The 72,089-nt window shown below is 37.9% G+C and overlaps 4 protein-coding genes across 4 annotated transcripts; 3 read left to right on the top strand and 1 right to left on the bottom strand.

The window, feature by feature from the left end:
• Nucleotides 1-37,362: 37,362 nt before the first annotated feature.
• On the bottom strand, nt 37,363-44,829 carry leprotl1 (leptin receptor overlapping transcript like 1). Its single transcript, XM_059346599.1, has 4 exons — nt 44,750-44,829; nt 44,021-44,096; nt 41,888-42,074; nt 37,363-40,314 (listed from the first exon to the last, which is right to left on the bottom strand). The coding sequence occupies exons 1-4, from the start codon at nt 44,763-44,765 to the stop codon at nt 40,198-40,200; spliced, it is 396 nt and encodes a 131-aa protein (XP_059202582.1). The 5' UTR covers nt 44,766-44,829; the 3' UTR covers nt 37,363-40,197.
• Nucleotides 44,830-47,260: 2,431 nt separating this feature from the next.
• Nucleotides 47,261-56,747, top strand: srp72 (signal recognition particle 72). Its single transcript, XM_059346765.1, has 19 exons — nt 47,261-47,497; nt 48,651-48,771; nt 49,705-49,825; nt 50,057-50,200; nt 50,479-50,590; nt 50,680-50,711; nt 51,249-51,373; nt 51,493-51,550; nt 51,653-51,784; nt 51,875-52,003; nt 52,383-52,455; nt 52,857-52,921; nt 53,004-53,099; nt 53,405-53,508; nt 53,905-53,982; nt 54,402-54,539; nt 54,714-54,751; nt 54,999-55,158; nt 56,063-56,747. The coding sequence occupies exons 1-19, from the start codon at nt 47,398-47,400 to the stop codon at nt 56,241-56,243; spliced, it is 2,007 nt and encodes a 668-aa protein (XP_059202748.1). The 5' UTR covers nt 47,261-47,397; the 3' UTR covers nt 56,244-56,747.
• Nucleotides 56,748-59,407: 2,660 nt separating this feature from the next.
• On the top strand, nt 59,408-60,905 carry LOC131982016 (snRNA-activating protein complex subunit 1-like). The gene has a single exon (XM_059346570.1). It carries the CDS (start codon nt 59,465-59,467, stop codon nt 60,545-60,547), a length of 1,083 nt encoding a protein of 360 aa, XP_059202553.1. The 5' UTR covers nt 59,408-59,464; the 3' UTR covers nt 60,548-60,905.
• A 1,214-nt stretch (nt 60,906-62,119) lies between these two features.
• On the top strand, nt 62,120-68,984 carry arl9 (ADP-ribosylation factor-like 9). The gene is made up of 4 exons (XM_059346961.1): nt 62,120-62,526; nt 64,436-64,613; nt 65,061-65,236; nt 66,658-68,984. Exons 1-4 carry the CDS (start codon nt 62,269-62,271, stop codon nt 66,832-66,834), a joined length of 789 nt encoding a protein of 262 aa, XP_059202944.1. The 5' UTR covers nt 62,120-62,268; the 3' UTR covers nt 66,835-68,984.
• The last annotated feature ends 3,105 nt before the right edge of the window (nt 68,985-72,089 follow it).

Raw genomic sequence — 72,089 nt, 5'->3', positions numbered from 1 at the left:
GTCTGTGTGAGGATCTTCAGCTCATCAGACCGCACTAGCGCCAGTTTCTTTATTGTTATTCTATTCTAAGCTCTGCATTGCATCAGTTTGTTTGTAGGCTCCAAATAACTAAAGTACACTTGGCATGTTCACATCTGCCTAATAAGTCTGTGATGGTTCATACAAAACTCAAGATTGTCACTTAAAGGGACTCTGTGGAGGGTTTTTATAGACAACCGATTTTTTTTTTATACATGCAGTGTTTCTCACCAAAACATGTCATCCTCAATTTCACCACACCACTGACTGTTTCGTGTTTAGCTGCAGCAGTATTGGGCCAATCACATGTTGCGTTAAATAAAATAATGCTTGCTGTGATTTGCTGTGAGAAAAACCATAATAATACATTTTTATTGTTTTATATTTTGATTTGAGGTGCAAAAAATGACCAAATGCAGGTATCATTTGCCCAAAGAAGTTTATTATAGTCATTTTGGTTAGTACCTTTTTAGGATTGATACGCAGTCCTGCTCATGTGCATGCATGGCTACAAGAAAATTGTGCAATTTATCATAAAAAGATTTAATTTAGAAAGAAGAATATGCTAAGTGATCAGACTGAACTGAAATGTCAGGAAAAATGCATTCAAAATGTATGGTGACCTTGTTTGCAAGACAGTTCAACACCAATATTCTTCCTTAATTTCCAACATTTCCCTTGTAGATTAAAAAGTAGCCATACCATGTGCCAAAATGTCGTCTGTATAAGTCAGTCAGAGTGATAAAATTTGATTTTCAAAATATTTTTTTCCAGCACAAAGCTCCAAAGCCAGGCCTGTGAGTGGTCTGAAGTACAGCTGCTGTGATAGTGACACATGTATCTTGAATTTTACAGCCTTTAGCTCGTCTCACTCTTAATGTTTCGCAGCTATCATGAGCCTGCTGTGTCTCTGACAGTCCTGACAGGGAGGCATCAGAGGAACACGGGTTAAACCTGCTGTCCTGTCTTGTCTGTGTTTGGAAGAGGCCTCTGGAGGTTTTTCTTTGGTCGGCACCATCACTGAAAAGAAGTTAAGACGGGTAGCTTAAAGAAAGTACCATCTTACATCTGCTTTGTCTCATGTCGCTCTCGTCTTTTCTTCCATCCTTCATTCTTTTGTACTGGGTTGCCATTGGTTTGGAACGTCCCGGGATCGTCTTTTCCATTCCCGGACAGCTGGAGCCAGTTACTGGCTGTTTGGCGATCGGACCAGTGGGGGAGACGCAGATGGTTCAATTCTCATGTCACCCTGTCTGCTTGGCAGAGACGTCAGGGAGCAAGTGGAGACTGAACATATATATATATATATATATACATACACATACAGATGCACACACATAGGATCCAGTGCAAACACAGTCACGCATGTGTGTGTTTGGAGCTTTCACACACATTTTTCTCATTTACATTGAAATCATTTACTCAACACTCTCATCCAGAGACACAAATACAGAGTACAGCAATGGATCAAGCTTCAGTTAAACCCACTAAAATGCAACAACATATACGTGCATAGGAATATTTTTGTTGCCACCAAATACTAAAGTATAAATGCAAACATTCTACAGTGTTTCCACACACAAATATATTCTTGTTAGTACGCTCTGTAAGTGGAAAAGCCACATAAACAAAATTTAGACCATTCAGTGATACTGAAACCCTCTATGGAAAGTAAACAAGGGGAAAAATAATATTGTGATATTCTTATAGTGATTTAAATTGTGCTGTTTAATTAGATTTAAAAAATTTAGCGGTGGACCACATTTACAATGTACAGTTCCATCCCATCAGTTACTTCAGTTTGTAAGTAATTTGTGCAGTTATGTTGCCCACTTCGTTCCCCTCCTCCTTTTCTCTTGTTTGGGTCTTCTGCTCTGTCAGATCAGCACACAGAAAAGGAAACACTGGTCCTCCAGGATCCAGCCAAGCCTCAGTGTAACAGAAGACACAACAGTTACTGACATCCTGTTGGAAATTGGAAAGGATCTCCAGCTTAGCATGTGTAGCAAGATGCCCAGGAAGAAGATCCATGCAGCCATTGTTTAACTCCTCCATCTATCTTCCATATAGAGATGAAGAGTTGCAGCGATGGTCTTGTTTAACCATGTGATCAGGATTGTAGCTGGTGCTAACATTTGTTAAAAACATCGTCCAGCCAGATACCGTAAGCATAGTCGCAGGAATGGTGATTTGACAATTTTATCGTGATTGGTATGAGGACATGTTGAACCGGTAGGGCGCCATGGAGGAAGGTCTGGCTGCATCCATTATTATTAAGGGAAAACGTTTAACAACTGTCTTGGGCGGTGCTAAGGCCAAGATGCATGACAGCGCAACTGTAAAATAGATAGATGAGATAGCAGGGAAGAAGTCAGTCAACTTATACCAACAATTTACATCCAGTGAGTCAGACTAACATGAAGGGAATCTGATGAAATGATGATATTCTTGTTTAACTCCTTTTAAGGGTCAATCTGAGTTTATTCTCGGTAGAAAGTAATCAATTTGGCTCATATTAAGTAGCACTACATGAGTGATGTTAAAAAGTGTGTGTGTGTGTGTGTGTGTGTGTCAGCCATAATTGAAAGCCAGCATAACACAATCATTTTAAAAGGGTTCACAGTAGGACTGCAACTATTGTTTTTGTTCATTATCTATCAATCGTTGGACTATTTTTTGATAATGTCATCATTAAATCAAAAACAGTTATACTGATCACATTTGTCAAATTTACATCTTCATATGAGATGTTTTGTCCAAGATTTCAAAGCCAACATTTTTCAGTTTCGGATTATTTAAGACAGCTTTTCCACAAACAGCTAATCCAATTAACTTTCTGTCAATCAACTGTCTGATGTTGAAATATTCTTATCACTCTTCCAAAGCTCCTTCCTACACAACTCCACAGCGGCTCTACACAGTGTTTGTGGAAAAAGCACACAAAAACATGCAGACTTCATACAACCCTGAACATATTATTATTTACCTAATTACAAACACATTTTCCTCATTACATCAACAGTGACCGAGCCTCGCACCACATTTGCACTTTATTCAAAACATATTTTTGGAAGTGATGTGACGGCATGGGAGGAAGAATTTGGAAAAACCCTGAAATCACTTGGAGAGTAAAAGCGTTTTGGATCTTCCAGTGGGTTTTTTTTTTTTCACAATATGGCCAATGTTACAATTTGAGTGTTGCTCAGCTTCAATAATTGTTTGTTGGATGTTTTAAGGTTTGGTGTCATACCCAATTTTGGCAGAAGAGCAGACTGCATTCCTGTGGTGGACGGCTCGGTCATCGGGCTCATCCAGGGAGGAGACTACTGTGTGTGTGTGTGTGTGTGTGTGTGTGTGTGTGTGTGTGTGTGTGTGTGTGTGTGTGTGTTGCAGACACAGTAGGTGGGAGGCATCCACAGTAAGAAGACCCTGCTGACAGCTGCAGACAGGTGGGAAACCTTACAATAATATTACACAGGAGTTAAAGGGAGGGTGTGTGTGTGTGTGTGTGTGTGTGTGTGTGTGTACACATGCTCTATAAGCATGTACATTTGTGTCGGACTGAATGCATGTTTTCATGTCAGTTAAATATGACACATACAAACTTACATACAAACTTTTTTTAGCATGTTTTGAGTCGTGTACTTTATTTTTTTTGTACATTTGTAATAACATGTTTTTTTACAGATAGTGTTTCTACAGTCACACACATTGTTAGTACAACTGACAATTTTAATACAGTTCAACTGATTTGGACAATATTTATGTGAGCAGACAATAAATATACAAACATTTTTAATCATCCACACAGGCTGTGAAAGACAAACTGAATTTAAAAACACATCCAAGACCTATCAATCATTCAAGATCATTGAAGATCTAATCTGAACACATCTGAGTTCTAATCCTCTTACTGTAAAACTAATTATTTCTGATGACTCATCTTGAACTGAGGGGGCAGATACAGAAATGCGTCCAGTCAGATGGGATTTGGGGTGATTAGCTAACCCGACCTGTCATATAAAACCACAACGATTAGCTAGTGATGTTATTTGCTTTCAATATGTCACATTACAGAAGCTAAAGATGCTTTAACTGCCATTTCACTGTGACTCTAAGCAGCTTGGACGCCAACGTTGGTGTATTCACGCAAGAACAGAAAAACCTCCCGTTATTCCACAATTTCAGAGATGGTTATAATGCACACTGAGAGTCTTGTAGTCACACCAGAGAATTATCCAAAATTATTACTAATTATTATTTATTTTGTTTCATTTGAAAATTGAAGCAGTTTGTTCATATTAGATTAAACCTGATACAAACAAATGTGTATAGCCCCTTTTAAATTATTTTTGATAAAGCTTTTCGTTATTTTATGAAGCTTTTTGTTTTATTTTTTAACTGATGTTTCGGTTATGTTTTAGCCACATGCTAAAACAAGCACAACTGCAGAAACTAGAAGATGTTACCTTTCTAATGAAGCCTAATACATGCATTTTTGCACTTCCTCCTTTGCTCCCATCATAATAACCACGGCCACTAGAGGTCGCCATCACAATAAGTGTAAAAGTGGGTCATAATAAGCCGCTTGTACAAACAGTCTATGGGGTCTGTTTTTTGAGAAAGGACAGTCTCATTTTTTCACAAGTGGGAGCTTTACCTGGAAGATTGTTAGTTCAAGGCTTATTCACCCCTTAACTCATGTGACTGGACATGGTAAAAAACTGCAAATGACAGGCACTTTTCTGCTCTGAGTTGAAGTTTTGTCTACTCAATGCATTCAGGTTGCTTCACTTAAGCTGCTAAAATGCACACTGTGTGATCAGGTTCTCAGTCCCAATGCATTTTAAAGTTTTGACATCACGGCAAGTAAAACCTGTTAACTTTGTTGTTACCTCTCTGAATTATCCTTCTACTGCGACCACATAAGGATTAACTCCTGCTTCCTGAACTAGATAAAAACAACAAACATTACGCTAACTCTGCTAAATTGATTCATAGAAAAGTGATGCATCTCAGTTCTTCTACCATATGAATGGATAGTAGTGGTGGGTTCTCTTGCTGTAGAAGGAGCAGAAGTGTTGTGTCCCATGATGGTCTTAAAAGACTTTCCCACACTGATGTGAATAAAATTCCAGTGGAAACACTGAATTCTTGTCATTTTTGTGCACTAAATTTGTCAAAATTTATGGATATTGAATATCAGGACATTATATCCGGAACAACTTTCAAAGCGGCTGCTGGGCGAACCGTAACGCATGCATGTGTTTCATCCATGCACCCTGCTGCTGAAGAATCTTCACCTGTGCACTGAGCGAGTTCATCTGCTCATGTTACCCATTTCATTACCAGGGTGCCCGCCTGGTACTCACTGAGAAGAAAACGTAACATGCAGGAGCAGCTCATAACTCCCATCATGCCAACATTAGTCACATCAAAACTAAAGTGAAAACTATCCCTCAGAAGTGCCTTTTTTTCTTCTTTTTTTGTTACGTGCAACTCTGAATCTGCTTTACAAATGTGTGCAGGACATCCATTTCAAAGCTGTCCCTCGCTGGGGTTTTTATGGTGAGATAAAAGAAAAACCAAGAAGGTTATCTCCAGCTCAGCTGACATTCCAACTCACAGGATGGTGTTGACTGCAGCTCGCTAATTGAAGACACATTTGAGAGATGTCTCGCTCTGTGTCAAATGGGCTTTCACTGATTTGGCAATCCTGGTGCAAGAGGGACCTCCAGTGGCCGAGAAAGTCATGAAGAATCACACTGCTGGCTGAAATATACACATCAGATGATGTAGAGCACACACTTCTGACTGAGTGGAGTTCTCCACAAGTCAAACACAGACTTATACCAGCTCATCTGTGTTGACTTTTATTGTGATAGTGTAAATTTTAGCGTATGTCAGGATGGTTTCATTCATTGACAGTTTATGAGAGTTTAACATCTGGACTTTGAAGTGCAGTATGCGTGACTTCTAGTAGTCTTTTAATAGCAGCATTGCATTCATACTGTTTCTGACAAACTCAATTTACTGAAAGGGGCTTAGTATAAAGGCATCAGATAAGATGAGATTTGACTCTTTTGTATTTGCACATATGTACGACAGCATAAGAGCAGATAGCAGGGGATAAAAGGTGACAGGAGAGGTCAAGAAGTTACAAGCTTATACAACAGACCAGGTATACTGATTCTCATGTTGTTAGGAGATTGAGTATCCAATGACTTGATTCCATATTGAGTAATGGAGAAGAAACCTATTATACTGACTTAAATATTAGACGACCCTCATTGCTAGACACAAAAGTAAAACATGAAAATGCCTACTACCAATAAAGCAGAACATTAGCAACAATAAGGCTTCAAACAACCCATAGGGTAACATTATGCAAGTGAAGTGCAGAATGCGACAATTCTTTGACTGGCCACTAGGGGCTGGCTCCAAAAAATGAGTCAGTCCTCATTCACCCACATGTTATAATGTTTAACTTTACAGCAGAAATAGACAACCTGGTACGAAAAACGGTTTTGGTCTCTACAGTTAATTTCCCCATTCATGAGAACCGTGAGGAGATGAATTTTTATAAAACTCACCCGTTTAATTGAAAGTAAGGCTTATGCATAATTAAGGTTATGGCTGCTTTGAGTGAAAGGTGGCTGCACTTACAGGAGGCTTGACACTGCGTTAAGCCCACCTAAACTAACCCTCACCCTCACGCACTTTGACAATATATTAAAAATACTTTTTTTTTGGATTAGCCAAGACAGCAACAGCTTTAGCCACGCAATTTCAGCTTTATTTCGGCTCTTTGGAGACCTATGGTATATGTTACTACTTCACTACATCCATATTGTTGTACCAACAATGAACTCTAAACTAAAAATATAAACTAATATATGATCAACAGTTAGTTGTCTAGTCCTCTAATACAATATGACCCTCACTTTTTTCAAATATAATTTCCAGAAAATGATAAGGTGCATTCCAATATCCATATTACTATTAAGTATGCCAGAAAAAGAATTTAGCATGTCCCAATACATAGTATATCAGATGCATAATGGCAAAAAGTACATGTCACATTTTGTAGTATGCTAGCCAGCATGCTGAACTGACTATTCTGACCTGCTATCCTCTGTGGAGTGGAATATACGTCACATAGACAAAGCCACCAAGAGAGCACGGACAGACGACAACCTGATGACAGAAACTGCAAAGGATATATGAGCAAGAGGGTCAAAGTTCAAGGTGCAATGCTTAGACGAAGTAGCATGTCCCAATTGTATGCATACTGCATGCAAGAGCACATTCTTTGTAAGGGCAGCTGCTGTATGTATGAAAAGTGAAAAGAAAAAAAATCCTGTGATTTGGATAGCAGAATTTGTTTTATATTCGGGCCAATATGGCCACCCCCTGCATGGTGCCAAGTTTTTTCTGTGGATGCTCACAATCATCTCTTACTATTCAGATTCTTTCCTCTGGTTCATGGCATGTTTAGAAATGTGAGGGTGATCTAACTGAGCCTTTTAATGCCTGGCTGAAGCAGAGCTTTCATCGTGGCTTCACATGCTGAGGAAGAGCGTCCTGATTTAAAGAGAGTTGACAATATTTCTTCATCTACACACAACCTGATATAAGCCCACCAGGAGCCAGCGGGCCGTAACTCAACTGGTGTTTTAATGGCCAAAAAGAGAAAAGGCAAAGAAAGACATCCCTCCTTAGCTACTGATATCTGACAAAAACCTCTGACATTCTTCCCAGGATCTTTCACAGGCCTCTTTCTTCCTGAGGTGCCAAAAGAATAGCTGGATGTCTGAAAAAGGAACGAAAAAAGAAAAGAAACAAAGATGGAGCAAAGAAATAAAAAACTCCAAAACAATCCTGCTCTGGCACACAAAAGGCATTTCAGGTCTGAGAGAAAATAGATTGCAGATGTTTCAGCCAGAACCTGAGGAGGAAATGTTTACAACCTGTACACCAAATTGGTGCCAGCAGCACGGCCTGATGGCTTTCTGGTGCAACATTGAAGGAGAAAGTCAACAGTGGAAAAGTGTCATTAGTTGACAAGGTGTTAAAAAATAGGCATTGAGCTGTCAGCCTGTCAAAAACAAAGTCTGCAGGCAAAGGCATCAACATGTTGGTTATTCTTAAAGGAAAAGTTTGACATTTTGCTTATTCACATCCCTCCCAAGTGAAGAAGATCAGTATGAAGCTAAAGCCAGCTGCTAGTTAGCATAGCTTAGCATAAAGACTGGAAACAGGGGGAAACAGCTAGCCTGGCTCTGTCTAAATGTAACAAAATCCATCTACCAGCACCTCTAAAGCTAATAACTAACACATTATTTTGTTTGTTTAATCTATACAAAAACACAAATTGAAAAAGAACATGTTGTGGTTTTATGGTGGAGTTTAAACATGTTAATTATTGAACTTTAGAGGAGCTAGTTTTTAATTTTGGACAGAGCCAGACTCATTCTACCTGTTTCCACTTTTCATGCTTTTCATATTTATTGTATAAACAGTCAAAGTGAAACCAGAGAATGCAGGCTCTGTTCCAATATTAAAATACCTTGTTAAAAATCAAGTTAGTAACTACGCTAATAACTAAAAATACAGCCAGATACTTTTATAACAGTTTGTCACATGGCTCACTTTGTTTGGATTAAGGACTGAAGTATTTTAAGAGGCAATCAAAGATAGTTTTTATGTAATATTTGTGTTCCTAATGAACACTATTTCCCAAGTCCTAGACCTTTATAGGCTGGACATCACAGCTGCAGAAACAGCAGAACAGAGAGGAGTGAACACTTTAAAGGCTCTTAGTCAGCAGATTATTATGAGTGTCCCAACTATTTTACAATGACAGTAGCTAGCAATACCTCCAAAAGTTGTTAAAAGTCACCAGATGATGTCATACACTCATTTGCATATTGGTAGCGTCATGGCAAATCATTTGCACAACACTTAGTGGTTGGCTGACCGTCTGCTTGTGCACGGTGCAAGAGGAGACTCTGAGCAGCATGCATGAGAATAAACTACAGTATAATAGCCTACATTTTTGCTTTATTTAATTCTCTAAATAAGACAAACAATTTATTGCAAGTAAAAAGAATAGAGATAAAGATATAAATCACAAAAGGGCATATAATAACAAACACACAACAAAACACAGAAAAACAATCTATGCATCCTGACAATCACAATCACGACATACATCAGCAGGCCCAACAACCAAAATAAATAGCAAAAATTGAGTCACTTTTTAGAGTAAAGTCTCCAAGAAGTTGGTGAATTTGATGGGTATTGATGTGACCAAGTTACAATGACGTTGCTGCATGGAATCTGTATGGGTTTTTTCTGTGCTCATAATGTAATCTTATAGAATATGAACTATTAACCCCAGAAGCATTTAATTGTTTAGAAAGACTGACAAAAGAAATGACAGCAGTTGAACAGAGGTTTCCTCCAACACGATGTCAGGACTTTGGCCGTCTATAGAAACAAGTCTGGGTAATCTTCTCATCTAACTCTTGGCAGAAAGCAAATAAGTGTATTTCCTTAAATGTCAAAGTATTTATTTTAAAAGTATTATAATTTGTCCGTATTTGTACTGTCAGTGAGCACAAAATGTTTACATAACGAGAGTCATCCAGTTCATGAGGTGTTCTGAATCATTGAACTTTCACCCTTGTTTTTGGAATCCATATGACTCTGAGTTGAAGGGGGAAACTTTGTCTCTGTGCCTTCATCTACATCACGACTTCATGAATGAGATCATAAAAAAGTCCATTTAATGGCTTAAAATCAAATTAAGATTACAGCCTTCACCTCCATCCATCTGGACCGCGGGTCATCCTGGGAATCTCCTCCAGAGCAATTAATCAAAATTTAGCAGAGAACACTGGCAATATTGACAATGTAATAACAATGAGAAACGGCCACCATAATATCAGTCAAAACGGCGTGCCAGTGTAAACACTCCATAGAGTGGAAAGTGTATTTCTCAACATTAAACACATCTGTCTTCCAGACCATTGATATTAGCTTCGTACGACAGTAAAGGGAGGCTTTTCCTCCCAGATGGCCGACGCTGGAACGACCTTGTCGCTTTGCTTCACCTGTGCACTTGATGGTCCGAGCGGCTGAGGCTGCCGTCTGGGGCTCATCGCTGCCGCCACACACACGCAGTTACCCTTCACTCACCCCACGGGCTGTAAAATAAGCTGCAGCCACATGCCAACCAGGGGTCAACGGTGTGTCAACATCTTGCCACTGTCAAGCAAGAAAAACACACGTGCACGGACGTACACATTCACACGTTTGCATTGCTACAGTTGGGAGCGCCTTTATTGTTCCACTTTTCCTTCCAGCTCTGTATGCTTAACCACAACTTTTACCTTAAACTAAACCCACGTCCAAACCCATAAACGCTCCTTAAAGAAGTGAAGAGCAGCCAAATCGACCTCACACTGGCTCTCGTTTAGATAGCAAAACAAGGACACACCGACACACGTGGTGTTACAACTTCCATCAATCATCCTGTGTCTGCAGAGAACATATTGAATCTATACAACAGGAAGGCTAAGAGCCAGGAGGCAGGGGATTTTTTTTCCATATTTATAGTGACACATTGAGCTTATCCTGGTGGAAGAGAGCATAAAGAAGCACAAGGAGGTCGAAAAATTTTACACTCCAAAAAAACGTATCACACATATAGTGTCTTTCTTCTACCAACAAATCTCACATTAAACAGCAGACACCGTCATGTTTCTCTGTGCCATGTTCCAACAGAGTTCCAACAATTATTCTGGAACCACAATAGTCTAAAAAGTATCCCACTGGTGTGTGTCAATAAAGGAGGCAGAATAGGAAGTGGGGGGCAATGGGGCAATCATCAACAAGGAGCTGGGTGCAGACAACATATTTTAGAGGCACACTGCGAATGTTCAAGGATTTTGAAGACATTAAAGAGTGGCATGAAAAAACAGGGGACTGCGGTCATTCCTATGCAGTCTATTCTGATGCCATATTATTCTTAAACCCCAATAGTTCAAAAATGTCCCATTTGATCCAAATCCAATGTGCCTGACAGCCAAAAAATACACAGAATAGCCTCCTATAACAGACATAATCACGTGGCTAATTATTATGCAGAATGATGACATCTGACCTTGATGGTGAAATTGTGAAACATTAGGAGGCATCAAGGACTGTTTGCAGGCCATGAATCTTTCTAACTGCAGAGAGACTTTGTATTTGGGCATATTTTGAAGGGGATAACAGGCTGTCGAACACGTCCAATGGAACACTTTTCAGACTATTGGGATTTTGGGCTGATAGGCTATCAGAACAACGGGTAGTCACCTGTTTCTCATGCCACGCTTCATGGTCTTAAGAACCTTAAAAACCTCACAGACCAGCAGTTTGCCTCCTCAAATTTGCCATTTGCACGCAGCTCCTTGTTAACGATTTCCCTGTTGGTCTGTGGTTCGCCCGCGCCAATCACTTCCTCTTCTGCCTCATTAATAAAAACACTAACAATCAGCTCGCCAACCAGAGGAGGGTGAAAGTAGAAGAAAATGACTGCAACATGCAGACATTGTGAACAGTTTAACGGAGCCATTGTGTGCATTTTTCCCTTCTTTCTTGTCATCTTTTAAAGAGATCTACCACGAAAACAACAAACATGGTGACAGTAAATAACTTGTCAAAAGTCTTTATTCGTAATCCAAAAAACACTGCAGAAAAACAAAGAACAAAAATTCCTCTGCCTTTGCTACAAGTTGTGCAGCAAACATTAGCTGAATGAATGAATGAATGCATTATTTTATTTTCTGTTTGGCTTTTTGCATTTTTTACTTGATATATTAAACTTTAAGATATCTCTGTTCATTTGGGACTACTTGTAATCTCAATATTTGGTGTGTGGAGCTTTAACTATGTCTCCTGCAAATTCCCACCTTCAAGAAGAAGTTAATAAAGGTCACAAATGCTTAACATTTGCTCTGTTTGCTTTACTGTTTAAGAACTTCAACTCAATCTTGAGCACATTTTCAAGTTTGCATCGACTTAGCTATTCATTTTGTTTATTGGGAGGATTCCTCTACATGTGATGTTTTCTTTAGTGTAATTATAGCTTCATGTTTACGTGCAGCAGTATGTAGCGAGCAGCGAGCAGCATGGGCGTTAACAGCTAAAGATCCTCTGCCGCCAAACAAGACCCTCTCAAAACCCTGACACCTAACCCTTGTGTGTGTTTACTCACGCCACTGTTAAACATTTACATACTCATCCAAACAGTGTCAGGGGGAAAACCGCATCATCCCGCTCTGCTTTACATTAGCATGCGGCCGAGCAGTTTGCCTCTTCCTCAGTGAGGGAGAAACAGTCCCGAAACATCCATAGTAATCAATCTGATGAAACCAAACAGCAGTATACACAGAGGACACGGCAGTAAACAACTTTTAACTCAGTTGGATTGAAGTCTCATCTCCACAAGGAGCGAATAAGACGTGACTCCATGTTTCACTAACATTTTGTCTTTCAGTTTAAGCTCCGAACCGCAAACAGTCATGTATGAACATCCCAGACATTGTTCTGTGAGCAGAGACAGACGAATATTTCTCCAAATGTGACTCCAGCGCTCATAAATGTTTAATGAACGCTTTCTATTCACAATAACTGAACCTTTTCCAAACCCATGTGGTGTTATTTATAATGCATAGAAGCTACACACAGTACATACTTGTACAACATAATCTGTGTTTGCACAAGCAAGTGCACAGACAAAAGTCACACGTGGAAATACAAGTCTCCTGGTCTCCATTTTAACAAGTCTCACTTTTTAATGGGTATATCCTGGTGTTAAATATCTGTAATGTGTTTTGTCTGGCTGTGACGAGGCTTGGACATAAACATACTATTCTTGCCGTAGCTATAATTGTTCTATTAATAACGCCTATAATGTCTGAGTCTCGTTCTGCATGGAAGGGTGCAACAGTATTTATTGTGTGCAAACGCGACCTGTTTCCAGCTGCCACACGTTGTTAATCTCGGGCTACACCTCTGCCACTCTCAGCCCATTCAGGTCAGACTCTTTTAGCGCTTGGCAGTCAAGAGGGCAGGCTGCCGCCGCTGCCACTGGTGTCCCTCGTGGTCGGGGGCGCCGCCGCAAGTCTGGGGCCACACCTTTTTTGACAAAACGCAACGCCAGGTCCTGCAGCCCGACACGCCTAATTGAAAGCAGTGTCACCTCACTGTTGCTCCCTCAACCTCAATGCCAGACATGAAAGTATTACACAAACCTCAAATACATACATGCATTCCTTCTTGTGGTGTACGGGCTTTTTCAGGGGTGAGTGCACGTGGACCACCTAGACTGGATCTCTAGACCTAAACCCGGCCTGGACCTGCTGAGCCTGTCTCACAGCCAGCTCAAAGATCAGTTCACACGCATTGAAATGAATGCGAATGTTCATATTTTTAGAAGCAAACTTAAGACTTATCTTTTTAAATTGACTTTTACTTGAACCATTTTAAAATATTTTTCTGTTCATGCATCGTAGTGTTCCAATATCTTCTCTTTTATTTATTTATTTATTTTCTATTATTTATTAGTCTATTTCTATATATATATATTATCATGCTTTACTTTTTAATTATTTATTATTATAATTTTTTTCATTTTGTATCTAGCTTTATTACTTTTTATTGTTGTTGTTATTATTTGTATTATTATTATTATTTTCCTTTCCTTTTTGTGAAGCACTTTGTGTTACATTTCTTTAGTATAAAAAGTGCTATACAAATACAAAATCAATTGATTGATTGATAGATTGATTGATTGATTGATTGATTGGTTGGTTGGTTGGTTGGTTGGTTGGTTGGTTGGTTGATTGATTGATTGATGAACTTGTCCACATTCCCTTTTTACAATCAGTCATAGTACGTACCTGGATATGTTCATCAGCAACATTTTAAAGTAGTTGTGATGTAGCAATATGATGATTATATCAGCATGTGTGCACTGTTGGGCAGGTGGATGGGACCTACAAACCCAGGACTATGAAGCAGGAGATGGATGTTTACTTCCCGTAGTGGTTTTGTGTTCCTTTTTTGGAAGTAATGTTTGGAATAAATGTTTTTTTAAGCCTAACCCTGTTGTTGTTGTTTTTTTTACCTAACCTTAACCTAGTGGCTTTGGTGCCTAACCTTAACCAAAGTGTTTTAGCATTTTCAGTGTTTAAAACATCTGTTGTTGCATGTTAACATGTTGCAGTCGTCACATTTTTAAAGCATGGATTGATCGGCGGTCGTCACGTGTCGCAATGAGAACCTTTTGCAGTTATTCAAGCATTCATAGCTAACATATATTTGCAGATGTAGATGTTTAACATATCCACATCTGTGGTTGTCAGAAACGTACAATGCCATCATTTATTCTGGAAGCTGAGTTGCGTTTCAGACCTAGAAGTTGCTGCTTGGTTAAGTTTGGATAGAAATCTAACAATACATCCACTTTTTGAGTTTGCAAATTGCATGCATGTCAACTTTTTACATCTTGCTCTTGGTGTGTTGTGTTCAATGCAACAGAAGTTATTTGTCTTAATCTGTCCACTAAACCCTCCAAAAATCTGTGAAAAACTGTGACGTATTGTGGGACACTTAACCCCTGATCTATGTGAGAATATCATGTTCATGTTCAGTGTTTTGGTCTGCTGCACGCTAAGCCACAAATTGTAAAACACTATTGACTGACTGAAACGATCACTCGACACCAAATAAAACTTTTAAACTAATTGAAAATTCCTCACCACAGCCTGTCCAGTATTTACCCGATGATGAGTGAGTAAGTGTTACTTCAAATCTGGCCTTAAATCTCAGTGGATTGGATCTCCTCCTTCATTGTTTATGTTAATATCTTTTGTTGAACACTGAGTTTGTATTGTTGAGCTTATTGGAAGATATTTGCACCTTCATGACCCATCATCAATTTCTAAACCCTCGTATTCCCCCGCAGCTTTTTGTTTAATAGGTTGTGTGACCCAACTGGCATTGAGTGTGAATGAACAAACAAAGGCTGTGTTTCTATTTCATGCAAAGTCAGCTTTATTCTCAGTACGCTCCAAGCTTAATATGTAGGATTAATTTAGGTGTTCACCCTAATTATCACAGAGGGAGCGGTAATGAAATTCCGTGTTTTGGTAGATGACTAAGATGCTTGAACTAAACCCCAGGCTGAAAGCTGTTTACAAGGCTGAGTGGAAACTATTTGCCTTTAAAGCAACTTTTTTTTTTTTAAAGTATGTGATTTTACCAAGACTCTTTCATGTTTCTCATTGTCCCTTTAACATTGTGTTGAATCCAACGCCTGTACCTGTTAAGATAACTAAAAGACACCTGAGACCAGAACTTGCATCCTGTGTTGCGTGGGCTCTTGGGTTTAGACGATTAAAACTTTTAATTGAGGTTAGGAAAAAGGTTGTGGTTTTGTTAAATATTTTAAAAGTAAATCCCCCCGTTTGGTGCCTCAAGACTGTGATGAAGTTTTTTAGTTTAGTTAATGAGAATCTTTTCCTGACTTTAACTCAGTAAAATGCCTAAGGTGACCATAAAGATAATAGTCATGGTTAGTTATTAGGAGTTGACACCAGAAGTGCTGGGAATCAAGTCGACAGCTCTAGTTAAAACTGTAGGAATTAAATTTGTTGACGGTAAATGTTTTTCCCACTTTTAGTGTAAAAGTCAAATTGTTTTGTTTAAGATGCTTGTACCTACTGTGACAATAGGAAGTGATCAACAGTGTGCAGGATTTATTTGTTTTTGGAGTAATTGTTACTATCCTCAGTGGCGGTTCTAGACCAGTTCTACTGAGGGGGCCAAGCAGGAGCCAGTGTTTAATCAGAGGGGCACATTAAAAAACGGCAGAGATGATATTTAGGCATTCAAAACCTATATTTTAGCTCATTTAAGTATATTTGGAAGATACAAATACACTGATTGAAACAATGAGACTTACCAATAATTATTATTTTTGTACGACAATGACATTTCTCATTTTTGTGCACAATTACTTTATTTTTATTTTGAAAGTGCAGTCCAGTGAGAATGATCTTCTTTTATATACACAAGCTTTTATTGCACAATTAAACTATTATACAATGGACACATTCTGGGTTCCTTTTGTGCACAATGAGATATTGTTTGAACAAAAAATAGCTAAGAATTGTTCCGTTGTTCATCGTTATAAATTGATCATTTAAATATTAATTTGACACAGGGGCCACAGCAGGGGCCAAGGGCTTCTTCACAGGGGCAGTGGCCCCTGTAGGCCCCTGTGTAGAACCGCCACTGACTATCCTGGCAACATTATAATCAAATCGGCAGCTGTGTGAATGAAAATGACCTTAATATGAACTAGGAAGGCCATAGATGGAGAGAGAAGCATGTTTGTGAGCTTGCAAGGAACCGGCAGAAAAAATCTGGGTGGGCAAAGTGAATGAGCAGCGCGTTCTGCTCCCTTATTACCTCCAGTGAGGGGCCCTTGAGCAAGGCCCCTAACCCTCTCGCTCTAGTGGAGCTGCTCAGTGGCCAGCAGAGGAACCTGCAGCTGGATAAGGTTGCTTCCAGGTGTGAATGCAAAAAGAGAGGGGAACCTTCCCTGAATAAATAAAGGTTTGGAAAAATGGATCAAGAGACAATAAGCCCCTGAAGGCACACACATTGAAATATTATGTATAGCAGGAAGACCTCCAGATTTAAATAAGTCATCCGTCTGTGTCTCTTTGTAGAATTTTTTGTGCTTCTTTGGCCTCTCTTCGTCCTTTACTTTTGTTTTTTGGTACATATTTTGTGTTTCTTTATAATCGTTCCATGTTTCGTTGGTGTCTATTTGCTTTTTGGTTGTCTTGTGACTACTTTTAGTCATTTTAAGTCTCTTTTAGTTATTTTGTGTCCTTTGTTGTCTTTGTTTAGTGTCTCCTTGTAGTTGCTTTGTGTCTCTTTGTAGTTGTTCTGTTTCTTTAGTCTTTTGGTGTTTCTTTATGGTTGTTTACTTCTTTGTGTACTTGTTTTGTGCCTTTTCAATATTTTCTGTTCTTTGTAATCATTCTGTCTCTTTTTGATTGTGTTGTTTGGGTTTGTTATTTGTAATCTCTGTCTCTTGTGTCTCTTTGTGGTTATTTGCATCTGTTTTTGGTTGTCTTGTGTCTCCTTTTAGTCATTTTCAGTCTCTTTGAGTTATTTTGTGTCCTCTGTAGTAATGTTGCATCTGTTTGGAGGCATTTTGTGTCTTTGTAGTCATTTAGAATAGATTTACTTTCCGACAAGAAATGCTAACACTCACTTCAAAGATCTGTGCCCAGTAGGCCCGCGAGTAATCCATCCATGTGGAAGGCACAGATGAGCTTCCTTGATTGTTTGTTTGATACCTAGTCAAGGTCTATGGCTGTGCTGACAGAGTCTGGCACTTTATTGTCTCTTCCTCAAGGCCCACTGCACCAACACACAGCTGGATGCAGTAAATAATATGTATTTAATATATAATGTGACATAATTTATGCTTCAGCTGTCTTCATCTAAAACATTTGCTTTGTCTGTAAATTGTTTGGACCATGTGTGCATCATATGGTTCACATGTGATGAAGCCTGAGCCAATATCACCTCACATACGTTTTAGATTGCTGCTGACAAGTGATAAGTGAAGAGATCTGATCATCAGAGTGGAGATGTACCAGGTCCTCGGTGGGGGAACAATCAGTAGAGCTTCATTTTGTTCTAAACAACACGTTTGTTGTTTCCTCTGCGCACCAGCTGCAGCTTCCCCTGTGAGGATTCATTGGCAGAACAACAAAAGAGAACATTCTCAGGTGCTTTTTGCTCTTGTTAGCCGTGTTGATTACAAGGTCTGGATAATGGACAATTACGAGAAAATGTGACTTCAGGAACGCTGGCCACATGTGATGTGCATGTGTCACAGCAAAAAGAAGGACAGGAGCTCACTGTGCAAGGCTTTAATTCAGTCATATATCATGAAACAGATTCTTTTTAAGACAGGTGAACAATAGTGGAAGAAAAACAGCGAATGTATGGTTTCACAGGTTTGTTTCTCCAAGGTTTGTTGGTTTTTATGACAATGACTGGGAATAGTTCCACGAAGCTGACCACACACACAAACATCTAGTGGTTATCTTCTGGTCTGCAGAAGGTGGGAAGAGAAAAGTAGACGAGTCCAGGCTCCAGGCTTCTGTCCTCAAGGAGGTTTTTGGTATCCGTTGATAGGGCTCCCTGCCTGAGGACAGAAAAATAAACTGTAAGTGAAGATGACAAAAGATAATAAACTTTAAGGATGTGCAAGAGGGGAAATCAGAGAGAGAAATGCCCGAAGGAGAAATGTTCCAGTAAGTAATGACAGGTCGAAAGATAGATGTCAAAGTTAGAATTGGGCTTAATTTGCCAAAAGAAAAGTGGATTTTTTTTATTTCTAGATTGCATGTGTGTAGATAGAAAGTAAGTTCATTGCTGAAAAAGCACATGTCGACTGTCCTTTGAAGCTCAGGTTGTTCTGGACAAAACTTGTGTGTGTGTCTTTGCTCAAGATTTTGTAGTAGAAGTAGAAGGTAGTAAAATAATGCTTTAACTTTTCTCCTAAGATTTGTGTCTGGAATGTTCTGTGACCAAATCACAAAGGAGCATACAGAGTGCTTTGCTTTTGCCTTACATCTGCTTTCTTTTAACAGCCAGCAGGGGGCGACTCCATTGGTTTCAAAAATAAGTCTGATTGTATGAAAGTCAATAGAAAAACGACCCTATTTCTCACTTGATTTATTACCCCATTCAACATTCTTATAATGAGTTTGTGGTCTAAATTACTAGTTTCAAGTCTTCTTCAATACAGCATGATGTTGATTTGGTTGATTATGGTCCCATTTAGAGGGCATGCTTTCTTACAGTTTTGACCTTTTCACAGTGTGTGTTCATCAACCTTTACTGCAACATTTTTGTCGCTTAAAAATATCCAATTCAGTGTTTGGTTGCACTAAAACACACTCTTAAGGGTCAATTGTCTATTTTGAATAACGACTTTACATTTTTACTTATGCATAGCCTTATTCCAGCTCACAATCCATTCTGTGCATGCATTGGTTGCCAAAACCAACATAGGGACAGCCAAAAATGTAACAAAGCTACTTGGTAAGGTTTAGGAAATTAAATGATTTTGGTTTATTGATTTTTTATTTTTTGGGATACAGCAGTCTCCTGGGTAAAAGTCCTGTGTTTGTTGGACCCATCCATCCACCCTTCCTACGAGGTTTTTGTCGCTCTTTATACTGTCTCACCTGACTTCCTTCTTGAGTCTCATCATAATTACTACGGCCTCTAATAGTCAACGTTGACTTATCTATGTTATGTTACTGAACTTATGTAAAAACTGTACTTATTTCAAGCCAAACCATGATCTTTTCCTAAACTTGACCATGTAACCAACCATTTTAAACCTTTAAATAGTCAATTTTGGAGTCACTGGCACACAACCATAGTGTCCTGTAGGTATGAGGACGTGTTGAGTGACTGAAACCACAGCACCCTAACGATGCTCATGTCTACAGATTGTGAATCTACAGTTTATATAAATCATGTCAGAGCTGGTAATGTGTTTTATCATGGTTGTTTCCTCTATGTCTCCGGCGGTCCCTGCTCCTCCAGCTACATTTCCTCCCTCTCTCCCAGCTCTGCACAGCACAGAAAAAGCACTCTGCATCATCTGCACTCAATCAGAATAATTATCCCAAGAAATGCAGCACAGAGCCTGTGAGAGGTGAGGGGAATGAAGCACAGAGGCTATTGGCAATCACCTCCCTCCAGTCGTTATTAGTCATCGCTCTGCTGCTTTGGAAGAGGACCCGGACAGCTTGGGAGGAAGCCATGTGCAGCCAACAGACAGACAGACAGACAGAGAAAAGGCCTGATGTGACTCCGGTGCCCAGAAAGTATCAGCGATCTCTCAAGACTTTGGCAGCGCAGCAGCTTCTCTGAGGACTGGCACACGAGAATCAGCCTCATGTTCTGTCTGTCTGTCAGGCTTCCTCTTATCCGCAGATTTTAAAAAACACTGAGCTTGTCACTGGAGATATAGGGGCTTTTTAAAAAATCCCGAAAGCAGACAGCAAACACCTTTTGGGTTCTTCACTCCAAAAATCCTCCAGGAGGACGAAGCGTTTGAGGTCCTGTCAGGATTTGTGAACACTTCCTGGAGGAGCTCTTTGTGGGACGTTGTGGGGTTCCTGTTTGATTGCAAAATAGCTCTGCAATCAAAAGTTCCTCAAAGCCCTCAAACTCTTTTAAAACAGTCAGACAGAAAAAATAAAACACTGATTAGGCTCTGGTGCCCATGAAGTATCGGTTCTATGAATGTTCTGGCAGCTCTACAAGTCCACAGGGGACTGGCAGCCGTCCTCAGATGAATATCTGTGTTTTGAATTTCTAATTTCACCCCTGAGATTTTCACTTGTATCTGATCCAGAATATTTAACTGGTCACTGTAAAGGTAAAAAAGGATCTTTTCTAAAAAAAATACAAAGGCAGCTTCAGTACTAATGCCCCTCAGCCCTAAAGATTGATTAATAAACCCTTGTATCAGAGGTGCTTTTGTCATATAAAGACCTCAAATACCCATCAAAGACTGTTTACATTTTAACTTAGAAGAACGGCATAAATTCAGATGATAATTCTTTGGCATATTCATTTATCCACCTTCTCAACTTGGATCTTATTTTTGTAGTTTTGGCCATAACTTCACTTACAATAACTTTTTATTCACAAAAGTAAAAGCTGAGATCTGGGAACATGGTGACATCACAACAATAAAGTGCAATGAGGCAAAATATACATCAAAGTCAATTATTAATAACAATAAATGATTCTTCATTGCACAGAAAATCTGGTCTGAATGTTTGTTTTCTTGTTTCTTGTGCAGATATTGCGGCATCCTTGATCCTTGCAATAAACCTGGTGAGTACAATATTATTATATTGGATGGAGAGAGTTGCCAAAAACTAGAAATAATACGGCCGAAGTTGTAATATACTGGTATTATATGTAAGGCTCATCTTTTTTATTGAAAAAAAAATTGCGGGACAGACCATTTCAAACAGTCTTTTGTCGTTTTAACAAACAAATGTACCTAAAAATTGGTGTGTTTCCATCTGAAAAATACACCCAGACATCCCAGTTCAAAGTGAAATATGTAAACACCTACTGCAGCAGGACACTGACACCAAATATTTCCGTTATGCAAATAAAAGACAAAAATGGGATGAAATGTAAACTAGCTGCTGATTATGCACCCGCCCAACAAATAAGTAAAAGCAATAAATAGTTACACTGCCGAGGTGTAAGAATTTTGCTCTAAAATCAAATTAAAACCCAGAATTTGTAGCTTTTTTTATTACATTATCACTCATTATCACGCTGACGACTGAAATAAGTCTCCACGTTTGTGATGAGACCTATTCATAGTTGGCTTGTGTGCCCCCTAGTGGCTGTGAGGTGAAAGGACAGTGTCTTCCTCCCTCCTCTTCTCTTCAGTGCTGCAGAACACTGTATGGAGTCATGTGTCTTTTTTTAAATAGCAGACAGACAAAATAAAAGCTCTGATGAGCCGTCAGTGCCCATGAGGTTTTGGAAGGGAGTTTTTTATAAAATTCTGGCACCACAACAAACCCACTGCGGACTGGCAGCTGTGCCCAGATGAATGTGTTTTTTGGATTTTTTAACATTTCACCCTCAAGATCTGAACTCCTCTCCGATCCAGAAATTTTAAAACACCAAACTGATTATTCTGACAAGCAAGCCCTGAGAGAAAAGGGAGAGAAAAGTTCTGATGATCCATTTTCTCAGTCGAATCTTTATCGTTTTCCCTGTTTATGACTTAAGAACAGGTGGTAAAATGTAAGTTATTTAAGTTACTTGGAAAATTTGGCAGTGAAAAAAGTTTTTTGTTAAACACAGCCAACATTTACTTTAATTCATGATGGATTTACTCTGTTTTCAGATTCCTCATTCACCATGGAGAAAAACAAAGTTATCTTCAGGGTTTCAAGGTTACATGGGGTGAGTAATACACAAAAGGTTATTTTAAGGGTTTTAGGGCTGTGAACCTAGGCTTTTTTTCCTAAGATTGGATTTGATTATGATTCAGAGGGATTGATGCCATTATAAAATTATTATTAATGCCTCTTGATGCATCAAATGTTGTGATTTCAATACATGATCTGGGTTTAAAACAAAGCCTGCTACAGATGAAGTTAGAGTGGTTGATTATTGACTTTTCTGCATTGATGCATAACCCTTAAGAGAGAGAATGCGTCTTTTAGAATGAGAATGCGAATTTTAACTCTAAAAAAGTTTCTGTTTGTTGGTGTAATATTCACTTAGGCCACAAGAGACTGAAGTGCACCACTTTCTTGTGTTCTTAATAGGACTAAATGCATTCCTGTTTTCTTCCAGGTGCATTTGAATCCCTCCATGCACTCTTAAGTAGAAATGTGACGTTTATATACCTCCGGAAAAAAATTTGGGGATAGATGGATGGATGAGAGAAGAAAACATACGACTGACTGCAAGATACTCTCAGTGTTCCTATATTAGGCTTTTCTATAAGGAGCATTCTGTGGTAACCCAATGATTGCATAAAGGCTTTCGAGCTACATTTAAAATACAAAAACAATGATGAGACTCCAGTACCCATGAAGTTTTAGAGATCTGGCTGCATGACAACCCCTGCAGGGACTGGCAGTCACATCCAGATGAATATTAGCCCTGTTTTTCTGTCTTTTTCATTCTTTTTTTATTGTCTTCAATTTCAGCCTTCAAGATCAGTTCTTGTCATTGATCCAGAATATTTTTAAAGGCCCTCTTAAAAAAAGGTTTAACTGACGGTTCTTTTAAAATACAAAGAGAGCCAACAAGCCACTGGATTTTCTTGTTAGAATTACGATTATTTTGATTAGTTGATCGAAAGAAAATCCATCTATTTGATAATTGATCAATACCTTTGGTACTAACTTCTTGAATGTGAGGATTTTCTCTCATGCATGATAGGAAACTGAATATCTTTGGGTTTTGGAGTGAAATAACATCCTCTCAGTTTGTGGAAAACAAGCATGTCATTTCTGACATTGTATATACAAAACAATGAATCAAATCATTGAGAAAATAACAGGCACATTATTCCGTCATGAAAATAATCATTAGTTGCAGCCCTACTTCACATTTGAACCATTATGTCTCCATGTTTGGTTGCCAAAGAGCTTTCAGTAACCCCTACAGGTACCTCATGGCTCCTTTACTTTAAACAGTGTACAGAAGACAGGAAAAACACACATAACCACCACTGTTCAAGATGTAATTTTGCTTTGTGGAAAAACTGACAGCACAGCAACTCCTCTGGGAATTGGCAACCAGTCTCAGATGAATATTAGCCCTCCCTAATAAATCTCTAATATTTACACCCCTGAGGTTTCGCCCGTGTCTCCCACACAAAGTTCCTAAACCCTGAACCTATGCACTCTGGCACGCAGAAGGACTAAGCAGAACATTTCTTGAAAACAGTGCAGAGTGAACAAGCTTGTTGAGCCGTACAGCATATGACACATAAGAAGTAGAAAAATGAATCTGGTACCTGGTTGAAGAGCTCTGCATACAGCCTGTTTGACTTCTCCATCTGAGATTCTAGGTCAGCCACTGCATCTTCATCCCATGATGTTATACTGCTTTAAAAGAAAGACATGTTGTAAATACTGTCTTGTACTGGAAGCATGTAGGAGTGGGACACAGTGGAAAATGTATAAAAATGATGGGAGATGAAGAGGAATTTTGTTTTCTTTATTTAATGCCAGTGGGAGTGTTTTTTAAAACACTCAAGAGCTGATTTTTCTGGCACAACATGTGCAGTTTCATCACAGTGATAAGTTTACTGTACATCCTCACCCGTCACAGCATTTAGAGTCCTGCAGGGGACAGAGGACGCTCTGTGTCGAACTGTCATCACGTAGTCTCTTTTTTAGTTTCTCAGCCTTCTTATTCAACGTGATGACCTGCTGCAGCAGAGTGTCTCTCTCCTCCATTAGACAGTCTTTGAATCTGTAGAAAGAGATTTGTTCATGCACAGAAACCAGTCGTTCCTCTTCTTATTCAAGCACACTCAGCTGTTCTTTATATACAATGGAGAAAATACAGTCAATTAACTAAAATTTAAAAAATGCTGCAGCAGCCAATGCAGACTTGTTTTAAACCTGCATTCTTTCTTATGGCCAGCCGTGGGCGACTCCACTGGTTACAATAAGAAGTCAGATTGCATAGATTCTCAATTACATGTAATCTTACATATACCATGATGTTCTTTTTGATTGGGCCAATCCCACATTACATTAAATTGAAGAATGCTTGCAGAAATTAGCTGCAGAACCATTTAAATTGTCTGCTTTTCTAGATCTGTTTACAGAAAGCACACAATGCTGGCATCATTGTACTGAAGAAGTATCTATTGTTAGCCTCATAGCATAATTGCCTAAATTTGGCAAAGTTGATATATCTGCCTAGCTCTACTCTCCTAACACTGCTTATTCACTATGCTTTACTAACTATGTCATCAGCCTAAATATGACTTGGGCAATTCTGCTATGAGGATAATAGTCAGTAAAGTATAATGAATCAGCAGTGTTAGGAGAGTAGAGCGAGGCAGATATCTCCACTTGGCCAAATTATGACTTATGAGGCAATTGTGCTACTAGGCTAACGCTATACTACCAGGTTCTAGGTTATTTTGATCAATACCTTAGAGCAGAGGTTCTCAATCTTTTTTTTTTTAGCCAAAGACCCCTGATAAGATAGAAAATATCCTGGGAACCCAGATGAAGAGAAATGTATTGGAAAGATGTTAGTACAGCTGCCCTCAACTCAAGAAATTCTGTAGACTGACCAACTAATCTGTAAAACTGAGTTTCTCTACAAAGAATCATGCAACAACACAATTTTAAATCTTGTCTTTGCCAGAGATGTGCTCATTGGTTTCTTGGAGAAAAGTAAATTTGCATGAGAAAAGCATGAAAAAATGACCGATTGACTGAATAAATCTGAGTAGATTAAGACTAAAACAACTAAATAATGCTGAATTCTGGTTCAGCCAGTTGGCATAAAACCAAAACGGTTTAAGTTTGTACACAGAACCAGACCAGCAAAATCAGAAATGGACCCAAGTTGACCCTCAGGTAGTGAGCACTGATAGTCAGCCTTATATAAAACTGGGTAAATGAGACTTTGATGATACTGCATGAGATGTGTGAGAGTTTGCAAACCGATGTGTTGATATATTTGTTAAACACAGCCAGCATTTACTTTAATTCATGATAGATTTACTCGGTTTTCAGATTCCTCATTCACCATGGAGAAAAACAAAGTTATCTTCAGGGTTACATGGGGTGAGTAATATACAAATGGTTATTTTAAGGGTTTTAGGGCTGTGAACCTCTGCTTTGGTCCTAAGATTGGATTTGTTTATGATTCAGAGGGATTGATGCCATTATAAAATGATTATTAATGCCTCTTGATGCATCAAATGTTGTGATTTCAATACACGATCTAGGTTTAAAACAGAGCCTGCTACAGATAAAGTTAGAGTGGTTGATTATTAACTTTTCTGCATCGATGCGTAACCCTTAAGAGAGAGAATGCATCTAATAATGGAGAATATTAACTCTAGTTTAAGTAGTTCTTTATCGTCCTTTGAACGCAAGAATTGAAGTTATTGACATCAGATGCTGTGTGTGATTGTAAAAGCAGAAAATATTCACCTCTTAATGCATCGCATCCAGTAGCGCTGCTGCTGACAGAGCCACTCAAACTGCTCAGCTGTCTCCTGCAGCTTCCTCAGGCTCCTCTCATTCTCCTGCTGCAGCTCCCTCACCTCAAAGACAAGACAGCATCACTTTATATTTCTCTTTTCACCAAGATGTGATTATGACAACGAGAAAGCAGTAAATAATGATTGTGGTGTGTTGTAGGCTTAAGACAAAAACACCCAGTGGCGTCATGTGGAAAGATGAGCGAATGCAACAGGCTCAAATTTAATCTCTGACTCCCAGGACTTGAAGAATATTTCACTGACTTTATCCACCGCAAATAAATGTTCTCATTAAGTTTTTCTCTGACAGGGCGGTCTGTTGTTCTGCAGCGTTGGACGTGTGCAGCTGTCTCGTGTAGGAGAGATAATTGTCGAGCCGGATTGTTTGCTGTATGATGGACTGGTTGAAACAGAGGCCAGGAGGTAGTGAGTCTTTGAAGCCAAGTGTAAATTTAAAAAATCCTGACAGTGTGTAGGAATGTTTCACTAATGCCCAGAATCAACACATTCATATAAACCATAACGCCAGATATAGAAAAAAAAATCTGAAGTAGTCTGTTCTCTGGGGTGGTTTTAGTTGTAGCGCATAAATTTGAACCTTGAGGTTTTATGTTTCATGAAATTAATTATTAAAAATCCAACTTGTTATTCTCTGTTTTTATCTGGCCTGAGAACAGTGTTAATCCATTACTTCTGATTCAGGCGGGCTGGCAGCGGGACGATGTTGTGCTGCATTATTTCTGCAGGAGTTGGCTGCAAGCTTGACAAAGAGAGAAACTCCACATTCATAATAAAACCATTAAAAGTCCATTACTTATCTATTTATGCTCGAGTAGAAAACACCAAGCAGGGTTGAACAAAGTGTCCAATCCTGACATCTGCTGGACAAAAGTCACATTACAACCACTGATTGGTAGATTGAGCTGTTAGATACTGTGGGGGGTTTAAATGATTGGTTTGCTGCTAATTAATGTGAATAATCTCATTAGGGATTGGTTGTGTAGATAAAACTATTCATTAGTCACACCTTGTATATAGTCACACAAACTCAGCCTACAATGTCCAAGCAGTCATTTCAGATTATCATATTTACATTTCACATCATAACTTTGAAATACTTGTTTCCTTATTTATTTCAATTTTCAGGTCATTTGAAGTTACAAGTGATATCATAAAGATTTCATAGAGTTTTTGTAATTTTGTGATGCACAATAACCTAATCAAGCAGTTTATACCTTCAAATAATGTCCTCATGTCACTGAAAAAAGGATATAATTATTGTTTTCTCTGTATCAACATTTTTAGTCAATAATTAGTCTAATTTTTTTACATTTCAAACAAATTGCAAAGTCCAGGAAGCTGTTGCCCATCATTGCATATTAAAAGACTTTATTAATTTATCATTAATTTATGTATTACGTAGTTCACCCAAAATCTTGAATAGAAGTGAAACAACAAGTCAATGACACAAAAAGTGGGCAAACATTTTTTGCAAGAAAATGCAAAAAGAGGTTCATATTTGCTTGGTTTTCTCTGTCTGATTGTAAAAATAACTAATGAAATAACAAACTTTCTTTTTTTTCTTTTACTGTTAAACAAAAGAAGCCTTTTGACTGCGTCTATTTGGGCTTTGGGAACTTGTGACAGACATTTTTTTCACTATGGTAAGACATTTTATTGACCAAACAATCAGTTAAACAGCAGATTAATTGTTAATAAAAGTGATAGCTGCTCTGAAGAAAGAACTTACAGAGAAAAGAAAAGTTTATTAAATTATTTTATGATTATCTTTTTATTTTTGTGACTCCCACACACCCACAACGTGACCACGCTGCGTTTTATTTCTGTATATTTCTTTTCTCTTACCTCATTCTGATGAGCGGAGTGTAAATCCTTCAGCTTCACTCTTAAAGTTTGGTTAGCATCTTGTAGCTCCTCCAGCTCTTCTGTCTTACTGTTTGAGATGAATACAAAAAGATTAGATCTTATCTGTGTATACTATTAACACCTAATTTGTAGGGGGGTTTAATTGGTTAGGTACAATAATGAACGTTTGCTTCCTGTGACACAGTATAACTTAGTTATTTCACCCATGGAGATGATAAGAAACTGATGTAAAGAATATTTGGTAAAAAAAGAAAGACTTTTTGTTTAATTATTGTTCCTTATTTAGTGTTTTTCCAGGTGTTTCATCTTTCTGTTCTTCAATATGTCTCTCCTCCATGCTGTCCTCTGTCACACACTCCATGGATTTACCGCTAGAGTCAATAAGAATTTTAAAGGCAAATGTAAAAAAAGAAAATGTAAATATTAACCTCTCTGCCTATGTTAAGATTTCTTTCATCTTCTGAAATGTGTGCTGGAATCATAATGTGATAAAGTATTCTGACACTAAGCCAACTCTCCACGGGGATTTACAGTCAGCAGATTGAGGCGCGGCGCTGCATTTCTGCTGACTTAAAATCGCAGGTTTGAACTCGATGTTTTCATTCAGTCTTGAGACGACAGTTTGAGATGAAGTTTTCCTCTGTGGGTTTGCAGAGCGGCTGGTGACAGCCTCACTTGGCTGCCGTTTGCTGGAGATGGTAATCAAATGTTAGCGGTTTTTTTTCATTAATTTGAATGTTTCTTTTCTCAGTCTGCGGCCTTATCTGAATTAATGTTTGTTTTTATATTTGGTTCAGTTTTAACAGCTGGGTGGAACATGGAGGAATGTGTATAAATCAAACCATCAACAATTCAACATGGTGAAGGAAAACACAAAGGTTACCACAAGCATTTTTTCAGGTATTTCCTCCAGAACTCAGAGCTGTGACAGGTTCTCGTCTGGAGCACAATAAAGGTTTGTGCTGAACTTTTAACTTTAAATGTATGCACCAATATTATAGTATAATCACCAGTGATACACACTGATAAGTGGATGTAGAGCAAAATGAAATAAGACGAACCACTCAAAGTGTTTGCCACAAATATTTATGAAAATATTGTTTAAAAACAAATAATGTAATGCCATTTTATTGCACAAAAGATCTTATTTGCTTCTGTCTTGTGTAGATTTTTTTCTTGTGTGTGTTTGCTTTTGTAACACTGATGGTAGCTGATAAATTGTTATTATACTTACTATTAACTTTATTCCTTTATTGTATTGATACTTAAATTTTGAATGTTCTTTCTCACTGTAAAAAAATAGCTTTAAGCAATAAATTGATTTGTTGTTTTTTCAGTTAAAGGTACAATATGCCACTAATGCGCCTAATTTGCCACATCTAGAATAAAACTAGACCCATTTTATATATTTAATATAGAGGTGTGTACTTAACTCCCCAGCCCAGATGTTTCCAACAATTTTCAAACCCACAGACTCTAGGTCTGTTTTATTTGGTCTATTGTCAATGATGTTTGTATCCTTATTTCACATGTGTTATCAGCCAGAAGCTGTCATAAATTGACTTTTTATCCAGTTTAAAGCCACATTTTACAATAAACGTTTTAGATCTTATTGTTTTTAACTATATACTTTAACCAATTGAAGGACTTCAGGCATCGGACGTCAGATTTTAAGTTTTCAGAGAAACAAAGCCTTAGCCCCTCTAGGATGCCCCGGGTGCACCAAATACTGCCAGAGAAAACGCCATTTTTAACTGCTTTTTTCTGTCTTTAAACCATTTTTAGTCACCATTTGTTTTGAGAGGAAAAGATCTATGTAGAGAAAATTCGGCCCCAGGTAAAAACCTCCTGAAGGATGAACACTGAAGGACCCCAGCCAGAAGAATCTGACTTTAGGTGCTACAAGCTGCATCTGAACCATATTAAAACTCTGTCTTCTCTAAATGTTTTTATGAAGAGAGCCTTGGTGGCAGAAAAGGACACATTCTGCATTTCATTTTTACTCTATTATGTAAGAAAATGTTAAAAGTGGCTTGCCTGCGCAGCTCTCCCAGCAGGCTCTCTGTCAGCGTAGCTCTGCGCTGGGCTTCACTTTGCAGCTCCGTCTGGAGGCTCTCTGTCACCACAGCTCTGTGCTGGGCCTCAGCGTGCAGCTCCTCCACCAGGCCCTCCAGCTTCACCTCGGAGCTCTGCAGACACAGCAGCTCTGTGCCGACCTGCTGCAGCAGCTCCCCGTCCCGTGCGCTCGCCTCCACCAGAAGGACCACCCGCTGCTGCAGCAAGTCCACCAGGTCCTGTAGGGGACATTCACACACAGGTACATACATGTAAGTCAACCATACTAACTCACATACCTTATGCAACATAGTTTGACACAACTAAACTCTGTTTTATAGTTTTTATTGTTCTTTTCTCACTATTTTGTCAACTATTTTATAGAATTCATTCTATTTTTTGTGCAAAATATACAGAAATGGCACATAATAACCATGCACATTAATCTCATGTAATCTCATGTCACTCAGTTATTCCTGACCTTTTAAGATCTCCCTGGAGACATCCTGATTAGTATTATTATCTTGTACAGACTGCACAAATGATATCAAACACACCTATAGGTCAAAGAGTTTGTGACAAGCCCAAACTCGACAAATATATGTGGGGAAAGTGAATGACTCAGACTCTCCAGATCTCTAAACAAATAGCATCGAGGATTCAAGAGAAGCTGCTAATCAGAACTGTGAAGCAGGGATACAACTGAGACATGAAAGAAGAAGAGGAGGAAAACTATTTCTCCCACACAAAATGTGTTAATTTCTTCTGAGTTTTATCTGGTCTTTAAAAGTATTGAAATAAAACAGAATAAAAATCTGCCTTTAGTCAAAGATAATAGCTATGCAACCTGTCGAGGAGCCAAAAACCCAGAAATGTTGGTAACCAGTGCCAAAGCCTCTGTATTTACAGTATGTTAACACTGGCACTTACTGGAAGCCTAATTCCAGTGTAATTGCAGTAATTGTAGCATAGGTGGCCGGCTGGCATGGTCACGGCTTTGTGCATTTAAATTATGGGATTGTAATGAGGTTAAACACTACAAGTTTAAATTACACAAATTTAAAAGAAATCACTCTGAATTGGACAGAAATTGGCCTTCAGGTAAGTGTTTCCTAACAGGACTCTAATTGCCACACCAACGTTTGAGGTTAAAATTGAGCTGAATGTTTTGGGAATCATGTTTTGGTGAATAGGTCGCTTATAGTGCCAAACTAACTAACTCTGCAGCCTTTTAGCCTTTTTGAACTCATAGTTTTACAGCACATTTACCGTCTGGTTCATTCCTGCAGAAGCATGCAGCTTTTTCAGTGAACAAAGATCTGATAAATCCACTGTGCACGACTTTTCCAGTACCAACCAGTGACAACATCAGAGCCAATCTGGTGAAAAATTGGAATAATAGCAGCTAAAGAGCCAGATGTTTCTCTAAGGAGTTGGTGGAGACCAATACAGACCAAAAAGGGAGAATGAAAATTTGACTTAAATACATCAAGTGGAAAGAAAAAGACTTTAAATGAATGCTCATGTTGCTCTGTTTCTGCAGAAAAAAAAAATAAATCTCTTAATGCAGCACAAAGTCAAGAAAAATGTGTGCCATTTGGTTAATAGCTATAACATTTATAGCTTATAGCCTAATTTATTTATATTTTCACTTATTTTCAATTCCTGCTTTGCCATACATGATTGGCAGTAATTTAAACATGAATTAACTGATATATTATTACTTTTCAAGTAAAAAACGTGTTACTACTACTACAAACTACTTACAACCTCAGCAGATATGGAGTAAAATTATCATTCATTCAAAGTGGGTTTCTTTTTAAAATATATTTTTCGTGTCACCTTTATTTGACAGAGGAATGTGTAGAAATGGGGGAAAGAGAGAGAGGGAGAGAGAGAGAGAAAGAGAGAGAGAGAGAGAGAGAGAGAGAGAGAGAGAGAGACACAGAGAGAGAGAGAGGTATGACATGCAACAAAGGCCAGAATCGAACCGAACCCTGATGAATATCGGTTCAATATTCAGTCTCATATTAGTTTTGTTTACTCCTGAAGGAAATATTTGACTTTTAAACTCCTTAATGCTCCACTACGTTCACCAGTCTTTCATGCTGTTTGGTGGTAAGCAGGCAGTGTTTTTAGAGCTTTTTTTTTTTTTTTACTGAAACAGCTTCCTGTTGAACCTGAAAACATTACTGATGAGAAGTGAGTGAACCAAAACAGTGAAGTTGCTGTAAAACCAAAACAATGAGCTGAAAGAGATTAGAATGCAGGAGGAACTGCAGAGTGAAGTGATAATTATTTTACACACATAGTCATTTTATCCATAGTTGATATAAATATTTTCTATAGCAGCTTTAAGATGGCGTCTGCAGATAAATGACCCCCACCCAAACAATGAGATTCTTTATTTCCATTCCTTATCTCACCTGCTGCTGGTGGATCCTGCTGATGAGCTGGTCCTGTCTCATCCTGAGCTCCATGTTCAGCTGCTCCTGGTGGAAGAGTCGAGTGGTCGCAGCTTCCAGATCATTCTGCAGCTTCTGCTCCCGCTCTCTGGACACCAGAAACTCCCTGTCGAGCGCTACTGCAGCCACAAACAACAGACCTGAGTCAGGTTTGTACCATAAAAAAGCCCAATGCTGTAGATGATTTTCATTAAAACAGAAGATGTGTTGAATGAGTGCCACCTGGAACATGTTTTAATGTAAGGTAATGAAAAAGTATGTTTTTTACAGCCAAAAGCATAAAATAACCATAATGCTTTAAACCATAACACTTTAAATGTAGAGTTGTATGTCAGCTGCTGACACCTCTGGCATTGAAACACTTTCCTCCCCGCTCCCTTCACCTCAACAGTGCATGTGTGGGTCTCTAATACTTTTCACACACATTTCTCTTGGATCTCCGCTCTATGTCCTCAAATCTCACTTTATTGTTCAAGCCATTGTTGTTGTAACTCCTGCTGGTCATCAGCAAAGGTTGAGAAAGGTCAGATTTGGGTTGCAAAGAGTTGGAAAATGTTTAAATACATTTCCAAGGGAAGTTAAACTTGAGAATTTAGAAATGTCCTGCACAATTTAAATTTATAAATGATATATTTTATGCTTTGGGTAAAAGTACGGCCATTTAATTGAATTGTAAACATGCACTGCATTTAACAACACACTTTTCCATCATGTTCACTGATAATTTTCCAGCATCCCTTTAAATATATATTCAGTAAAATGACCACCGAGCCAAAAGTTTGCATGATTTCATATACATTTTGATGAGTCTGTATTACTGTAGTGACCATATTTTTCATAATTTTTGGGATATTTCAATTAAAGATTTAATTCCTCAGAGGGAGTCACATAACCATGTGAATTTGGTAGCTTTCATGTGTAATAATCAATGTTTAATTTGTAAATCAGGAGTATTTCTGTCAGTATTCTGATCTTTATACATGTATTTTTATGACAAACAAGGGTGAGTGTAATAAGAAGGTGGGTAGCACATTTGACACTTCATTTTAATGTATTTTTTTTAAATTGCAGGGGTAGTGTATTTCAATAGACCAGCAGAAAATACTTTTTAATAAAAAAACACATATCTCGTATGTGACATGTGTGCAAGACTTTGATGGTTTTAATAGCACAGTTGGAATAAAAGTGTGGTGTTGCATGTTGTAGTATGTTCCATCACAAAGCTGGGGGAAAAATAATTCAGCTGCAGCTCAAACTTACTTTTCAGTAACGTATATCATTAACTTATTTTAATGTACTAGCATGCTTCCTTTATACATCATAACTAACAGATTACTAACAGAAAAATAAGACAAAACTAATTTCTGCTGCATGATTTTGTGTTTATTTTTCTGAATGTTTTTGTCATCAATGTAAACACTACACTAGTCTAATCTCGAGTCACACTTTTACAGGCAAAGAGGCAGTTTTATTTTAACAGAGTTCGTACACCTTTTGAAAGGTCAAATTCAAGCGCTTTTCAAGCACTTTCGAGGTCCATTTTCAAGCTTTTCCAGCATCTTACAGCTGTGGTAAATTACATATTTCTTTGAATACATACATACTGAAAATTATTATTTTACATTTTCATTTCAGGTTCTCCAACTAATTATATTTCTATTCTATATGATTTTGTTGTTAAAGAAATGCAGATACACTTTTAAGCACTTTATCCAAAATTCAAGCATTTTCAAAGGTTTCAAACCACCTGTACGAACCCTGTTTTAAAGTCTTGACCTTTGAAGCAAGTTAAGTATCTACTAGCCGTGGACAATGTGCAGAGGAAGTTTACAGGTTAATCTCAGGACTTCAGTATGTGGCATGAATCATTGTTTGTCAGTTATGGTGTTTTCAGTTTGTGTTTTTTATGGCATAAAACCAGATTTAACCATCAACCTAATATATAAAAAAGTCCTGTAAATAGGAGCAAGTATCTTTTAGATAGTTATTGGTACCTTAAGTGCATTTAATAAAGTAATAATTGAGGGAAACATGAATAACAAAGCAGACACAAAAAGTAATGTTTAACACTCTACTGTAATGGCTCTATAATGTAAATGTGTAACTCTACTGTCAGAGGTCAGATGACTTACCTTTATCATGAGCCAGACGGTTGCACTTGGCGGTCAGATACTGGATCTGACTGTAGTCCTCGTCCCTGTGTGCTCGGAAGAACCTCCTCATGCTCATCCGTGTTTGAAATGCCGTCCTGATCTAAAGCTTCTTCCACCTTATCATGATCCTCAGGGCACGGCAGGTGTGTCACACATGGGCAGAGGACACTATGTGCACATTTCCTGCAATATTTCACTCCCCCTGTGCACCAAGTGTCTCTTAAAGGGGACTTGTACCTGGAGCACACCTACACAGGGCAAGTTTAAGCATTAATCTAAACTGCTGTGCGTGTGTGTGTGTGTGTGTGTGTGTGTGTGTGTGTGTGTGTGTCTGCTCAGACCTGTTGTGATGCCATCTGGCTCTCTGACTGAATAAATAGTATGACTGGGACTTATTTAGTGCACAAATTAGAGGTTGGATCAGATCTTAAAAGCTAATTTTGCTTTAAAATTCTCCCCCAAGGCAACGAGTGCTGCAGGAGAGCTGAAGCAATTCGGACAAGTCGCGTCTAGCAGGCAGGCATCTTTATGGCTGCAGCCTCAGGTGAGTTCTTTTATAATACAGGATTGCGTAATTGGTTTTATAGAGAAAAATACCGTTGGCATTCAATAACATCTTGTATTGTATGCATCAGATCTGTATGTGCTGTCTGTGAGAAGTTTGTATGTGGAATATAGTTTAAAATACTTTAATTTCTGCTAATTTCTCATGAGATCCTGCATATAATTACCTTAAATAAGTCTGATAGATGTGACTTTGTGTCACCAGTTATACATTTGTAAATTTACTCAAGAACTGTTAAGTACAAATTTGAGGCGCTGATACTTGAGCGTCTTCTTTTATGCCACTTTCTACTTCTACTAAACTACATTTTGGAGAGAAATACTGTACTTTTTTACTTCACTACAATGACCTGGCCTTTAATTTATATTATGAAGCTGTAGCTTTGACTCTGAAAACTTGTGACTGGCATTTCTCACTCATTTCAGAATCTTTACAAAAAAAAACGAGGCCATGCCCGAACACCCAATGTAAATTAAAAAAGGAAATAATTTGTGTATCTGCCTTATGATTCAGATCCTCTCCAAAGTTTAATGGGTTCTTTCTTGGCTCATGTTTCATTCTTCCAACAAGTTTCATAAAAATTAAACTTGTTGGAAGAAGCTTCCAGCAGCTTGTCTGTAATCCTGCTGACAAACAGACAAACAAACCGAACTGAAACCAACCTTCTTAATGGAGGTAATAATTATTAGTCTCAGCTTTATATGAAATACTTAAAAAGTAAACTATCACTACAACAATGGAATACTGCTTTTACATTATTCCATGAGTAATAATACTTTACAGTAAACAGTCACAAGAGATTCCTTTCAGATAAATGTTCCTGCATTGATTATACATACTTTTACACAAGTCACAATTTAAATATAGGAATTTTACTTTAACAGAGTATTTTTACAGTGTGATGTTAGAACTTTTTCTTAAGTAAAGGATCCGAATACTTCCTCACCGTTTACCTTCACTAAGTGTGTTGTAATGCAGATCCAGATCTAAATACAGACTGAACATAATTTGTAGGACTATGCAGATTATTTTACAGTCTTTGCAATCGTTTTTTTTATTAAATATCTGAATATTGATTTTGTAAATGAATTATTTATTTCAGGATAGATTAAGGAGTTTTCTTATGACCATTTAATCGGTGTGATCAGTCAGCCAGAATTAAATAGTTCCAAAAATAATTAAAGAGTTTTTTAGGGACCTTTTGTTTGTTTTTTGCTCAATAAAATAAGGATAAAAAATAAATTATAAATAAAAATTGCACAGAATGTTGTGTAGTTGTCTTATTAAGCCTGTAAAGATAATATTAAGTGTTAATAAATACCAAAGGAAAACTAAAGGTTTTGGTGAGAAAAAGAAGAGGCCATGCAGAGGATAGAAGTAGTTACTTATAAAATACTCACTTTGAAGTGTGAAGTTTTGTCTCCTTGGTGTCAAATAAGTCTATAAAAGAGAACCTGTGATCTCACTTTGCTGCTTTTCTTTCCTCCTCTCAAAAAGGTGTCGACATCGTTTGGTTGCATATGTTGCTGCTGATGCATTTTCTATCATGTGATACCAACAGAGGGAGACAAAGCATAGCTGCTCCTCTTTATTAATGTACCTATTCTCTGATTGAGGGCTGCTCACTGACAGGACAAACTAACTAGGCCATGTAGATGATATCAGTTAGGCTCATTTCCTGTAAAATGAGAGAGTCTAGTCCCCTGTCTATGAGAGCTTATTTTTGCAGAGGTTATGAAGAAAAAAAGACCCTGCAAGTCATAACGATAAACTTTTTGAAAACAATGGCTAAGTATCTTAAAATGATGGCAAACCTTACAGAAATGAGTTGGAATACCAATATAATCATACACTTTCTTAAAGTTATGACTTAGTTATCTAGAAATAATGACTATTAGTCACTATTAGTATCAAAAACAACAATGGGATAGTATTTCTTTTCTCGTGATTTTAAGATACTAAATCATTATTTTCTGAAAATGTCATATTATTTTCAGATATTTACTAATTTAGAGAATGTTTCTCTTTATAATGATTTACAGGATCTGTTTTTCTTTTCAACACAAGGCTATTTTTTCTCTTTTTGACAGTACACTTTAAGTTCTGCTAATTTCTCATGAGATCCTGCATATAATTACCTTAAATAAGTCTGATACATGTGACTTTGTGTCACCAGTTATACATTTGTAAATTTTTGATAGTAAAAGTCACAGAGAGGGGAAGAGATGCGGCAAATGAACCTGGGTCTCTACCGTAAGGACTCAGCCTTAGTGGGACGCACCCTGCAGATGCATTTGTAGTCATTCAAAGGAGAGGATGTTCAAAAATGGCGTTTATTAAAAAAAAGAAAACCACCATGCTGACTTCTGCCTCTTTAACAGAACAAGTTGTAGACAGAAAATGGCTGGACATTGACACGAAGCATCCGATAAAATAAATAAATACAACATCCTCCCAAAATCTGTGAGAAACAAAGTGTAACATTTCTCTTAAAACAGGAAACACAAGGAAACCCATCCCACCGCTACACACCAGATTCTGTCAAATTGGGGAGTTTTAACATCAGACTACAAAACGGAGAGTCAGAGAACTTTTTCACAAATTGAGCTTAAAATTCATAGTGTCGTACAGACGTTCGTGGAGTTACCCTGCTTGTCCAACCAGAGAGTAAATCTACTGTTCAGAGTAGTTCATTTAGATTCAAAGTGGTGTTACATAACAATATGCACAAATCACGTCAGTAGTTTTCAATAGTCAGTAACTTAACTCAATACATTTTCACCTGGAACTAAAAAGCTGCCATCATTATGGTGCTTTTAATACAATCAGTGCCTTCACTGAGGTTATTGTGATCTCTGGAAGAGTCACGTAACAGACAAGAAAGTTAAAAAAAAAAATACATATTACAGCTGTATGTGAAGGGTCGAGGCCAATTTTTAAGTACTAAATCCCAGGTGTCAGTAAGCAGCTTTAGCTGTGGGTTCTCTTAGCTGATTTCCAATACATTTCTCTTCTCATAGTGTTTTTAGTTTACGTAGGAAACAGTGTGGAGTTTTACTTTTTGTTTTTACTTTCTTTGTAAATTTTAGCTCTAATGTGATTTTAGATGAGAAGGCAGATAATCTCATGTCTGTGCTTCGAGTAGCTTGATCTTAATGATCTCATTTTACTCTTAAAAGAAAAGCCAATTTCCCCAGGACATCCCCTTTAATGTGTTTTATTAACTGTATGTGTGGTTAACATGACATTCTGAAAGTGAAAGTTATACTGTGGGACAAGTAATGTGGCTTTTATGTACTCACAAGCTTCTCTGATAGTATTATTGGAAATCTGCTATGTATAGAAACCCACGGTAAAGTACAGCTCCTAATTAAGAAAAATTACAAAATATTGGGACAAAATTTAAACGAATTATAGTACGTCAACATTAGTCCTTATTTAAAATGTTTTTTTCCTCTTCTTCCAGAGAACACATCTTCAAGACAAAGCCCCCCAAAAGAATGACTATCTAAAGGAAATGTGTCAACACAGCAGTGCTTCAACGAGGCAGCAGATGCTAAATTCCTTGTTTAGCTACCACTAATGCAGTTAAACAGCAAACGAGAGAGCTGCACCTGACTGACTGCAGGCTGTAAGCTGCTGACAGATTACACAACCCAATGTACAAATTTCCTTCACACAGACCGGAGAGCGTAGAAACACTTCAAAAAGAAAGATCGTAAAACATAACTGTGTTTTTATCGTGAAAATGCTGGTGTGAGGAAATGTTTCGGCGTGTGCGCCAAATCTGGACCTAATGTGCTTCTAGAGAGAGAAATACAACACGGTTCTTTTACTTTGAAGGAGTCACATTGAAAAGCTTAAGGGCTGTTAGTGACTGACCAGGCCTCGGTTATAAGTCGCCCGGTTCTTAGCTTGGCTCAGTTTCCAACAAGGCTGCTGTCCTCGGGCTAATCCTATGCTAGCTGGCGGCTACTAAAAGGCTTTTCATGCTTTCTTTGACCTGACACGGCGACGCTTACCCAATATACGGAGTGAGGTAACAGCTATCATATGCAAAAATAACATGGTGAATAAGCAGCCTGCATCCAGCTGGGAACCTGGGAAATCACCAGGTCGGTATAATTTGATCTCTGCAGCAACGGTGAGGGTGTTTGAATGAATCCTCTCGTCTAAGATCAGACAGAAAATCTACGCTCTGCTGCCCCTGAACACCGTCTCCTCATTTTGTGTGATAAAATATGAGGTTTATGGATTGCAGACATTAAAGAAACATACTTATAGTCCCACACAGATACATACTGCTGGGAAGACAACTTACATTTACTCACATAACAGGGTTTGAAAGATGAAGAGTTAGTGGCAGTAACAGCCCAGTTCTTTCACAAAAAAACAACCTGACCTTCCAGACTTTCACAGCTTAGCAATTGTAACATTACTTCAGCAGAAAGCTTATTGAAAATCTGCTTGCCATCAGCTGAATTTCCCCCTTTTTTTACTTTGAGAAAAAATTTACACAGTTTCAATCTAATAATGATCATGCCAAATGGAAATAGAGCTGTTCCTCATCGTAATTGGTGAAATCTGAGCTTGATTTGTGCAGATTTTTTATCAGTTTTCCGCTCAACTCAGCATATTTCTGGAAATGCACAGAAGTGTACAGAAAGCAGAAACGCTTCTACTAAATTGAGAAAGGAGCCCAGGCAGGTGTGACCCTGTCCTTTTTGGTCAGATTAGGTCTTTACTCGACATTCGCTTGGATACTTTTTTTAAACATGTTTTTTCACAGATAAAACCAGCAGTTGTTCACCCGCGTTCATCAGCTTATGAGGCTCAAAATGAAACACACAAATGGAGAAAAATTCAAAAACACAGAAGTCAAAAGAGGAGAACTAAAAATGAGTAAAAATCCAACTGAAAGTCAGCATTTTTCCATCCCACTTGTGGTGTCAGTTCAATATGATGCAGGCGGTAAAAAAAAACAAAAAAAAAAAAACATAAGAATAAAGAAAGTATTGCACTGGTTTGGTGTGAGTCTATGGATGGGCGGTCATCATATAAATAACAACAACAAGAACCAAACAGTAATACCATAATAATAATTGTAACGCTAATAAAAACAGTTCAGACTAAGGTCCCCCTCCCTCTGCTGTTTTACCACTGCTGCCAACTAAAGTCGTCGTTGGATCCAAAGACCATGAAGAAGCCCAGGATGGTTCCGAAGATGACTACGTTACCCGTTAGCACGAGCGCACACGCCCCCCAGGCAATCTGTGGACCAAAGCGTGAATAATTCAGGTTAACAAATGCTGCCACACATGCTTGCCAGGCTGCAGTGCATATTTAGGCCAAAATCTAGTGGGTGTCAAACAAGCAACAGTTTTCAGAATCACTTTCACACGCTGCTCTACAGTTGTACATTCAGGACACACAGCAGGACGGGGCATTAATAAGCAGCCGGCAGCTACATGCTAATCATGTCCTCCTGCAGCTGGTGCATCTGTCTGCTCTGTCGGCTGCTCTGCTATGTGGCCAGACATACTTCAAGGAATACCTCATTACTAACTGCCAATCTGATTTTGTTTTAATTTTTTTCTCTTTGTGTTTTTGCTTGTCAGACAAGCAAATTTCTTTGGTTTGTATGAATCAGACTGTCTGCCGCTGGAGCCAAATTTACTTTTTTTACTTGGAAAACCCCAAAAGATAAGTCGCAAATTAATTAATTTTTTTTTTGTCTGGAAACAGGTTGCGTGTCCCATTTTAATGAAGGAAAAGGATTGTGGAAGCTGATCTTTGTTTGTGTGTTGGATTAGTACGAAGTTATGTATAGACATGCTTCTATCTCTAATCAAGATACTGTCAATCATTCAGATCTTAGATTTATTACTGATGGCATTCATCTTGAATCATTCACAGATTAGAAATATAGAAACTTGACAAACTGACATTGATGGTTCAGATAAACGTTCTATTGATATCCGGTGCGACTGTTTTACATAATATGCTTACATTACATAATTTTTTTTCTCTTTACTTAGGTCTTACTTTTAAATTACATCACAATCCTACTGAATAAATAAAGTACAAAAGGAAAAGAAAAGCCTATTGGGGAGGCAGCGATAATCCTTTTTGTTACTGTATTAGAGTAAAAGATAATTCAGTAATGTTCAAAATGTATGTGACTGTCATCATATCCCATGAAAAGAACCTCTCTATGGTTTAAAAATGCCAATGTTACCCAATCAGGAGGAAACTATTTCCTTCCTGCAGCAGATTAATACTCATTTGGTGCTCTAGAGAGTATTTCTGGCAGCAGTATGAGGTATGTGGGATTGAGTTACAGTTAATACTTGTTATTAGGTTCAATAAATTATCAGTTTTCATCTTTTTATGGGATTTGTGGACACCAACAATACTAAATATGCTTTATATGTTCACTTTCTATCCTTTTAAACTTTGCACACACCAGATGCTGTCCTGGTGTAATTAAATGAAGCTTTTGTAAAAACAGGATGTTTGTGTGACAGAGAAAATGAGGAGAGACAGGAAGTGACAGGAAATGTGTTTTTTGTTCAGAGTTTATGGTTGTATTGATGCCAAATTGTACTCTATGAATGCTTCCTGTGGTCAATTTTTCCAGGAAGTGAAAGTAGCGTGGACATTATGCATTTCTTGGACCTTCTTATATGTAGGACAAAGCTTTTAAATAATTTGTTTGATTGATTGATGCTTTTTTCCTTTAAGTGTCCTGCTTTGGTAAAATAATCTTACTGCTGTGTGCACACACTGGAGGCGTCCTTCCTGACGTTACGGTATAATGGACTAAGAAGCATCCGTAACTTACTACTTCAGCTCTTGCGAAGACGATGGGCAGGCCGAAGGCTGAGATGACGATGCCCGTCGTGAGGAAGATGGCCAGCTCTTTGCAGGCGTTACTGGCCGAGTCTGTGTCGTCGACCACCCTCCGAGAGATGCAGTAAGGGATGGGGGAGAGGATGTAAAAGAAGAGGAGGAACAAAGGCCAGTATTTGCTGCAGAGAGAGAGAGAGAGAGAGAGAAGGAAAGCAGTAAATACCCACATGCTGTGATAATAATGGGTCCAGTCAAGTGAATTGAAGGATAAAGAGCAAAACACAGCACAGCACTCTGCACACTATCTGACTTCACAGGTGTATTTTATCAGGAGGTGCATTTTTACAACCACATAACTGTCCAATAACTAGTTTGTATGTAACAATAAGATAATGTTCTCCCTTTCATTTCCTTATTGGTTAGACAATTAACATGTAAGCAATGACACATGTACACCAATATGTAAGTGTTTACATTAATATATATTTATTTACATTTTATATGCATTTGTACTATAAAATTAAGTAACGCCCAAATTTGTTTGGTTTGTATAAATCATTCTGCTGCTGGAGACAAATTTACTTAATTTACTTTGAAAACCCCAAAAGATATGTCTCAAATAAAGGTTGCAGCTTGTTTGTTTTTTTCTGGGACAGGTTGTGTCTTCTATTTTAATATAGGAAAAGGATTGTGGAAACAAATCTTTGTTTGTGTGTTGGATTCTATCTCTCTATCAAGATGCTGTCCATCACTCAGCTCTTAGATTTATTACTGATGGCATTTGTCTGGAATAAGTCACGAAGTAGAAAAAATGCTTTTTTTAAATTATTATTATTATTAAACTAAGCAGTACTACCTATAATAAGCAATGCAATAAATAATCTAGTGTTTGAAGTGGACAAGCCTGCATTAAGAACATTAAATTAATGTCTTTATAAACATATCTTCTGTATTTATGAACTGCAATTTCCTGATATTCAATGGCTCACAATTCCACAGATACCGACACATCTGTGATGATGTGAACGATGATGATGATGATGATAAGCTAAAATTGGCTGATAATATCAGTCAGACTGCACTGATGAATATCACAAATTGATTTTCTAACAGCCTTCTTCCCCTACATTCTGCTGCACTGAGGCTGTTATTTAGTATAATAATAATGGTTGAAATGGAAATGAGACGAGATTAGGAGCTAGAGCTGCAGCTTGAGGTATTACATGTAGGACCTAAAAAACCTGGAGCTGTTTTGATAGTCAAATTAACTGTACCCAGCAACATCGGAGAGGCGTGCTGTGCTAAATATATACTGCAAAGTTACCAGGCTCTTTTCTGACACAGAAATGCATTCTGTGAATTAATTTTAAAAACTGTTACTTTGTTTGTGAAAATGCACCACTCAAGTACAGTATCCACTGACATGGAAAGTGACTTTAGGGTGCTTTAAATTATATCATGTAAGGGTGTCAAAATGTAGTTTTAAGACCTTTATTATTTCAGATGATATTGTGCTTCCATGGTTGCCTTATTTCTGCAATTTTAAATGAAATAAGTCTGGTTTATGCGCACTGGGGGGGCTGTTTCAGCCAGTTTGAGAAAACAGTCAATCGATCAATCAAAACTTTGTTTTGCACAATTGAGAATGTCGACGCCTTCTTCTTCCACGGAATTAGGAAACATTGAGAAAGTGTGGATAAGGTTGCACAGATTGTTTAAATCAGACTACAGAAATAACAAGCATAGTATATATGCAGTGTTTTTATATTACTATAGCACATTGTCCTGTAACGTTCCATCATAAAATATGAAACAAAAGTCACAGAAACAGGGAAGAATGAGGTGTCAGAAGAGAACACATCTTAACTTTAATGTTCACAAAGGTGGAAAATTGTTGAGAATTGTCTCATGTGGCAGGGAGCCCCCAGGGCAGGTTAATCTGGTCCTGCATTCACACCTGTATCTCTAAAGCTGTAAACCTATGATGGGATCACTCAAGGGTGCATCTGAGTGCCAACAATGTCCCTCATTCTCTCTCTCTCTCACACACACACACACACACACACACACACACACACACACACACACTAGCAGGCTCACATGGTGCGATGGTGGTGGTACTTACTCGTACACAGGGAGGGCACATCCTAGCATGAGGAACATGAGGCCAATGGCCCCTCCAAAGGACAGGCTGATGAGAGCTACAAGAGAGGCAGAGGGGAGGATATCAAAATGGGCAATACAGCTTCTGTGTGTGTGTGTGTGTGTGTGTGTGTGTGTGTGTGTGTGTGTGTGTGAGTGTGTATCCGGAGACCCTCAACAATCGTAGCATGCAGGGCCCCCTGGCTGCTGAAGCTATCATGTGATGAATCAGCTGATTTCACGTGTAAAAGCTACATTTGCAATCCAAGCCATGTTATTAGGGGCTCGTGTTAAACTCTGAAAGCTGCACAGCCAGTGTTGCTGCGTGTTAATTAATCCATGCAGCTCACTTGCAAAAAGCACAGCATCTCAATCAGCGACTGTGTATTACTGAAGTTAAGGTGCAGCTAGCAGTAGCACTATATGGGTTACTACTACGTTGTTACAGTAGTAAATGGCAATGACATTGAACACGGTTTTATAACGTATTAACTGGTGTTAATATTCATGTAATTGTGTTGACCAAGTAGCGGCTAAAGGAAGAGAGGCTATTCAGCTAATGCTAACGAGTGTTGGCCCTGCGGCTAGCTACTTCTTCACGTTACCATTAGCGAGCGCATCCATCTGTCGTTGGGATGATTTGACACAGTTACATACATTGAGCCGGAATTTAGAGGCTTTCTGGAAGGAATGAAAAATGAGAATGTCTTACCTTTAATCCCAGCCATTTCTCCTGGACAAAAGCTCGACACACAGCCGTCTGACGGATGACAACAGTGCCCCCTCCTCGGCTCCAACACTGCCTCGTCGCGCTGCCTTCCTGGGCGGCCAGAAATATCGGAATTATGAACTCGTCCCTCAGAAACAACCTAATAACAACTGTAAAGATTAATTATTTAATGATATGTTTAGAAAAATGCAAATGCGTTTCTGATTACTTTTCATTCAACACGACATAAAAATCAAAATTATTTATATAATTCTGGTAAAGTAAAAGGCAAAAGGGAATCTGATCTGGGTACAGTAGAGTCTGGGGACTGGGACGCTCTGTGCAGACAGCCCTCCAGGGGTTGTATAGACTTTTTATCACTCCTGTAGACAGACACAGATTTAATCCTAACCAGTCAGAGCTCTGTAACAAATGTCAATCTGATGTTGGTGCATTTGTTCATTGTTTATGGAGCTGTTCTCATATCCAACAGTTTTGGAGTATAATTGTTCAACAGTTAAATCTGATATTCAAGCGCCATCTACATCTGAGTGCAAGGACTTGCCTGTTAGGACTAGAGGATGAACTGCCTGTTGATTTTCACCACAGAGACCTTTTACACATTCAAAAACCCCACTCTCAATCAGTGGAAACAAACTGTGGTTTCTTGACTACCTAAGTGCCACCACATCTCGTAGGATGAGGTCAGGACTTGTGGACCTGGGAAAAAGATGCAGAGTTATAGAGTGATAAGCTATCAAACTTGAGTATGCATTATATTGTCTTCTTTGGTCTCCCTGATTACCCCCATTTTATTTATTTATTTATTTATTATTTCATTATTTTATTATTTTCTTTTTTCCTTTTACTATGCTAGGCCTAAATGTCTGTATTTTGTGCACTATTATTAGTGATATGTTTTCTGTTGTCTCTGTCGCTTCTGCTTTGCAAGAAAAAGTTTAATAAAAACATGTTTGAAAAAAAATATTTATTTACTTCTTTCCTTCCTTCCTTACATACAAGAAGGCCTGCAGTCTGAAGTTACGTGTATATATGTCATTATATACCGTTTATTATTACACATGCATAAACATGGAAACTTGGGTTTTTTTATGAGTCATCAAGGTTTAGCAAATTGTTACTACTTTACATACTGGCTGCTAGTTTAAAACCATAGTTAAACATACAGATGTGTTGTATGTAAAATCTTAACTGGCAAAATGCACTGGATAAAAAGGACAACATTTACCTCTAAAATAAAGATAGACATAAAGAAGTACAGTATATTACATCATGTTAAATAATGACAAAAAATATTCAGAAAATAATCTAAAGGCCTAAATCTTTTTTTCACTGCCGGAGAAGTACACAGAACTTTTGCTTAATTAAAAGTCAAAAATAAATATATATTTAAAAAATAACTGCATTCACACTTAAATTAAAACAAAAAACATAAAGAGATGCAAAAGATTTACAAAAAGACACAAAATTACTTCAAAGAAAAGACTCAAAGCAATTGTAAGGAGTCTCAAAATGACTACACAAGAAGTGTCTTGCTCCTATGTTGGAATCAAATCAAAATTACTTTATTTTTCCCCATGGGGAAATTCAGTTAGTCTGCTAGCTCTCTTAGAATGAGACAGCCTGATGGTTGTAAGAGCGAAGGATCTTTTGAATCTCTCCGTCCTGCAACAGAGAGAGAGGAGCCGTCCACTGCTGGGTTTTTTTGGTCCATAAAGGTTTTTAGTAGCGGATGATCCTGGTATTTCAGGATGGCCTCGAACATCTTGACAGGTCATCTCTCCACCACCTCCTCCAGTGTGCCCAACCTGGCTCCAACCACAGAGCCAGCTCTTTTGACCAGTCTGTGGGTTGAACTCTCCAGAAGGACCGTTGATTCGTCAGTTTGAAAAAATATTGTGGACACGTCATGTCACAAAGCAGAGAAGACAGTTATCTTTCTGCTTCAGCACACCCAGTCCGTGACATGACCTGGAACAACTTTTGAGACACACCCTCCTGCCTTGTTATGACTTGCAGAGATGATAGTGGGGACACAGATTTTGCAATGTTCACATAAGATATAAAATGTAAAATATATTTTTGTGATTATAGAATCTTACTCTAAATAGGACACAGAAAGTTTAGGCAGATAAAATAAATGTATCTAGAGTAATCATAGTTTTAAAACAATATAGTACACGATCATTGTATCAAAAGCCTCACATGATTAATCTATAAATGCATAGAGAGATGGCCCACGCACAGTTAGTGAATTACGCAGGCACGGACCTAGTCAATTAGATACTGACCCCCATGCACAGAGACAGAATAACAGATTATTTCTAACGGTCTTCAGTGTCACTAACTGCTGCAGCACCTGATGCGGATCTTTACAGGGAGGCTGTGAAGGCATCACTTGCCTGCGTCACTGCTTAGTGAGAAATATAGAGAAACCATACAGCTAGCGTTTATCTCCAAAAAAATCGACTTTTCATAAACAGTTTGAAAAACACGGTGCTTTATCACACATCTTTAGTTTATATATTTTTGTATCATATTATATTTTCTAAATGAATAAATACAGTTCTTGTTAACCCGGATGTGTAAACTTTCTACTTCCGCCGACTTGGTGAGCCCATTCAGCGAAGATGGCGAGCGGAGGGGTCTCGGTGGCTTCGCTATGGACCGAAGTAAACCGCTGCGGGCAGAATGGAGACTTTACAAGAGCCCTGAAAGCTCTGACTAAAAGTAGGTGTTCACGTCTGTGATTATTACTCTTAAACGGCACCGGAGCTGCCGTTAGACTGTAAACAAACAGCCCATTGCTAAGCTATCGACAGCTGCATGACCAGCTGTTAGCATGTGGCTAAGCTAACGGCAGCTGGGCTGCTACATGATAGTACTCTAAAACACTACGTTAGCTTTGTGTACAAACCATTTATTCATAGCTGTATTCTTAAGTGTCGTAGCTACAGAGCCAGTGTGTTTATATACGTTTTATGTAAAGTATTAAAATAATATTTTGCTCCTGAAGTGCACCGTCCTCTCCTGATTAGTGACGTGTCCCTAGCCTTAAAGCTAACTTATGGTCGGAAGCTAACCAGCTTCCAGTCAGCTGTCTCCAACCCGTTAGAGACGTTCAGTGACTATTTATTCCTCTTTCAATAGTCCTGTTTTCAGTAAGTAGTATATTATCGTCACCCTGTTAAAATAATCGCCTAACTCTTTTTTCAAGTTTTGCAGGAAACACTAAAAACTTCACCAAAAGAGTAACATATTACATTTATTGATCATTTCACTCAAAAAGTATGTAACAAAGGATGGCTATTGGCATAGTAATAAGACTGTGTGTTAATTATGTAACTTAGGCTTAGGCAATATTTTGAACATGCTTTTGTGACTTAAGCAAGATGTAGAAACACTTTATTTTGAAGGTGTCTACATAAGTCACACAAGCCTGTCAGAAACATGACATGAACAGTATCATGAGCATTAATGTTACGTCAGTGTCATTTATCTTCATGACACATCCCATGTCATGTTTTTGACATGCTCATGTCAATCTTATGTAGACACCTTAGAGTAAAGTGTTACCAATATTAGTGTCAACGATAACTAAACAATCTCCCTATAACTCTTCTTTGCTGGGTTCTTATCTGATCCCCATGAACGTGGCAAATTGTCAGAAGAAGTGATGATCTTAAAGGGGTAAAATCTCATCATCTGATCAACTGTGGATGTAGGCGATTTTACCATAGGTGGCCGAGGTCATGAGGAGATGATTTAGGCAAAAAGAGAAAAAAAAAGTGACTTAGGCGATTATTTTAACAGTGTGACGATATGTGAGTGAAGTTGTGCCCTGTTTCTTAAATGTGTCGTGTTTGTGTCCTCTCCTGTCCAGTTCTGCATGAAAACAGGGACGATGTGACGGCCCTCCACTGTAAAATAGTTTGCCTTGTTCAGAATGGCAGCTTCAAAGAGGCGTTGAATGTCATGAACACCCACTCAAAGTTGCTCGGCAGGTAAACAAATGACTTACTGTGTGATTTATTCCTTTGTGTATAACTCTTGCATATTCTTCCTGATCAACCCGAACAAAAAATTAATGTTTTTTTAATTAAATATTAATCGTTTTTATCAAGCAAAAAAATGCTAAAGTGCTTTGCCATTTAAATGTCTGAGTTTTTGGACTGGTGGACAGCCAAATAACAAAGACATTTGACATTTACACCCCCATAGATGGTATTTATAATAGTCGTTTAATGTACTTTTCAATTTTCTCAATATTAAAATAAGGGTTGACTTGGTGACAGGAAGATAGCATCCATACACACATTTAAACAATCAAACAAAAATGCCATTAAAACAACATGATGTATTTGCAAACCCCAAGATTATTCCATACTTGAGGAGCAAAAGTACTGCAAGTTATTCTAGTCAAAAAAGGACATTTTAAAGGTATACTATGCAGATTTTTTCATCCCTGTCACTCATCACTAGGACCCTGTTCCAATTTTGCAGTAACATCTAGACCACAGTGATTCAAACACAAGTGGACAGCTCCAAATACAGGTGAAAACACTGTCAGACCTTGTCTGTATCTGCAGAGTCCCTGCCCTCTGACAGTATTTTCATTTTGCTGTTTGGACATTTCTGGTCCTCTCCCTTTGGGCATGAAGCTACAAAAATAGCAGAGTAATTGCAGAAAAATAATAAATATAGTAAGCAAATAAATAATATAGTAAGCAAAAGATAAGAGCTTATATTATAATCATAATAACCATGTCATTTGTTTGATGGTTTTATCAAAACAGTTAAACAATATTATAACTGAATGCAACTTTTGCTATTCTACTTTCATGCTTTACACCTATCACATATTTATATGACTAAAAAATTCTGTGCTTACATGTGTCCCCACTGAAATTATTTTTTTTATTTCTCTTGTTTCTCAGTGATGTTGTGTTTGAGAAGGCATACTGCGAGTACCGGCTTAACAGAGTCGAAAGCGCCCTGAAGACCATTGAAAGTGCTCCTGAACAAACGGACAAGCTGAAGGAGCTCTATGGTCAAGTGGTAAGGCTGTTCAGACATGAATTTAAGATATGTTGCTGCTGTGTGCTATGAATTTGTAGACTATATACTTTTAAGGTGAAATAAAACAATATTCCTACCCACCACCTCGTTTATGGGGCTGTTGAATAATGACTATTTTTGTATCTGTCTACTTTCAGCAATATTTTAATCACTGAAGCTTGTCATTTTTTATTAAAATACTTCTGGGGACTCCCTTTTTTTATCGTCCAGTTGTACAGACTAGAGCGGTACGATGACTGCAAGTCCGTCTACACAGACCTGATCAGGAACTCTCAGGATGAGTACGAGGAGGAGAGGAAGACCAACCTTGCTGCTGTGGTGGCTTCTATGAGTCAGTGGGAAGAAGTTCCGTTGGTAAGCAACATTTAGAAGTCTTGCCTGTCGACGCCATTGTAGTTTGTTGATATGCTTTTCTTCTCTGTTGTTGTTGAACAAGAAAAGGTTTAATGTTTGGTCTTGATGAAGAGCAACTTAAAATGATCACAAAAGTTTTAAAAGTGATGCTTGTATTCATACTAGTTAAAAGAAATCTGAAGAAAAGCTCATAGTCCACTTCAAAGTATGTGGCAAATTACTCTGCAGTTATTGTATTTGTTTTTCAAGATGTTTTTTTTGTTTTTGTTTATTTGCAGGAAGATTTAGGTCTTCCCGAGTCCACATATGAGCTGTGCTACAATGCTGCCTGCGCCCTGATTGGCCATGGACAACTCACAGAGGCCCTCAATAAACTACGACAAGCAGAGGGTCAGTCCAGCTCTGTTCTGCCTTCTCTGTCAACATGCTGTTTCATCCATTCTTTGATTTGACATTAACTGATTGTTTTTCTTTCACAGAGCTTTGCAGAGTCTCTTTGGCAGATGATTCTGTGAGTGTTACTTTGTTTTTGTAAAACAATTATGTGTCTGTCATCAGGTTTCATCCTGGAATGCACCTATGCTTTTGTGAATTGGTCTTACAAAATCACTGAATGGAAAGTGATGAAAGATTATACTTTTACTTTTTACTTTTTTTAATCAGGGGAATAAAGTATTTTAGTTAAATCTTTCTCAACAGTAGCCACAACGTTAAATTCTTAGAAATGGTGTGGACAAAGATCGAGTTTTTGAAACTGAAGTTTTATTTGAGATGTTTTCCCCCTAGATAGCAGAATGGTTTTATTCAATCATATGAAAGGTACTATATGATTTAAGTAGAGTGTGTTACCAAGGTAGACGATGGACGACAAGAAAATATTGACATAAGAAACTAGAAACTGATAAAATATGATTTATTATGATGTGAATTTTTAGTAAATGTACAGCAATGTACCTGCTTGTAGTTCCCCCCCCCCCCCCATGTACCCCAGTTGTTGCATTTCTACTTTTCCCAGGATAATCAGTCATTGCTGCTTTGTCTGTTTCAGGATGTGACTGAGGAGGACATTGAGTCAGAGCTGGCCGTCATCCATTCTCAGATGGCGTACATCATGCAGTTACAAGGTCGGACAGACGAGGCTCTGCAGCTTTACAACCAGGTCATCAAGCTCAAGTGAGTTCAAGAGAGTTCATCACATTTTATTTGCTCCCAAAAGCAGAGGAAGATTTGGGCTGGTCTAGTACTTGTGCAAATGTCAAATGGATATTCCATAATCTTTTCTTAATTTGCAGGCCATCGGATGTGGGGCTGCTTGCTGTGACTGCCAACAATATCATTACAATAAACAAGGTGGGTGTATTACAATTTTTCCAACTAAAATATTTAATTATCAAAAGCAAAATTCCAACTGGATGAAATGTGTTTTGATGAAAGCTCTGCCTGTTTTCGTAGGACCAAAACGTGTTCGACTCAAAGAAAAAGGTGAAACTGACGAACGCTGAAGGTGTTGAATACAAGCTGGCGAAGAAGCAGCTGCAGGCCATCGACTTCAACAAAGCCCTCCTGGCCATGTACACTAACCAGGTAGCTAAAGTCTGTCATGATTTAGATAAAGAGGTTAACCATAAAGGCTGGCTTTCCAGAATTCTTACTGATAATGTTTGCTGCCAACAGGCTGACCAGTGCAGGAAACTGTCATCCAGTCTTCAGTCTCAGAATCCGGGTCACCCGCGGCCGGTCCTCATCCAGGTTGCTCAACTGTGCAGAGAGAAGCAGCACAGCAGAGCCATCGAGCTGCTCCAGGTAGAAATGACAACACTTTTTGCTGGATGTCTTCAGTCTCGCTCACATCCTAAAATTAAACTAAATCCTCCTACTTTTCTTTCTGGTTATTTAGAAGTAAAGCACCAACTTTGCTGAGGTTACATTCCCACTAATGCATTCATCTAGTATTGACAGACACTTTTGACCACTCGGCAAATGGATTTACAGTTAAACACACACATTCACAGAATGTCACTGTTTTGCCCAATGTGTGTTGCTCTAAAAAAGAATATTAATATTTGAAGCTGGGCTAGGCAGTTTTCACCAGACAAGCTTGGCTATGTGCAAGATCTTCATACATTTTTTATTTTTTATTTTCTTAGACCATGCTAACTGACTATTCTTTTTTGTTTTCCAGCAATTCTCAGACCAGCATCCTGAGAGTGCATCTGGCATTAAACTCACAATGGCACAACTCTATTTAATACAAGGTACTGGCATGTTTTACACAGATTATAGTTTGAGGTGTTAGGACAGACGCTACTATCTTACTTTTGTTGTCTTACGACAGGATAACAGTTGAAACAATTTTAGCTTCTTGTAATAAACACATAAATATATTTTGTCAAATGAGAGCATATTTTATTGTTTAAAATGTTTGTTCAGTTTTTAATCTTTGGGGTGCTTAAATATTCATAAACAAGACTAAAGCACACCTAATGAAAGAATGACATTTTCAAACTGTTTTAAATGCTTCAAGAGGGTTTTCCAGCAATAAGCCTTAGTTTCTTGTGATTATGTGTTTGACCGGTTGACATTATGGTATTTTTAATGGTCACTTTTGCTGCTTTTTGTTGTAATAACTCTGTTTGCATCTTTTTTCGGTCCTCAGGTCACGTAACAAAAGCTTGTGATGTTCTAAGGTCCATTGAAGAGTTCAAGCACAAATCAGGGATGGTAAGTGGCTGGTTATAGTCCCCTGCTAACTGTTCAGTCAACTCTCATATAATTTGTCTAAACTGTGCCCTTACCACCTCAGATTTCAGCTTTGGTAACGATGTACTCCCATGAAGAAGACATCGACAGCGCTATTGAGGTTTTCAAACAAGCTATTGAGCACTACCAGTCTGAACAGGTTTGTGTGCAATGTTTTACAAATATCTGTCACTCGGTTGTGGGTTTATTTAACACAATACTGATTCTTCTGTGACTCTCGTGAGTCTTCCTCAAAATGTATCAACAGAAAATTCATAGAACAAAACACTTTCACTACAACCTTCTGTATTTGATTGACAAGTAATCTGCAGAACGAAGATTAATGTTGCCACTCACCAATTTTAGTCGAGGCTTTCGGCTGACAAGGCAAAGTTGACACATGGACTACTTTCTGCTATCTGAATGCTCCCTCCGTGTAATGGGCCTGCTCTTTCTCCTCTACAGCCAGGATCTGCTGCACACTTGGCGCTTGTACGAGAAGCTGCCAATTTCAAACTGAAGTACGGACGGAAAAAAGAAGCTATTAGTGATCTGGAGCAGCTGTGGAAGTGAGTTATAGCCCTGCAAAACACTTTCAGATTCAACATGTGTGGAGTGTTCGAGAGGGGAAGAAAAACGCTTGATGTGCTCCTAAAAGGTTATCTAACATCTGTTGTTTCCGCTTGTTGTTTAATCAATCATGTCAATCAAGTTCTTAAGCAGATTGATAAACATCATTACAAGGTGCTTATAGAGCGGAAAGTTACACATTATAAAATGAAAAAACAAACTCATTGTGAAGGCAAAGCATTTATTCTTTTATGTATTTATGCAGCACATCTGTGAGTGTTTATATTCATGTGTGTTAGTCTATGTTCCTTTGGGTTGATTATTATTTTTAATGCAACAGTTGTTGAAATTCCTTCTTTTTACAACAATCCAACTTTTTTTTCTTCTTGAAACAGACAAAACACCAACGACATCCACACACTGGCACAACTCATCTCGGCGTATTCTCTGGTGGACACGGATAAAGCCAAATCGTATCCTTTTTTACCTACTGAAATGATCTTTTTTTTGTACAATTTGTTTGTTGTGCTACTAAATTTGTAGTTCCAGGCATTACTGAAGCAGAAACTCCAAACATTTAGTGATTTTTAGGATTTAAAATGTGAATATTTCCTATAATATGATAAATGTCTTTGTTGTTTTGGATTGATGGGCTTTGGTACAATATAATTGTCATTTTCCACCATTTGACATTTTTTAGAAATGTAATTGCTTATTTGGGATGCTATTTTTATGCTGCCTTCAAATGATAAAAAAAAATGTTCTGGTGGTTGAGTCAAGCTGACCCTGCAATGGCAAAAAGACATTAGATGAATTTTGTAATGGTGCGAAATGAAGATGTATATTCAAAATACCAATGGGAAATAGTTAAGTCCTTAGCATTCCTCTCCAGCCTCAGCAAGCACCTGCCATCTGCAGACACAATGGCCTTCAATGTGGACGTGGATGAGCTGGAGAACTCCCACGGAGCAACTTATGTCAGGAAAAAGGCTGCTAAGGTCACCGGAGAAAACCTTCCCAAAGAACAAAGGTTAGCTCTCATTACGATCTTCCACATAGACTTCCATCATGTTCACAACATTATCTATGTTTACATTCATATTTTGGTTTGTTGAAAATGTATTGAGCAGAGTGGGAAGGATGAAATTAGATGGCTACATGCTCACCTCAGTTATGCTAATAATATATCTGTATTATTTTACAGCCAAGGCGAGATCAAAAAGAAGAGGAAGAAGAAGAGAGGTATGCTATTGATACATATACTGTATGTGATCTATATATTTTCTAAATATATTATATATTTAAGATGGGTGTAATTGAATCTAAACGTTATTGACCTCTATGGGCCACCTGGAGGTATTACAACATATTATGAAGCTCATTTCTCATACAAGATTAATTCAAATTATATTAATCCAGATAGTTATCGATGACCGATCCATTACATTTTTGTGATTCCTCATGTTTTCTTCCTCTTGTTTCATTTTAGGCAAACTGCCCAAAAACTATGACCCCAAAGCAAACCCTGACCTTGAGAGGTGGCTGCCCATGAGGGAGCGCTCCTACTACAGAGGCAAGAAGAAGGGAAAGAAGAAGGAGCAGATAGGAAAAGGCACGCAGGGAGCGACCGCAGGAGCAACGGCCGAGCTGTGAGTAAACTCCCGAATCGCTTGCATATGCACATCACCAGCAAGATGAGTTGTCTGGGTGCAATTTCCTGTAATTGAAACCCAGTAATCAACTGCTCTAATGGAGGAAAAACACCAGAGGTTGTCCTTTTTGTTTCTCTGCCAATAAATCCTAAGTGAAGATGTCCAGCTGCTGTGCAGAAGAAACAGCTTGTGTGTTATTTATGCCAAAATAAAATCATTCTCAGTCTCAGCCAAAGTAGAAATCCATATGTTAAGACTGTCAGATATGCTTCTATTCTGCTCATTTTATTATTATAATGTAACCTATCTCAGCCCTCAAACCAACCCTTAATCATAATTTTAACAAGGAAATACTAAATATAGACCAATTATATGGCCTTTTCCCCCCAAAAAATGGATGTTGTTTGAGGTGCATCATATTGTTTTTAATATATAGATATATTGGCTTAAAAAATAGGGAATGGACAACTAATTTAAACCAATTTTTATAATTGTTACCTTTAAAGTAATTATCAAGCAAAATTACCTTGTTTTGTTTTCAGCTTCTTAAATTTAATTATATTTATAATTAGCTTTTTTTAATTTTTATTTTTAGACAAAATAAGTAACTAGTAGAAGTCATCTTGGGCATTATTCTTCTGTTTTTATTATAAGACACAGCAATTCAGAACAAATATGATACAAGTGGTAGAAATATATAATATATTTTCCAAAATTCTAAGAATTTGCCTGTAGGAGTGTTAAAAAAAAAATAAATAAATAAAAATAAAAACAACAGGGGTATATAGATACACACATGTAAACATATTTAGTAAGAGGTTTTTTGGGGAAAAGTTTTATGACAAAGATATTTCCTTGTGGGCAATCAGTGACACAATCTTTGTCTCGTCCTCTGTTCCAGAGATGCCAGCAAGACAGCCACCAGCCCCCCTACCTCCCCCAGACCCGGCTCTGCATCCGGCTCAACTACAGCCCCCGCCAGCAACGTGGTCCCCCCACGACAGCAGAAACCTGCAGCCTCGGGGGCCACACGCAAGAAGGCACCACAGAAAAAGAAGAAGGGAGGCAAAGGAGGCTGGTAGTCAGAGAGGGAAGCGACACACGAGGCAGCGGGGCCACGGGACTCTTTGATGTCTCACCAAGAAATCATAAGCTTTTCTCTTTTTTATGCTTCACGTTAAATTTTACTTTTATTCTGGCCATTCGTTTAAAAATGTGAAACCAAAAGCTCCCCTCTGCTCTTCTGTTATTAATTTGTGGTGGTAAAAGTACAGAAGAGAGGGTATTTAAAGGACAGTTCCACTGAAATGTACTTTCTGTTGCTCTGCAAAACGGATGTCCTAAAATGTTTCTGTTTTTACTTGTGACCTTCTGAGGTCAAAGTAAAATTACTTTGAACTTTAAAACTACAAATATAGCCTCATTATGTCTTTTTTTTTTTAAATGACTCACATTTGCAGACACACTGCGTTCACAAATATCTGTAAATGTCTTTAATAAAATGTGACAATAGATTGTTTGGTAGATCCAACTAACCACTATATAATGGTGTTTCAGTTAAATCATTAAAATAATGTCCGTCCACACATCAAGACCTTATATGTTCTTTTAATGGTCCTCTCTGTATTGCATTTTTCTAAATATTGTTACTTAAAAAAAACACAGATCAATTTTGATTGTCGGAATCGTAGAAAACAAACTGCTTTTGCAAAGTAACTTAAGGTTGTATTTTGGGAGAATTGTCCTTTAATATTTCTTGGGTCTGAGTATTAGAATATCATACTCTGGCTCTTTGCTTTTTCTTAAATTGTCCCTTTCACTTTCAATCAGCTGCAGAGATGCAATGTTAAAGAATATTTATTTTTAAATCCCTGTGTTGGTCTAAATTCAAGCAAAAAGAATTTAAATTCTTGAATTTAATTCTCTCTGATGCATGGTTAAGGACCAAACAGGTGTCCCCTTTTGTTAAGTCTTAATAAAACCCTTAACAATGAAACAAGACCCCTGTGTTATCTTCATCATTGTATTTTTGGCTTTTTATTTTAGGGTTAGCCGCTTTTTAGGGCCCGAGCAGGCAACGACCTGCAAGGCCCCTATTGTATTTTGATTTTTTTTTTTTTTTTGTTCTTCCCAAATGATCGCATTTTTCACTGCTTGAACATACCCCAAAACTCATGAAAAGTTAAATACAAGTGACACCTGGCGAAATATTTTATAATCTATTGTCATCCTGAATTTCCACCACTTTCCTACTGAAACTCTGTGTGCAATGGATGGGAATTGTCATTTAAAATTGAACCAGTAATGCGCTGTAATTGTTTTGTGTACAAGGTCTCCACGTTGAGCTGTGGCTCACCAGTCAGTCTGCTAGACCACTTTACTATTTGGTTGACTGAGTTTTTATTTTTCAATGAGAGGTTGCCATCGGGGTGTGTGCGTTACAGGGGCCAGTCTATACCACCCCTATGGATTTTTTGCCTTAAGTAATAGTGTGGCCACAGTACCAAATATGAAATTAGACTGCCACCACAGTGCCACCTAGGGGCCGATCAATAAAACCTTAAAGGGTTATCCTCAGGAGGGCATTGACAATAATTGTACCAAGTTTTGTATAATAATGCACAAACTATCCCTTTAATCCTCATACAGTGTCTGAAGGAGGACTCTTAACTGATATGTATAAGTTAGAAGAGGCAGGTAGCAATGGTGGAAAGTAACTATGTACATTTACTCAAGTACTGGACTTAAAGTACAATTTTGAGGTACTTTTATGTACATTTTATGTAACTTTATACTTCTACTCCACTACATTTCGAGGCAAATATTGTACATTTTACTCCTCTACATTTAGCTGACAGCTTTAATCAGCTCTGGGATCATGATCTGGGGCCTGTTCCAGAAAGCAGGTTTTCTGAAATATATAATCTATAATATTATACTTCTGATTAAATCTTATTCTTTTCTCTACTTTGCAGCTGCAACCGTGTTGCTTTTTTTTCTTCTAAAAACGTGTTCTTACTCACCGTACGTTCGTGTAAGGATTTAAAGTTCAACAATGTGTTTTACCTGTTGTCATGGTGAATCATAATATCGTGGCACCATTAATGATGCCTTTTTATAGTAGTGGTTCACGCACGAAACTCAAAGTGCACCTCCTCCAAATAGATTGAACTAACTCAGATCAGCTTTTCCAGAACCGGAAGACTCAGAATTTCAGAATCAGACTCAGAGTTTGTTGAACCTTCTACCTGGAACTCTTGATTATTCAAGATGATACACAGATCTTGTTGTGAGCAGATTTCTGCAGGAACTAAATAAGAAAGAACATATTGTCACACTGTTAAAATAATCGCGCAAAAAAATGTCATTTTTTTGCCTAAATCATCTCCTCATGATACCGGCCACCTATGGTAAAATCTCCTACATCCTCGGTTGATCAGATCATGTGATTTTACCCCTTTAAGATAATGGCCTATGTCAAGTGTGTGACTTAAGTGTATTTATTATGCCTAAGTCAAAATAAAATGTGACTTAGGCAATTTTTTGAACATGCCTTTGTGACTTAAGCTAGATATGGTAACACTTTATTTTGAAGGTGTCTACATAAGAGTGACATGAGTGTGTCATAAACATGACATGGGATGTGTCATGAACATTAATGACACTTTGAATTAACATTAATGCTCATGATACTTGTCATGTCATGTTTCTGACAGGCTTGTGTGACTCTTATGTAGACACCTTCAAAATAAAGTGTTACCATATCTTGCTTAAGTCACAAAGGCATGTTCAAAAAATTGCCTAAGTCATTTATTTCTCTTAAGTTACATAATTTACACACAGTGTTATTACTATGCCAATAGCCATCCTTTGTTACGTCCTTTTTGAGTGAAATGATCAATAAATGTCATATGTTACACTTTTGGTGAAGTATTTTGTGTTTCCTGCAAAACTTGGAAAAATGAGTTAGGCGATTATTTTAACAGGGTGACGATATTCAAGATGATACACAGATCTTGTTGTGAGCAGTTTTGTGCAGTAACTAAACAAGAAAAAAACATATTTCCCGGCCAAAACAATCTAGATTGATAAATAGTACTACAGGTAAGAGATTGATTTTGGAGTCAACTGTCTCTTTAATATTGCCGCGCACCACCTGACCTCACTATGATTGGCTCCTTCCACTTGTAGGCGTGGCTTTCAGGTAATTTGCCAATTATGAGACTCACCTGCCTCGAATCTGCTCAGACCTCCTTCAGACAAGCCTTCAGCGTTAATCTGTGGTTTTCCTTTTGTGGACAAGATGCCTCGTGCGAAGCCTGTTTACGTTGATATTTACGATGAACCACTGACAGAAGATGTGGAGGAAATACTGGCTCGTTTCCAGCTAACTGACTCTGTCCGGTATGAGGTGTTTTCATCCATTTGGAGGGAGATGTGCTTCTCAGATGTCTTCATAGGTATCATCGGTATGAGTGAAATGAAGAGATTCTGCAGGATTACGCTGGGCACAGCTGTGAAGTACTTCCTACCTCCATACAGCTACCAGATCCGGGTAGGAGGCTTGTATCTGATGTTTGCTTTGTACCACACGCAGCCTGCCATCCCACCTGTGAAGATCAGATTCGCTCTAAAGGACTGGCCTCAAATTCAGAAGTTTGTCAAGGACTCTGAGGATTCTGGGCACCTAGATGTTGTTTACATATATCAAAAGCTTGTTGCAACCGGAGCCATACACTACACCGCCATGCCTCATTTTCTCTCCTATCAAAAGCAGAGGAAACCAAAGAAGAAGACTGTGTGTGCAGAGTTTATCGGGAGGACCACGGCGGTCTTGGATTTGTACTCTGCAGACGTCCTGGAGGAGCTGACAAACATCCAGAGCCACTATGAGAATCTAAAGGAGGCCACGGTGGAGGTCAGCCGCCAAGTCAACATGACCCATCAAGATTTCACTCCTCGCCTTAAAGACTGCATGTCAGAGTTCTTAATGTGGCAGCAGAAGACTTTCTCAGATGATAAAGACCAGAAATCTGGTGATGATGAGGATGAGGAGAATAAGGCAGCTGAGGCTGAGTCCTGCAGCAGCAGGGCCAGACTGCTGTCCTCCATCAAGCAGAAGAGCTACGGGAACTTCCAGGAGCAGTCCAAGTCCAGGAGGCATCGACAGCCCGAGGCAGTGGACTCCTCCAGCTCGGGGGCAGAGCATGTCCGAGAGTCTGCGTCTGTGCGGCGAAGGAGGCCTCCCTCACTTCGGGCTCGGACCTGGAAGAGTCTCGGGGTGACACGGGAGGAGTGCCAGCTCCAGCCCTGGCTCCTGAGTGCTCCTGAGCATGACAGGGTGCCGGTGAAGAGGATCCTGCAGACACCACCTTACAAACCATGATGGGAAGAGAGGGAGGAGGACGTTCAGCTCCATAAAGATGTTCTGCACTTTGTTTCTGTTTTAAATGTAAAAAAAAAAGTTCACAAACATTTGGATATATGTTGCTATTTTTTTTACTCACTGTGCATCTGTTATTAAACTGGAAACCTTTAAGTTGTTAATAAATGTATTAATGTTTTACCTTGTTTTCATTTGAATTGCCTGTCAGAGTAGGGAAAGTTTTGGTTTCACAATCTGGACTGTGTTGTCTTTTGTCAGGTGAATCAACTGGTTATTTCACACCTGTTCAGAGATCTGGCTTCTGCACAGAAAACGCCAACCAAAACCACTGATTTTGTTCATTTTGCTGATTTTCTAACCAGAGCCCACAAAGCAAGTTCAACATACCCAGGATGTCTTGTTGTTGTCTTGCTTCACTAAGACTAACAAATGTTGTCACGGATAAGTGGTATCACAAAGGTGGTTATCAACTTTCTTATTTAGCCCAGGCTTTCCTCTTCAGGCTCTGTGCGCGTTCACATGAAAGGGGCGTTGGGAGCGTCATTTGACTCAACTACCAGAAAGAAATGATCTTGTTTCGTCCACTTCTATGAAGAATATGAATCATTATTACAGCTTAAAGCAATACTGTTGCTCTACACATGACATATTTTGCAGATATATGTGAATCTGTGAATTAATGTTAATTTAACACTCCATACACTCTCTGTGACTACTGTTGATTTCTAACCTGAAAGCTGCACACACGGCACACTTACAGTCACACTGAAAACTGTTATTGTTAAACAGTTATTACAACTACAGTTTATTGACAGCTTTACAAATTAGTATTTCTTGCACACAACACAAATGAACCTTATTAAATGTTTAACTATAAATTAAGCTCCCTAAAATTTTAATGAAGTACAGTTGGAACAATGAGTCGGTTAGCTGATTGACTAAATATGAATTTTATTATATAAGTAATTTGTCATGCAAAACATTTCATTGTTCCAGCATCACAGATGTGATAATTTGCTGCTTTTGTTTTTCATTTTAAAAAATCAATAATTTTGAGGTTTGTTAATTTTTAAAAACCAAACGATTAGTTGATTTATAGAGTAAATAATCAGATTAGTTGCAGCCAAATACAAAATAGTTTCAAGAAAATTAGCTCCACATCTACCAACTACAACAGTAAAATCCTACCCTTACATTAATGCATTAATGATAATAATGTAATGATATAATAGTATAACAGTCTTGAGACATTGTTATGCATTGAATAGCTACTTTACTTTAAATACTTACATTTAAAGTAAATGTTCTAAATTATGCTCGCTTGTTTTACTACATTCAATGCAGGAATTTTGACTTCTAATAAAAAATGTATTTATTTATTTTCACTTGCTCCGTCACTGATTATGATTAATTTATCCATCCGTGCTTTAAAAAATGAACAACATATTTGTTACTATGATGGAAGTACTGTATGAAAACAGCGCCCCCATGTGGTTATATTACAGCACTGCATCAACAAAAAGCGGGAGTTCCTCCCGGAAACATCGTTTCGCGGAGTTCCTCCTCAGCTTCCTGTCTGTTAATCCACTTGTTGAGTAGAAGAGGAGGTCGAGGAGGAGGACACAAAGTTAAAGCTCCGCCAAAAGTCCAACAATGGTGGAAACGGTCGGATAAAAAAAGAAGCGGGTGTTAGTAAAAACAGAACCGGGCGGTTGAGCATCATGTCCGGCTTGAGGAGAGCCGGTATCCTCGGAGCCTCCGTCGCTCTGGCGGGGGGAGTCGCCTATCTTATCTGGTCCTACAGGTCCTCCTCCGGGGAGAAGGAGACCCGAACACGGGCCGGAGAAGACAGTGGAAGTGGCCGAGTGGAAGCAGAGGGAAATGCGGAGGAGAGGAGAGAAGAAGCCGTGGTTGCAGTGAAGGCTGTGACCGCCGCTGCTGCTCCGGTTGTAGCTGCTGAAGCTCCGAAAACATCGGAGGTAAAAAAATAATCAACAACAACAACAAAATGTTAACGGACACACCTTCCTGACAACCGCTGGTGGAGAGTAATATCTGTACTTCGAAAAGCAGCTTTAAAATAAATACGACATCTAGTTGTTTTCATACGGACAAAATAAAGCAGCGAAAAACGGGGCATACCGTCACCTTGTTAAAATAATCGCCTTACTATTTTTTTTTTTTTTTTCAAGTTTTGCAGGAAACACAAAAAACTTCACCAAAAGTGTAACATATGACATTCATTAATCATTTCACTCAAAAAGGATGTAACAAAGGATGACTATTGGCATAGTAATAACAATATGTGTAAATTATTCAACTTAAGAGAAATAAATGACTTTGACAATTTTTTGAACATGCCTTTGTGACTTAAGCAAGATATGGTAACATTTTATTTTGAAGGCGTTTACATAGGAGTCACACAAGCCTGTCAGAAACATGACATGACAAGTATCACGAGCGTTAATGTTACTTCAAAGTGTCATTAATGTTCATGACACATCCCATGTCATGTTTATGACACGCTCATGTCACTCTTATGTAGACACCTTCAAAATAAAGTGTTACCATATCTAGCTTAAGTCACAAAGGCATGTTCAAAAAAATCACATTTTATTTTGACTTAGGCATAATAAATCCGCTTAAGTCTTACACTTGACATAGGCCATTATCTTAAAGGGGTAAAATCACATGATCTGATCAACTGAGGATGGAGGAGATTTTACCATAGGTGGTCATGAGGAGATGATTTAGGCAAACATACATTATTTGAAGTTAATATTTAAGATCATTGCCAGTTCATTGGATTTGTTTTTATTTCTTATAAACAACCAGTGTCACATAAATCAAGCAGTTAATTAATCATTAAGTATGCATGTTTACAGATGAATACCAGCAATACAATGCCACTTATAACCAGTTTCATGAATCTGTAATTCTCGTGATGGTTTTCTGTTCAAAATTATGTCTTCAAATCTGTTAAAAACCCAAAGGAAAACAGAAAACCAGCAAATCATCAAATTATATACTTTATCTTTATTTACACAATCCACATGGTAGATGCAAAAACAAACACAAGTACTCAAGGTGTCCAAATTGCACTAAGCATGCATATTCAAGTTTAATTATTGCAGTTAAATGTCTGTTTGACTTTGTTCAAGCTCCACAGAGTATGAAACTGTCATGCACTGAAGTGTCCATTCAATGCAGATTTTTAAAACATATTTACTGATCAAAAATTACTTATTTTTAAAGGTTTTTGTGCAACTGATTTATGTGCAAAATTAAATATTTTATTGGAAAATTAAGGATTATTTTTTCTAAATCCTAAAAAATGGTTTGGTAGAAGAAGAAAAAAACCTGTCTGACAGAGTTATGGGTCCAGAAACTCATGCATCCATAACTTTTAAAGGTGTGAATCAGCAGAGGCCCCATGATACAATTTTATCCCGATACTTGAGTCACGACACAATATTATTGCGATTTTTGGTATTTTGAGATATGGTGAGTATTGCGATACAATATATTGTGATTATTAGTTACTGTTTAACTGCATTTTTTGTCCACAAAATAATTGAAAATTCTCAGTCGATTCATCTCACTTCAGTCTTTTTATTTCTCCACAATGAGAGTCAGCACTGAATTTCTTTGAATGAAACATAAAAAAGCCTAACTTTGCCTATAGATTCCTTAGATCTTCCAGTTTTATATGATACCAGCATCTCCAGTATATTCCTAAAATATCGATACTTGGCGGCCATGAATCAATATTGTACTGCCACGCAAAATATCGCGATACTATACTGTATCGATTTTCCCCCCACCTCTAATAACTTTCCTATAGTTTTCAGTCATAATCTGATGTGTACTGGTCTGTGTGTGCTGCAGTCCAAGCCTGTAGAGTCAGCGGGGACACAGGTGCTGGTTCTGGGTCTGGATGGATCCGGTAAGACCAGCCTGCTGCACTGTTTGGCCACCGGGAGCCTGGAACAGGACATGGAGCCCACGCAGGGCTTCAACGCCGTCTCCATCAACAGGGAAGACCTGCACATCGAGTTCCTAGAAAGTGAGTCTGAATTCATATCTGAACCAACAGAAATGGTTGATAATGTGACTAGGGTTGTCACGATACTAAAATTTTCAACTCGATACCGATACTCAGGAAAATATTTGATACCACAAGGATAAAAACAAAGACACCAAAATTTAACAGAAATATTTTTATTAACAAGAAAAATGCAACATGTAAAAATTAACAGAATCACAGGTTAAATATTTATAATAAAAACAGTTGTGCAAAAAGAAACTGCAACTATGATAACAAGCTTCAGATACTCGATACTTTTGAAAATGAGTATCGTATCCGGATACAACATTTTAGTATCGATACTTTTTTGAGTATCGATGCTTTTGACAACCCTAAATGTGACCGATTACTTCTGCTTTAAGTCAGTCATGAGTCTGATATCTGTCTGTCTGTCTGTCTGTCTGTCTCTCTGTGTCTGTTTGTCAGTTGGAGGTAAAGAGGAGCTTCGGCAGTACTGGCAGAAGTACATGTCCAGGGCCCTGCTGCTGGTGTTCGTGGTCGACTCCTCCAGCCCACAGCTTTTCCCCGTCGCTAAGAAGCATTTACATGAGCTGCTGGCCTCCGACCCCCGGCTGCCTTTAATGGTTCTGGCCAACAAACAGGTGAGCATGACATGAAAACACTCCAGATTGTCTTCAACAAAAGCCTGCAGGGCCTTTTGTTCTCCAAGAACCGTGAACAGTTTATAATTAGAGACTTTGTGTTCAAATGGGCAGCAACTAACCATACATTTTTATTATTTCGCTTAATAAATAATGAAATAATGCAAAGACTATTTACTTGGAAAAAATGTCCAAAAATTATGAAAATCGTCCAATGTGATGTCCTCAAATGTCTTGTTTTGTCCACTCAGTTGGAGAAACCCTCTGGAAAGTCTTAGTATGTGTTTTTTTAATACAAGGTGTTTTATAATTCTGAAGCATCTGTCCTGCTTCAAAATGTTAGATTATTGTATTTTTTGCATGAGCTTTATGTGTTTTAATACATTGACCTCATAAGGGTACTTGTATCAAAATAAATTGAATTTAATGTGACAACATACTGTGTAAATCATAAAATCTAATTTGATAAAAAAAAATCTATCTTCCATGAGTTGTTACAGCTACAGATTTTGAACTTGAATACAACACTAGTAATCATCCCTTTAAATCCACAAAATAAAAAATGCTGGTAAAGGCTTTACTTAAATAAACCAAAATGCTGCATTCAGAGGCACATTCGTGTGAGTCTGTCATGTCTAGTTTCTGAAAGTCAAACTCCAAAGAAAGTATCTTCTGATGTTTCTCACTAGATAGAGCTATAGCTGAAACTACCGCCAAGCCATGCTCGATCTCACATGTTCCGACTTGAGGGTGCATTCATGTGAATTTTCCCAGTTGGGAACTAATTTTCCTGATATTCCAATATTTCATGTATGAAATGTATATGTATCAGGGTCCGTACGGGTGCTTGAAATCCTTGAAAATGCTTGAATATTTTCAAGGTTTAAAAGGTGCTTGGATTTTAGATAAAGTGCTTAAATGCTTGAAATTCTTACTGCATTTCTCTTGCAATCTGACTATATCCATCTATAGACTATAGATAATCACATGTTCAATTTAAAAAATAATGAGTAGCCTATCTGAAATGAAGACCGTTCCTCCTAAAGGTGTAATACCATCGCTGTTGGTATGGTTAAGTGAAATCTCCCCCTTTTAGTATGTAAGTACTCATCTAAAAAATGCAACTTACAACAGGTGTAAGATACTGGAAAAGCTTGAAAATGGACCTTAAAGTCCTTGAAAGATGCTTGAATTTGACCACTGCTAAAGTGTACGAACCCTGGTGTATGTACGTATAAAGTGAAAAAATATTTCTGTATCTTTTCAGATCCATTCTAAAATTTTATGTGCTCTTTCTTGCCCAAAGCTACACCCTTCCACAAATTTTTATAAAAACAGGCCAGTAGCTTTTCCGTATTCTGATGATGATTCTATATATAATCTCCGTCAAGATGTCTCCTCATGTTTTGACCTGTTTCCAGGATGTCCCAGGAGCCTGCAGCATTACTGACCTCCACGACGCTCTGTCCCTTTCCGAGGTCGGGGACCGCAGGTTGTTCCTCATCGGTACACACATGAAGAGGGGCGAGGCCGAACTCAGCTCCGGCGTCCAGGACGCTCGTGACCTGATCATCCAGATGGTTTGTGACGACAGATAAAACACTTCATACTGTGTTTTTGATTTAAAAAAATGTAACAGGTTCTTTGCACCTTTCAAACTTTTCTCTGCACCGGTCCGGCTAAAATATTTATTTATGAGAAAAATTGAAATGTATTTGTTTTGGTTTGGTGTAGTCAAGATTGTAAAACTTATAAAAGATTCTGGATGTTAAAGTGTAAAAAATAGTTTTTGTTTCATTTCATTGTTACCAAAAGACCAGATCTTAATGATTATGAAAATTGTTCTTATTTTGTTATCTTAATGTAAAATTGGTGCCTGCAGCACAATCCTAACAACTCAAATATTATCTTCACCAAAGATTTATTTTATTTTCAATCCAAGCAGGTGTTGAGTTTCATCTATAAATAAATGTTTCATTTTACAAGACTGTTACTGATACAGAAAATGATGAAACACAAGCGTCTTGTGAGGCTGCCTTAAGGGTTTAATGCAGATTGTCAGATGGTTCAGAATCACAGTGGATTTATTTCAGGCTGTAGATTCACTCAGAGCCATCTGTGAAGCTGCTGGCTGCAGCTTTATCACCAGCGATGAGATAACAGTCTGTTAGCTGTACCGTTAGCTGTAACTGACATGTATTTTTTTTTATAATTTGGGCTGAATCCTAATTATCTCTGTATGTCATGAACCACAGAATATAAAATACCTCAACAAGGAGTACTTCACCTGTAAAATGATCATTTGTACATCACTTATTCACTGCTTGAATTAAACATTGTTTTTCTGGCTCACCTCAACAAGGAATGAATAATCCAAAAATATATAATATTCTGGATGAATTGATCTACTAAAACTACATCAAAACATCTGTTTACAAACTCTCTTAAAACTTGTGCAGAATTATCCAAGCCTCGTTTATCCAGTTTATTGCTCACTACTTCTCAAACATGACATTTTGTTTAAACTTTACAATTTAAAACCCTTGCACAGCTGCTACTTGTTGGTATATTAAACTATTATTTAAATAATCAGGTTTCAGTGAAAATGCATGTGTTTTGAAAGTAGTGAGTACGACTGGATAAATGAGACTTAGATATTTTTATAGAGTTCATTTTTTGATTCTCCGTTCACCGTGGAGACATCCACGAAAAACATAGTTTTCTTAACAAATTCATGGTAACAGAGTGAGTGATTCATATACAAATGATCATTTATTTTACTAGGCAATATTTTTCATGACAATGAAGCCATTATATAAACTTAAAAGCACAAAGTGAGGCTTTCATCCCTTCTGATAAAGATCTGCTACATTCACTTACTATTTCAAAGAAAATGATAAAACTCAAGGTTGCTGTATTCAGGTCAGTGATGGTACATCATATAATTACATGCTATTTAAGTTTCATTTTCAAACAGTGACCTCTTTCTGCCATTTGGTGCCGCCAACATGCACACATAACTATTACAGCTTTAAGAAAAAGAAGACATTAAGCTTTCTGATGTGCCGTTAATATTCAGACTTCAGCAGGACACCACAACTATTTAACGTCTGAGTAAAACAGCTGTTGATTAAAGCAGATAGAGTGGATTTTAAGATCTCTTTGTGTTCAATCAACAGCCATTTTATCATCATTTTATTATTGAATGATGAGAGACTTTGCCACAAAACCTTAACACTACCAGTAACTTTCTTACTGCAGTAAGTGCTGCTGTTGGTTTACGGCTTTAAAAGCATTATTACTTTTATGACACAAGTGCATACTAAGTATCTTAAAAAGGGAATTTACTTTATCTTAAAAATAACTCAAACTGTTTTTTTTGGCTCAGCTTTGTGTGTGTTTGAGTGTCTTTTGCTGTTCAGAGAGACGCATACAACTGCTTTTTCCTTGATGTTTTGTATTAATATGGTTTTATGTGGTCAATATGTTTAATTCAGTGTCTGTTGACATTCGTATTAATGGCAAATTACATTGTTGATGTGTGCAAACTGCAAAGCCTTCATGTGTACCATGTTTGAAGAATGTAAAGGTTTGAAAGAGCACATTTTTATAAACAAATTCATTCAAATATCCAAAGCATTTTTCTTCTACCAAAACATGTCCAACATACAGTATTACTGTATTACTGTAAACAGTTTGTCCTATACACAGTTTTATTTCACACTTAAATAAATTGTTTCTTCTGAAATGTGACTTAGTGTGACTTTTATTGAAAAAATAATCTTTTTTCCCATCAGGACTCCATGCAGCGCCACATTAATCGAAGTAAAACTAATAATAACAGCTTATCTCTGCACTCAGACTGTGTCCGAACATAGCTCCTGACATTTACTCCTTTTATATCTGGAATCCGATCCAAACGCACAGCAGCTCTCCAGAAATACTCCAGCAGCAGCAGCTGACCTCCAAGTATCGCTTTCTTTTTAACAACCCGCCTCGGAAGTCTTGAGACAGTTAAGATGGATGGGTTCAATCGTGCAGACTCCAGTTTCAAGGAGTCCTCAGGTGTGAAGCTGGTTGCCAAGGTCTCCTGGCTCCATAGCAACAGCAGGAGATTAGTGTGACACCATCAACAGGCAGCAGGCCGACACACTCAGCCTGCTGCCGCTGCAAGCTGAGAGGGTGTCTAGGAAACAAGGTGAATGAACTAATTGTTATGTGCAACACAGTATTCAAATATTTGTAGTATCATAGTTTAAGTCAATTTTTTGTACTTTTGATTTTTTGCAGGAATGCAGTCCAGATTTGGTCCATCAAACAGGTGAAGTAACATTTTTATACATTTCTTACCTTTTCAGATGCAACGACCTGCATCCCATCAAAAGTTCACTCATGTTATTGACTTCCTTAGAAGATAATGGATACTTTTTAGTCATTTGATATTAACAAGATTCTGAAAAAGTTGGGATGCTGTGAAAACAATAACATAATTACAATAATAACCAAATGCAACGATGGCCATTTGCAAATTCAACTCGGAAACTTTATTATTCTAAATTTATACACTCATTCTGAATACTACTTTGTCTTAACAAAGCATCACAACCTTTTCTGGAATTTGGGTTGTTGGAGTGTGTGTATATGTTTCACTGTAGTATATTGTATAACACTAATCACATAGTTAGCCAAAAGTAATAAATAAACAGTTGAAATAGCAAGAATATAGTATCAGTAATCCGTTATTGGGAACCAGCCCATGGTCTAAAGTATTGCAGTGTGTGTGTCTCTGTGTGTGTTCGTGTTTATCTATATATATATATATATATATATATATATATATATATATATATATATATATATATATATATATATATTATTATATATTATTAATATTATTATATATATATATATATATATATATATATATATATATATATATATATATATATATATATATATTAATAGTAGTACTAAGGGTACTTTTTCTGCTTTTATTGTCTTTTTGTCTTTGTGCTATTGTAATGTGAGTTTCCCAATCATTTTTTGTTTTATTTTCATCTTTATAATATTGATCTAGTTAGTTAGAAGTGACAAATTAACTGTCCAAAAAAAACAAACAGTTTCTCCATCATGAGATTTTGCTGCTTTTCTCTGTTTTATCTTTTTTTTTAAAGTCTATTTAAACTCCATTATAATATATTGTACCACTGATCACTGATATATGGTCTATGAAAGTAACTTATTCATTTAGGCATCCATAAACCAAATATTAGAAAATATTTCTAAAAATTATAAACAACACTTTATTATATTGTGTTTGTAAAAAAAGGTAGAATGTCTACATAGGAGAAGTTTATAACTGTTAAAAACAATGTACATCAGTATCCTAATGTGTGTGGATATCTACTTTGTGTTGTGTTATAAACAGTTTGTTTATATAAATCTGGGGTGTTAAAGTGAAGTGTTAGCTATATTTTTATTTGTTCGTATGTCCAGAAAGCTTCTTGAGTGTCACAGTGGAATAAGAAAAAGTTTAAGCCAAAAATGTGATTTTTTTTCTCTTTCAATCAGTTCTGCAAAATGAAAAACTTTTATGAAAATGTACAGTTCACAGATAAACTCTGACAGTTTTGTGTTTGAGTCTGATTTGTGGTCACATTGAGGTTCAGAGTCTGAAGCCAACTTTTTAACTGGAGAGTAAGAGAGCAGTGTTTGGATGTCACCGCTCGGCCGGAGAGAAGAAAACCCTCAACAGAGACGGGAAACCCACTGAGTGATTGCATGTTCCCCCCCTGGGCCCAGGACTCTCTCAATTACACTCGTATTTAAAGCTGATTTGTGTTTTTTGGGGAACGTTATGTTTTCTTGGCAGGATCTTGGAGCTGGCGCAGCACAAAACCTCAAAAACTGTTTGGGCCACGACTCCGTGGTGAGCAGCTGAGTCATGCTACATTTTTCCTCTTGATTAAAATCGGATTTCTGTCTTGCAAATGTTAAAACAAACACAGCTCTTACAATACCACGAGAGGTATCACAGTGACCTCTGTTCATTCCCACTTTGATAGTTCTCGCTCTGTAAATGCTGCAGGATGCTCCAGCTGTTGCGTCATATAAAATTGCATGTTTATTCATTGATCTAGTGTGAAATTGACTCCAAGAATTCAGGAGCCTCTGTGGTCTCAGCGTTTCCTTCCTTGACTACAGTTTCTTTAAACTACATAATTAAAGACGGATGTCTGGAACACTTTAAATGTGCATTTAAAAGGGTGAAACAATGGGGAAATGAACGTTGGTCACATTTGATTGAAAGTATCATTCTCTCATTTGGTAATCGCTCGCTTGGAAAATATTTATTCTGATGCTGCACCAACACTGTCATCATCTCTGCTTCTTATTGGAAACTTTTCATCTTTTTCATTGATCAGTGGGAGGCTGAGCTGGGGCAACCAGGAGCCAATATGGCCCCTCTCCGCTTCAGCGCTCGGAGCCGTTCCAAGTACAAGAATCCAATACCTGGCCAGGCACAAAAGAGACTTCTCAGCAAGGGAGGACCACCGGAGGTAACTGTACTGTCTGCACCCTGAACATTATTGATGACTCCTATCAAAAAGGCATGAGAGGGAGGGTTGTTTGTGTTCATGCTCTGGAGCACTGTACGAGCCTTTTATGCCCTGCTGCATCGACATATTTGAGAAAATGTTTGCAGAGCTGAAAGGGGTAATAACTCTGAAGTCCCTCTGATGCTCTTTGGCACAGATTTGATTCAGGAAATGCGAGCTGCAAAGTGATGTTCAGGACGGATGCCAGTTGCATCCCGAAACAGAGGTGACCACCCCAGAGAGCTGTCAGGATC

The sequence above is a fragment of the Centropristis striata genome, chromosome 12 (genome assembly GCF_030273125.1).
Source record: "Centropristis striata isolate RG_2023a ecotype Rhode Island chromosome 12, C.striata_1.0, whole genome shotgun sequence".
NCBI classification, from domain to species: Eukaryota; Metazoa; Chordata; class Actinopteri; order Perciformes; family Serranidae; genus Centropristis; species Centropristis striata.
This window is presented reverse-complemented; position numbering and strand designations above follow the sequence as displayed.

Bases quoted from the DNA above. Each gene is read 5' to 3' on its own strand.
- leprotl1 (XM_059346599.1), bottom strand. The intron at 42,075-44,020 runs GTAAGTACCACC...CTCTCTCTGCAG, and splicing joins TGTGCCCTCCCTGTGTACGA to CAAATACTGGCCTTTGTTCC. The intron at 40,315-41,887 runs GTAAGTTACGGA...TTTGGTCCACAG, and splicing joins TCTTCGCAAGAGCTGAAGTA to ATTGCCTGGGGGGCGTGTGC.
- srp72 (XM_059346765.1), top strand. From the start codon at position 47,398: ATGGCGAGCGGAGGGGTCTCGGTGGCTTCGCTATGGACCGAAGTAAAC. The intron at 51,374-51,492 runs GTGAGTTCAAGA...CTTAATTTGCAG, and splicing joins AACCAGGTCATCAAGCTCAA to GCCATCGGATGTGGGGCTGC. The intron at 51,785-51,874 runs GTAGCTAAAGTC...TGCTGCCAACAG, and splicing joins TGGCCATGTACACTAACCAG to GCTGACCAGTGCAGGAAACT.
- LOC131982016 (XM_059346570.1), top strand. From the start codon at position 59,465: ATGCCTCGTGCGAAGCCTGTTTACGTTGATATTTACGATGAACCACTG.
- arl9 (XM_059346961.1), top strand. From the start codon at position 62,269: ATGTCCGGCTTGAGGAGAGCCGGTATCCTCGGAGCCTCCGTCGCTCTG. The intron at 62,527-64,435 runs GTAAAAAAATAA...TGTGTGCTGCAG, and splicing joins AAGCTCCGAAAACATCGGAG to TCCAAGCCTGTAGAGTCAGC. The intron at 65,237-66,657 runs GTGAGCATGACA...ACCTGTTTCCAG, and splicing joins TGGTTCTGGCCAACAAACAG to GATGTCCCAGGAGCCTGCAG.